The 72089-nt window shown below is 42.2% G+C and overlaps 2 long non-coding RNA genes across 38 annotated transcripts; one reads left to right on the top strand and one right to left on the bottom strand.

The window, feature by feature from the left end:
* Positions 1 to 22713: 22713 nt before the first annotated feature.
* Positions 22714 to 49515, bottom strand: LOC109550714 (uncharacterized). Of its 37 annotated transcripts, XR_012326791.1 has the most exons (11): positions 49309 to 49510; positions 46652 to 46831; positions 43584 to 44528; positions 43212 to 43459; positions 42473 to 42578; positions 39788 to 40485; positions 39422 to 39528; positions 32299 to 32435; positions 29810 to 30020; positions 28821 to 29053; positions 22714 to 25483 (listed from the first exon to the last, which is right to left on the bottom strand). It is a non-coding gene; the product is annotated as an uncharacterized lncRNA (long non-coding RNA). The 37 variants fall into 37 exon arrangements; XR_012326787.1 differs by lacking the exon at positions 32299 to 32435 and adding an exon at positions 32096 to 32260 and having other exon boundaries at positions 39422 to 40485; positions 49309 to 49511; XR_012326786.1 differs by having other exon boundaries at positions 39411 to 40485.
* A 78-nt stretch (positions 49516 to 49593) lies between these two features.
* LOC141276774 (uncharacterized) lies at positions 49594 to 68362 on the top strand. Its single transcript, XR_012326821.1, has 4 exons — positions 49594 to 49708; positions 49906 to 50001; positions 59995 to 60061; positions 66581 to 68362. It is a non-coding gene; the product is annotated as an uncharacterized lncRNA (long non-coding RNA).
* Positions 68363 to 72089: the final 3727 nt, after the last annotated feature.

The raw sequence follows: 72089 nt of genomic DNA, 5'->3' as shown, positions 1-72089 counted from the left end.
CCTTAGGTTTTTTTTGTTTTAACTGTTTCTTCTTTATTGTATGAATAGGACTCCTAATACAGTGTTAAATATTGTGAAAGCAGACATCTTAGTCTTGTTTCCAATCTCAATGGAAAGGCTTTAAACAATTTTCCATTTAAGTAGTCTTTATAGATACTCTGTATCAAATTAAGGAAGATTCAGGATCCCATTTTGATAAGTTTTTGTGTGTGGTTTGTTTATTTCTCATACATTCCTGAGTAAGTATAAATAATAACAAAGTGGCTGGATCACAACATATAATTTAATAAAGTCCTAAATAATTAATTTTGGTTGACACTCATGGCAGAGACTATTAGTGATCACCACTATCCCTGTGTCTCTCTAAAACGATGAGTTTCCTTTGTGATTGGAATAACCAGGTAACTAGTTCTGGTCAATGTAACCTGATCATCTTGAGGTTTGTCACCTCTAGACCAAAGTAGTTAAAAATGCAATGTGCCTGACCCACCCAGTCTTCTCCCCATCTTCCCCCTCCTTCTCACTTGTGCCCCCAACGCTTTTCCCCTTGTGCCAATGGATGACACCAAGGCAGCTATGATATGAAGGACCCACAAGCCTCCTGGGTCCCTGAGTCACCATTTGGGGGAGAGCAGTTTGGAACAGGCAACCAACTGCATCAGACAGTGGCCTGAGACAGAAAGAAACTTTTATTTTATTAAGCCACTGGCAGCCTGGGCATGTTTGTTACGGCAGATAACCTTACTTATCCTGACATGAAATTTTCTCTCCTAAGAGCAGTACATGAAGGAAAGGATCAAAGGCCAATAGGGATGTACTAAAATCTTCAGTGCTTCAATAATGGATCACTTTTCATAAATGAGGAAAATGTTCACTCTTCCACACTGGTAAAAATTATTCGAGTGACCAGCGTATTCTGTCTTTGGTCATCTTTTTCTGTGGTCAGTGCAGGTAACTCTTTTGCTCTCATCTCATCCTCTTTCTCTACTTTTCATTTGCTCATTCTGCCATACAGTCTTCTTAGAGATGCCAGCATACCAACCCGGCACTACCACTAGGTATCAGCCTCAAATGCTCCACAAAACCCACCTTGTGCCCAGTGGCCACAGAAGAACTTTAGTACAACTCTAGTCATGTTACCATGTTAATGAGTCATACTGAACCATGTTATGAAGTTGTTCCCTCAAAGAAATAACAGCGGAAATATCACTGGCAAGAGTTTGCTTGTAAAAGACATTCAAGATTGTTTCCAAAGGCCAACTATATACCCAGCAACTGTTTTGACTGCATTTAATTAAATACAAATGAAATGATCAACATAAGTTGCCATTAGGCAATTATTTTGCTGGTATTCTGTCTCTTTTGAGACATAATTGCCTACTGCATTGATCATCTAGAAAATTCTTTAACTCAATTGGTTTTAACAGATGAAGAGTTAATATCAGTTTAGAGCAAATCAAGAACTTTTATGTGAATAACACATTTATATTAATACTACACACTTTAGATCACAGAATATTGCTATTTTTATCTTTCTCTATCCCTGGGCCATCACTGTAGAGATGTGAGATGTTAATTATATTTTTCTGATTAACCATTTTAAATAAATGAATAAATTAACAATAAAAATGATGTTTATCTGAAAGTTTACCAACTTAAAGGTTTTTTCTCATTTTCAGAATAATCGGAATTTTTATTCTCTTTCCCAAAATGTACATAAATGCAACAAGAGTGCATCTGTTTCATTCGCAAAAGACATTAAGATATTTTTCCATCCCTAAAGTAATCAGACAAGGTTATCATGGAACCTCACAAGTTTCTTCATTTTTTTTCACAGGACAGAGTCAATATTGAATTTTCATCTTATATAAGCATTTAAAATATTAAGCTAACTTAGATCCACTGTTAAATATATCACAGTCACTATGCACATTTGTTGGCATCCAAATAATTTCTCAAGGTATACAGTAAATGTTCAAGGAAGATGAGAAATTCATTTGGGTCTAAGGAGATCAGCTATTCTGGACTTTTCCTTGGAGTGTAGCCAAAGGTCTTGCAATTGTCCCTCTAGCTTGTAGGAAGGGCCGACACATTGCTGTGTGCACCCTAAAATTGAGCCCTTCTCCCAGGGGGCCCAAGAGGGTTTGTCTGTATATATTTGTATAGAGATGTAACAGGAAAATTTCTCTGACTTAGAGAAAAGTTTTGTGGTCATTAGCCAAAGTGAATTAAATTCTTATTCAGAAACTCCAGGACTGCCAGTTACAAGGGCCAATGTGAGTGTAGTCTGAAATGACTAAGAAGGTATTGTGACAAGGGGACCCAGTACCCAAAGAGACAACTATCTACTAGTTCAACCATTGTAATAGTTGGTCTAATAATCAGATCAAAAGGCAGTTTAAAAACTTCGTATTTCTAGCTTGATAAATTATCTTGATGAACTACCTGATTGGTCCAAGTTCAAATTACTTAGAAGAAAGAAATGGCTTAGGGTCCTGGCCCAAATATTCAGAACAAAACCAAACTGCTTGTCAGCTTCCCAAATTATTGCTATCAAAACCAGACAAAAGAGGGAGAAGATACCTCCTGGAACCTGCCCACGTTTTAACCAACGCAATTCTTTTGCAGAGCGCACACCTCAGCCAGAAGTCGGAATGCCGGTCCAAGTGCACACGCTCTGGCTTCGCCATCGTGCTGACTCTTCAGATGACGGTCGTTTTTTCCTCTCCTGCTGCCAACTGCGCCCGAAGCTCACCAGCCTGTGTTCTGAAGCCAAGAGTTCATAGGAAACCTTGCAACATCTCATGCAACTGTAATGCAGTTAGTGAGGCGCCCTCCTGCTGGGCCCCTCCCCTCCACGCTCTGAGCCTCCAAAGAAGTCAATCACCACGCCAAGTTCAAGGGGCTCCAGGCCGGAGGCGGAGGCTCAGGCTGCCCCTGCACTTTGTCATTCCTGCTGCCTGCCCTGGGATCCTCCTTTCAGCAGCATAGAGGGTGGGTCCAGTGTGATGCCTTTCCAAGCACCACGGAGCGGAAGCTCCCTGGTAAAGCTCTCTCCAAGTCATCTCATGATAGAAACAGGGCACAACCAACTTTTCCAGATTGTGTGCACTTGCAAATGAAGCTCTGAAGGGAATGAATTTGCATGAGGCAATTCATCAAGCAAATTCAAGAGATAACTAACTTCCAGAATGCCTCCCCTCCCTCGTTCATTGAATCTTATATTTTCTTTCTGATGATTTATATTAGAGTCATCCCCAAGTTCTTGCTTGAGTATACTTTAAATTACCAGTTACCACACCAAACACCCAGATGGGGAGTTTTAAATATTCTCCCCACTAAAAGAAACCAGGGCTCTTTGAAGAAGTGGATGATTCCACGCCTGGAGCAAGGAAAGATGAGCTTAGAACACATTTTTTAAAACATTGTTTAGAAAACGATGGAGGTGTGTTGATATAATCCAGAGGCAGCTTGGTGGGGGGCTGGGGGGGGGGGCGAATCCCACTGGCCAAACCCAGGACGATTTGAGCCACAGAATAGTGATGGGAACAGATTAAAATCCATTGCATAAAATAAGAATTTTTAAGTCTGTACTGATATAAATGAATGAATAAATAAATGGAGAGAAAGAACAGCTTTTCCTCACTGCCAATTGCCCAGTAGAAGTGTCATAAAATCTCCGTTTTGCCGCTATCATTGTAACAGGGCCACTATCATTGTAACAGTGCCACTATCATTATAAGAGTTGGTTAAGGCATGAATCCTCAATGGAGGCAAAAACTAATGGATGAAATTTTGATAAGGAAGATAATAAAGACATCGTCTCCAAGTATCTTCCCCCAAATTATTTATTACCACCAGGAAAATAGTAAATTTAAAATGGAGAAATCTCGCAGACACCACCCTAACCGAGTGATGGAAGCCAACGTCTATATTGACACAAAGTGACCTCATGTGCCTCCTGATACGATATACCGAGAAGGACACTGCATCACTTCTTCAGTGTTCCTGCCAAAAATGCAAACTCTGAATTTAAGCAAGAGAAAACATCAGACAGACTCAAATTGAGAGACTTTCTACAAAATAGCTGGTCTATACACTTCAAAAATGTCAAGGTCAAGAAGACAAAGAAAACGGAGGAAACAGCCAGGTGAAAGTCAAGACTTTGGACCATCTCTGGGAAGTGAGGTGTGACTCCAAAGTGTAGTAGGAGGACAGTGGATAGAGTTTCAGAACGGATTATGCACCGTGTTAAAGTTACTCATTCTAGTACTTAGATTGCAATTGTGTCACAGAATCTTCTTGTTCTTAAGGAATTTATGTTAAAATATTTAGGAGCAGAGGGAGCACGTGGCATGCCACTTACTATCAATTCATTTGGGAAACATAATTTTATACGTTATATACATGTATATATGTACGTATATGTATATGTGTGTGTGTGTATATGCTTGTGTGAAATGAAAGAGAAATCCAAAGGGGAAAAACATTGGCTATTGGTAACTGGGTAAATGGGAGTTCATTGTATCTTTCCCACTCCTGTATAAATTGGAAATTATATCAAGTAAAACTCACAAAAAAATTATCACAAAGTGAAAGAAAATTAGTGACGCAGGTAAACACTGAGATTAGCCAAGAGTGTCAGAAAAGGTGCTGGACACAGTGAGAGCATATGCACTCGGGCACTGTCTGGGCTCCTGCGGGAGACAAGGTGGGCTCACGCACTTGTCTGTGAATGTAAATTCCACGGCAAACTCAACGAGTTAACCCAGTGGCTCTCAACCAGGGGTGACATCGTCCTGCTGGGGACACCTGGCAATGTCTGTTGACATTTTCGTTCTTGCGCTTGGGTGAGGGCAATGGAGTGTTGCTACTGGCATCCAGTGGGTAGCAGCCAGGGATGCTGTTCAACAGCCCACGACACAGATCCCCAACCACAGGCATCTGGTCCAGAATGCTGATGGTGCTGAGGATGAGAAACCCGAGGCCACACATTGATTTTCAACAACGACGTGGTTAGAAGATTGAATTTAAGAGAAACTTAATTTCATAAATTAAAACAGTTTCATAAAGCCTCAGAATTTATTAGAAATTCACAGTTCCCATCATTTTCAAGGCTGATGACAACAAAGATTCAGCAAACAGCAAAGGCAACACTTCTAGTTTAAGAACAAAAGAACCTTCCCAGCTTTCATTGAAGGTCCATATAGAATGCAAGATTTATGTGCCTTTCTTGTAGTTATGGATTTAATACACATCTATAGCCACCTTAAAAAGGAAACGTCATTAGCCAGAAAGTAGGATTCAACATTTTTATCTTTGAATCTTAATATCTAAGATTAAAATGTTTTAAGGGCTTCCCTGGTGGCGCAGTGGTTGAGAGTCCGCCTGCCGATGCAGGGGACACGGGTTCGTGCCCCTGTCCGGGAGGATCCCACCTGCCGCGGAGCGGCTGGGCCCGTGAGCCATGGCCGCTGAGCCTGCGCGACCAGAGCCTGTGCTCCGCAACGGGAGAGGCCACAACAGTGAGAGGCCCCCATACCACAAAACACAAACAAACAAAATAATAAAATGTTTTAAGCTTTCTAAATATTTTCTGTTACTTTGTGCTGTTATGTGAAGTGACAAACACATCTATCCTACAGACAATTACAAGCTCTCTAAAAATAGTTCCTTTTAAGTATATTGGATTTTTAAAAACTGCTAATCCCCATTATAAAAAAAATGCTAATCTAATTCAAACTGGTGATAGCAACATGGAGGAAATGCATCTAGATGACAATAATGGGTTTTGAAGAGTTTACTCCAATTTTGGTCATGCACTAAAATGCCCTCATCAGGATGTGATAACACACGGCATGCAGCCAACGCCAGGAATCCATTCCTAAAATGAGTTCAGACATAATTGCAGCTTTTGACATCCTCCACGTTAGCATCCTTCTAAATCATCTTGAAAAATATGTTAGGCTTTCAGCTTCGGTTATTTGGTTGCTTAAATCTTATTATAACCATCAACAACAGTTTGTTAATATAATTTCTTTCCATCCCTCCTCTTACACTGTCATCTGGAGTCATCTGTTACACTGTCATCGGAAATCCCAAAGGGAACTGGTCTTGCTTCCATCCTTTACTTTATCTAACTGCTACCTTTAAGAACTACAACTCCATATCTTTTAAAACATGGATTCTCTTATCGTATTTCAGCCGACAATTGGCCTACTTACTTTTCTATTCCCAGCACTTGGTATACAGATTGGTTATTTAGACTAAACTAACTCTGGGTTTTGTTGTCTTGAAATTTTTTGATGTTAAAACCTAGAACCTTGTAATTCAACTATACTTCAATAAAAAATCGATTTAAAAAACCCCTAGAATCCTTTGGTTTATTCTCTCCCTTTTACCTAAAGAAAAAGAAGATTATTGTTATTTTTCATGAAGATTTCAGATTTACTGATCTATTTAGTGTGGTCACATCAAGGGTTTTCTCCTATAGATGGAATCACCAGCTGTTCGAATCAGAACACATACCCTGGACACTCCACATTCTCCAGTGCTGATGTCTTCCCACAAAGCATTGCATTTCCTTCCACCTCTCTGGTTATGAGATTGCAAAAAGAATGCAGAGTCTGTCTTCCTCATATTAAGACAAAAAAAAAAAAAAAAAAATGGGGTAGGAGAGAAGAAAAGAATATTTTGTACCTACCATACAATAGCAGCTCATGTTCTAAGTATTTTAAATATACCACTATTTTATTCTTCTGATTTAAAATGGTGCCTACCTAGCAACCCCAATATAGCCTGTATCCATCGTTAACCCTGTCTTGGAAAGATATTATTCCTATAAGCTAGTACATGATGAGTTCTCAAAAAATATTTCTTAAATAAATGATTTATACCTATGAAGATACTTACAAGGTGATTTAAAAATATACTAAAATCATGACACTGTTACTGAAAGTTAAGATTGATTAAGAGCTTAATGGCAGAATCTGGGCCAAATCTCCACAAAGTGTGATGCTAATGGAGCACTGTTTAAAAAATAAACGATCAAAACCAAGTCTTTCAGGTTAAGCCCCATGACCAACTCAGGCTGTGATTCAAGGGGGACCAGCTGCACAAAGGAGAGGAAGAGCCCACTCAGGACCCCAGCCAGAAGCCAGGCAGCTCTTCAATAGAAATTAAAAGACGGGAATTCCCAGAAAATGGCAGGACAGAGAGTGTGGGAGCTTGGGGTGCACATGTTACCCTGGTAGGTAAAACCCAGGGGGCGGAGCAGGAAGAGTGCGAGCAGCAATGCAAACTGGGAGCCGGGTCCCCATGCGCTGTGTCTGTTCTGCATTCCAGGCAAGGAGACGGTGATAGGGCAAGAGGGCAAAAGTACACTAGATGCCGTCTACAATAGAAAACCACCAAGCCGGACCCCGGGCTCAGACCCCTCCCCCCACCGGTGGAGAAAGTTATCTGTCTCTGCTCACTTCTCACTGTCTCTGCTCAAGCCAAAACATTGAGATCCAAAGCTCTTTTTTTCTTTTGCTTTATTTCAAGAATGAATAAAAAGGAAAAAATACAGCATGAGGCAACCTCAAAAGGACAACACAATAAGACAACGTGAATGTTGTTCTCAACTCAGAGAAAGAACACGCTGGGTGTAAACTGAAACCAACATCAGAAGTAAACTCCTGGAGCTATTTAGCATACTCAAAGAGCTTAAACACCATCTTCAATGAGAAAGGACAGGCAATCAAAAGAAAAACAAATACCCTATGCTAACACGTATATATGGAATCTAAGAAAAAGAAAAAAAAGGTCATGAAGAACCTAGGGGTAAGATGGGAATAAAGACACAGACCTACTAGAGCATGGGCTTGAGGATGTGGGGAGGGTGAAGGGTAAGCTGGGACAAAGCGAGAGAGAGGCATGGGCATATATACACTACCAAACGTAAGGTAGATAGCTAGTGGGAAGCAGCCGCATAGCACAGGGAGATCAGCTCGGTGCTTCGTGACCACCTAGAGGGTTGGGATAGGGAGGGTGGGAGGGAGGGAGACGCAGGAGGGAAGAGATATGGGAACATGTGTATATGTATAACTGATTCACTTTGTTATAAAGCAGAAACTAACACACCATTGTAAAGCAATTACACTCCAATAAAGATGTTAAAAAAAAAGAAGAGAAACTAGAAAACAAGAAGATGAAAGGAAGAGATGAAGAGAGAGAGAGAAATCAGTAAAGAAACAGAGACTAAAAAGATTAAAAATACAACAACAGGATTCAAATCCATGCTACAGACTGTGAACAACAGAAGATGTAACCATTAATATGGCATACAAATTTGAGATTCTCTTTTCAACAGAGAGGAAAAGGACAAAGAAAGGAAAATAATAATTTTGAAAAAGAACATGAGAAATGAGAGCAGAAAACAGTCTAAACACACACACACACACACACACACACACACACACACACACACACACACACACACACACTGGTAGTCTAGAAGAGATCTCTTGTCCCCCACCCCTCCCAACCTACAAAGAACAGAAGCAATTATCAACTACGTTACTTTCTAGAAGTGAAACAACACAACCAAAAGGATATGGATTTGCTGATTGAGAAAGTTCACAGCTTTTCATGTAAAAACCATAGATGAAAGGCATATTTATATATTCTCTAGCAAGTGATGAAAAACTTCAAGGAAGAGGGAGAAAGAACATCCTGCTGACAGCGAGATAACCCAGAGTTTATCTGCACAGGAGAACAGTGAGAAATGGCCTCAGATCCATCCTTTGGAACGTGAAATGCCAGACCAGGAAGCATCTACAGGTGTCAGAGGGGGAGAGAGTTGTGACCTAAATATATGACCTAGCCAAGTTATTTTTCATTTGTGAAACAAGACCAAGAGCAATTCATAGCCTAATAGTTTAATTATTAAACAGAAATTACTAAAAACTAATGATTAAGCCTTTAACTTAGAAACCAGAAGAAATAGGAGCCAATACCCAGTGTACTAAATAAACCGGATATCAGTGAATTAGAACACATACAAATTTATATGGTAAGTCCAACATCTAGCTCATTATTAAAACTATGGTTTTTTAATTTTAATTCATCTGAAATTTAATTAAAAATGATATGAGGTGGGTCAGTCAGGTTGGCCAGTTTCATTTGTTGAGGAATCAATGAATCAAAGTATCAAAGGTTACACTACATTTTAAGACAATATGTGTATAGCAGTGAGGTTGGAAAAACTTTCCCAAGTAAAACCACAAACCTAGATGCAATAAAGGAAAGGAGGGACAAATTTCACCTTGAAATGTTTTTTAAAACAGCATGCCCTATAATACCACCCACAAAATAAAAATACAGATGATTCACCTCTTCTACCACCCATGTGACAGACAGACATGGTGACAGACATCAATATCCCCGAGATACTAAAATTTTCCACAAATTTGTAAGTAGAAGAGTGAAGAACAAATAGAGAAATGGACAAACAGACAGACAGACATGGTGACAGACATCAATATCCCCGAGATACTAAAATTTTCCACAAATTTGTAAGTAGAAGAGTGAAGAACAAATAGAGAAATGGACAAACAACAATGAACAGAAGAGAAAATTCAGATAAATAGTAAATGTGTGGTCAAGGTCATGTAAATTGAAGCAGAGGCGATCCTAGTCCTCACTCCCCACTCTGGCACAAATCATGACTATTGGTAACACTTGGTGCTGGCAAAGACATTGGAAAGGGACATTCTCCTACAATGCTAATGGGGGAATGAATCATTGCAAACTTTCAGAAAATAATCCAGTATTATCTATCAAATACTAAATTCACATTTCCTTTTAACCAGGCAATTTTACTTCTGGAACTTTGCCCTATAAAATAAACATTCCAGCATGTATATTCATCCATATAACTGTGGGGCTTTGTTTGAAAAACATTTAAAACCTGGAAACAACCTGATGCTCACCAGTAGAGACAGGCTTAAATAAACTTTCCTATAGGACAAAACACACGGAATATTAAATCATTCTTTTAAAGAATGTGTTTTGCATTATTTATTAGCCCAGGGGATATTCCTGACACATCATTAGCTTACAAACATAAAGTTACAGCATAATCTCATCTCTATAAGAAAAAAAGTCAAAATCAAGATGTACGTAATGTGTATTATGGATAGGTGGAGAGGTATATTCAAAGTTAGACAAGGATGCAAACTGTACCACCATGAAATGATATTGATTATCTGATTACCTAAGGTGGGAGTAGAGGATGGAGTAGGAGTAGGGAAAACTACTAACTCTTTCTTCTGATAATTTTAGATTTCTTACTTGTTCTAATTTAATAACAAAAATTAAAAGTATAAAGCACCAATAAAATAGAGAAAACGCAAACACATTACTTTTGGAAGGAGAATGGAGACAACAGCAAATAGGGCTTTGCAAGATAGTAAGAGACCGTTCTGTATAGAAACCTATGAAAATAGCTTTAAAAATCTAAATGAAATGAAAAAAATAAACATATTGTAGAAATGATCAAATAGTACTTATTCCAGGAGGGCAAGGATGTTTTAATTCCAGAAAACTGGTAATATAATTAATCATATCAGTAGATCAAAAGATAAAATGACTTTAAAAATGTATGGATAAAACAGAAATAAAAGGATATTTCCTTGGCATACTAAAAATACACATTAACATACTTCGTGATTAAATCATTGAGATACATTTTTTAAAAATCAGAAACATTGATGCCATTCTAGTCAATTCAGTAAGTTCATAAAAAAATGAATAAATTTTGGAAGAGTAAGACAAAAATATTATTCACAGATTGTCTGCATTAGAAGAGGACGTAATGAGCTGTATCACTATTACAACTAACTAGATAAGTCATAGACAGTGAGATACAAATAGGTATAGAAAATTTATATTGTTTCCTGTACAGGAGCAATAAAAAGATAGAGAATATAGTAAAAAGGAGTGCATTCACAACAGAAACAAAAAATATAGAATACCAAAGAATGATTTTAATAAAAATGTTTAAAGTCAACAGCAAAATCGATTGAGCCCCAAACAAAAAGGCTTAAATCAAAAGTCTTATCATGTTGATTTAAATAGAAAAATTAATAACATAAATATGACAATATGTCCAGTCTTCCCAAACTAACTTATAAATTTAATTTAATTCCATTTGTACTCCAAATGGGATTTTTTCCCCTCATAAGATGATTCTAAAATTTATCTAGGAAATAAATAAAGAAGAACAATCAGAAAATGTTTGGGATAGAATGAAAGGAACTTGATAAAATGAACTCCAAAGCTACAATAGTTAAAACAGTGAGGCACTGGCAAGAGAATAGACTGATGAAAGGGCAAAAAATAAAACTTTACCCACACGTGTATAGGAATTTATCATGATGAAGGTGCACTTCAAAGCAGAGGTTAAAGTCTTAATAAATGACTTAAGTTTAAATGACTAATTAGAAAAAATTTTAAGTCAAATCCTCCATCTCAGAAAACATTACAATTAATTCCTGATGGATTTTTTAAAGTAAAATACCAAAATAAACCACAAAAGAAGATGAAAATGTAGAAAATACTTCAACTTAGGGGAGGAACGATAGTGTAAATGGACACATAAGCAAAAGAATGCTATAAAACAGTGATAGTTTTAAACACACCAATTTTATATACAAGCAAAAAAATGAATGATAAACCACCTGAAACCACTCAAAAGATATATGATAAGAGTATATCATTAATCTATAAAAGACTTTTACAAATTAATAAGAAAAAAAATAAACACCCCATTAGGTAAATAGACCAAGGCCAGAATCAAACAATTCACAAGAGAAGAACACCAGAGAGCCAGTAGTGTGTGGTAATAAAAAGTTCTACCTCTTGTAATCAGAGAAATGCAAATTAAAAGAACAACAAGGCATCAGTTCTATGGCATCAAATCTACAAAAATTAAAGAACACAAAATGCCCAGTGTGGGTGAGAATTTGGGGAAATGGGTACTTTCATGCATGACCTATGAGTGTTATTTTATATGCAATCTTTCTGAAATGCAATTTTATAAAATGTTTTAAATTGGGCACAACCTTTGACCAGGGGATTCCACTTCTGAGAACTCTTCCTAAGGGAACCTGCAAAGGCAATTGGAAAAATTTTGTGCCTTGTCGTTCATCACAATGATATTTATAATGGTAAAAGTTTTAAACGACCTAAATGTCCAACTGGGGCTGGTTAAATGAATTTTGCCTCTTCTCTCTGATAGACTAGCATCTATTCTGTCTTTTAGACTTATGTTAAGAAAATTTGTTCACATGGGAAATAGTCACAATCTATTGTCAACTGTGAATCATAGGTAACAAAACAAAACAACAGAATTCCAAGTTGGTAAAGTAATGACCACCCATGCATTGAAGAGAGACTATAAACATAGGGGGCCATGTCTTCCCTTTGACTTGCAGAAGTTTTACAACGAACATGGTGTACTTTTATATATAGAAAACAAAAAATCTCATTTTTGTGACCATTTTTTGTTATCAAGTTTCCAAATATTCCTAACCTAAACAGAGTCCTGGGAAACATAAACAAGTTGGCAGCTTTTCAAAGAAAAGACAGGGGAGGACTCTGAGTTTTTGGCAAGCAGTGTTTCGTCCCTGAGCTTCCCTGCAGGGCAGGGAAGCGCCCACTTAGCCAGGACTCACATGATGGATATATTGCTCATGGATGGTGCACGTCTGTAATAAGTGGTGTCATAACTCTGACAAGTAAGCTTGGCACATTTGCATTGAGATAAAAGTAAACAAGGCTTCCCTGGTGGCGCAGTGGTTGAGAGTCTGCCTGCCGATGCAGGGGACACGGGTTTGTGCCCCGGTCCGGGAAGATCCCACCTGCCGTGGAGCGGCTGGGCCCGTGAGCCATGGCCGCTGAGCCTGCGCGTCCGGAGCCTGTGCTCCGCAACGGGAGAGGCCACAGCAGTGAGAGGCCCGCGAACCGGGAAAAAAAAAAAAAATGTAAACATACAGGATCAAGGAAAAATGGTATTTATTCAACAGGTTTGGGGTGCCAGTCGCAAGACAGACTGCCAGTTGGCTGCCACTAGGATAGCAGTAGGGTGAGGTGTCTGCCCTCAAGTTGCTTATAACCTACTCGGAGAAGGAAACAAAGAGGGAGAGAGAAAAAATGCAAACAGTTTTTCCAGTATAGACTGCATTATTGCAAAGCACTGGGGTGCGTTACTGGAAGATGCTCTAAAGAGAAAACGAAGTGCTACAATTAGCTACCCAGCTGCCACTGTCTTCTCCTGCTCCAATCTCCTGAACGGGGTCACAGAGTTTTGCAAGACCTCACAGAATGCTACAAGTCTAAGAGTTGGCTGTTTGCGGAGCACACATTCGCCCCCTGCGTGGAGCTGCCCTCCGCTGCACCTCTGGATCCTTGCCCTTTGCACGCCTTCCCAGCTCTCCACCCCTCACTTTCCCAGCCCAGGTGTTGTGCCCCAGCCTGGACATCCCTCCCTCTTTTCCCTTGGTCAGTAACTATGTGACCAGAAGACCCTCCACCCTACCAAGCCCAGAAAACCAAAATAAAACCCTAACAGCCTTAGGAGATAAAATTGTGAGTAAGATACAAAAATTAGGGGACAGTCACTTACAGAAATGAGGGAAGGGATATCCTGAGATGAGACTGGAATGAATGAATGAATGAGTGAATGAGTAAAAGGTTTAATCTAATTATCATAATTACTAATATTTAATAATTTATATAGCATAGAGTTTCAGAATATTGAAAGAAAACTGTAACATCAGACCCCAAATGAAATAGAACATTTAAATTAAATATTCAAAGTAGACGTCAGAAGCTTAGTGAGAGGGAAAGCCCCTTATACCAGGAAGGTGGAGTCAGAAGCTCCCTACCTGTCACAGACATCACTCTGCTCACAAACACTCCTGCTGGTTCCCCTTCCAGACACATGGTCTCCTCCCCTTGACATTATGTGTGGCCACATGACTTGCTTTGCCAATGAAATAGTAGCAGAAGTGACGTGTCACTTCCAACAAAAGCTTTAAGAGTGAGTACCTGCTCCACCAAGCTCTCTCTTTCCCTCTCCCACAAGCGGAGGGCCGGCCGTGTCCCAGATCAGAGCTGTGTGTCAGTGGCCGTCCTGGCCAGCCTTCCAGAGGCATATAACATGAGCAAGAAATACACCTTAGTTGCTTTAAGCCTCTGAGATTTGGGGGCTCTTTGTTACCTAGCTTACTGTCACTATCATGCTGTCACAGAGCAATAAATTTAACTCTAAGATTTCAGCCACCGAGGAGGAGAGTAGAATGGTACATGCCTGTCTGATCCTCCTCTTTCCTGAGAGAAGAAAATGCACAAGTGCATTACGAGCTGGGGCTAAATCTCAGAACTGCTTTGTCTGGATTTTTAAATAGGACACAATGGGGAACATATTAAATTAGTCACAGAAAGGGGACTTTTCTGCCCTTCGATATTCTAATTGAGAAGTAGCGACACTACCTCCCTTGCAGAATTGGGGTGAGAACTAGAAACGAGGTGGGGGACTTTTCCGGATCTCTGATTGGCCTTCGCTGACCCCCGATGACCTGTCTCTATGACCTACCTGAGGCCACAGTAGCCTGTTGTAGTGGATAAGGAGAGGGATTGCACATAAGTTGTCATCAATACAACAGCTGACGTTTGCAAATGCTGTGATTATTTATATGAACAGAAGCGGATTAAAAGTTATCACTCTTATTACTCTCATTCAGAATTGAGGTTATCGAGAGAGAGAGAGAGAGAGAGAGAGAGAGAGAGAGAGAGAGGGATAATGTCCCAGCTCCAGAGCTGTGAACACACGACGTGACATCATTGACCAGGTGCGCCCCTGCAGAGGAAAGCGCCAAGGACCACAGCTCCTATGAGATGACTGAGTTGGATGTAGTAATGCCCAGAGTTTACTGTCAATCTCGCAGGTTCCCTGACCCAGAACCGGAGCCCACTTATTTGCCTGGAACAATTTGGTTTGCTCATTTCCTGGAGTTATGAAGCGAGAACGACGCAGACGGCAGGAAAATCAAGAGAATCTCCATCAGCTCCTCACTTTTACATGATAGAATTTCAGGGAAAAAAATCAAATTAAAACATTCATCCAATTAGTAAAATATATGGGTAGAAATGAACCGTTTTTGGATTTTGCTGACTTCCGCGATCCCTTCGGAATTCAATTCATCATCTTTGCCAACGTCAAATCTACCAACTCAGACCCCTGTGCCTAAGTTAATAATATTTCAACTGGAGAATTTGGGAGAGTTGTGAAATTCATAAAAGAGATATTTGAAACTCTTCATAATTATGCCAAGTATATCTAGATTTATCAGAACCACCTGTATTTGGGGGTGAGAAAATGTCATCTTTAACAGATAAGTTAATTAGTCCAGTAGCCTGAGCATTGACCAGGGAACCAGAAAGTTTAGCCTAGTTTCTCCTCCCAAAGTCTTAAGTTACTGAAATGTGACCACAGCCATCTCCCCCTCCCAGGCCCACGACAGCGACTCGGGGACCAGGGGATGCCTTCCAAGAAAACACCTTTTGAAGAATTATAGGTACTAGGCAGATTCTCTCTTCAAGGTAAAGCTAGCTGCTTCCAGGCTGATGGATTCTTCAAGTGGCAAAGGCAGGAGGCTCTTCTGACAGCAGGAAAGGGCAGATCTTAAAGCCTCCATCCAGAGCCTGGTACACCTCCAAGTGCTGAGCCCAGGGATTTATCCAGACAAAGGGCTCCCCTCTGCAGTGAACGTTTCATCTGCTTTATGAATGAATTACAGGCAGTAAGGAAGGGCAGATATCAAAGTGCATCTCCCTATAGAAAGCTATTAATAATAATCTTTATTAAGCTTCTATTTGATGTTGTATTTCCCTATCTTCAAAATTTTTATCAGACCCACTTTAAGAATTAAGATCCTTTCACATTGACTATTGTGGGATTTTATTTTAATTTTCCGTTTTTTCCTCTTTTCTTTATGTGGAATGCTGCGGAGAATCAGATATCATGCTTGAGAATTATAAGTTATTATTGAAATTTAAGGCGGTGTACTTTCGAGCTTGGGTATCATTGCTTTATTATTTATTTAGAAGTATTGAAACATTTGAGTTAAAATTAAAAATGTAAGATATAAATTCATCTTTCTTTGTTTATTCAGAATGTTTTATTGCACACCTGTTCTGAGACGGCCACTGCACTAATCTTCAGAAATACCAGAAAGAAATACATGTATTTTTTCAGAGTTTTTTTTTTACCTCACAGTCCCAAACTCTTCATAATTTCTTACACGTGAAAAGTTCTATGCAACTCCAAAATCGGTTTCCTCTTCTCTCTTTTCTGTTTTACGTGTATCCCCAAGATCTCAGTTGACACCAGAGACTTCTGTGCTTAATATGCTTAATTAATATCTGTTAGCCAACCTCCTTAGACCATCGTCTGTAAAGTACATTTATAGGACTAATTTGTTTTTACTTTCATTTAGGTGCGCTAATGCAAATTAAAGACATTAACTAATCAGGCATGAGAATAATTTATAAAGAAAAAGAAAGGGGCATGTCTTTTCCAACATAAAGTATATGGAATTGCTACAGAAATGGCCCAAGTGAGCCCTACTGGTTTATTCAATAAGGGTCCTCTCAAATTCCATCTGTGAACATTTGGTCAGTCCTTTTATGGAAAAAAGACATTTCTCCAGGTTCATATTAATTTTTGTGCACATCTGCACATTCACCTAATCCCTGCCCACATACCACTTCAATTAAAATTAACGGAAGTCAAATCCTTGAGTGGTTTTAATTGCAATATGTAGATTATAAATGGCGCCCATCTTTAACCACACAAAAATGATTTCTTTCCTTGGCCTCTCTCTCAGGAATAATATTGAAGCAAAGGGTTAGTTATTGTGGAAGAATTTTCATTTATTGTGTTTCAGCTCCAAATGATACTGAGACCTAGCAGTGGGCAAAAGGCCAATGAAAATTAATGCAAAAGTACAATTAAGGAGTATTTTAAAGAAATGCCTTTTCGTTCTATTCAAGGGCAGACGGTGATGTGCGTTGCCAGAAAGAGGATAATGTTGGGCATGCTTTAATGAGGCAAGCATAATTATATGTCAGCTCTATAAATGATGCAGGAAATGGCTTCTTCTCTAAAGTAGGTTAAATATTGTCCTTACAGCTGGTTTACAATAGTCACAAAATACTCCTCTCACAGATTCCTCAGAGATACACTTTAAAATGGATTGTATCCAAATTATCTGTCCTTTAAACTAGCAGAGTAAGATTTAATGTTCTCTTATTTCATTTATGGGCATACCCCACGACTGCATTTCGGCTTGCTAAACATTTTCAGCCCCGTGCTGATCTACTGAACCTTATTTATATACTCAAATTAAAACAATAGGTAAGATCACTATTAAGAGTTCTGCTTTGGTTTGTTTGTTTTGTTCAGAGCAAAAATTTCTATGTCTGCACCTCCTTAAAAGCAACAAGTAATTGACTCTCGGTCAATTATAAGCAGAACCGCTACTACACACTATCAGCATTTTTATCTTAAAGAAGTCATTACCGTGTCTCAAATCATAAGCTAAGATAAATAGGATTGGCCATTGAAACAGAAAATATTAAGAAAGAAAAAGTCAAAGATGACACCCAGAAATGTCAATGAGGTTAATCACGCTTAGAAAAGACGACCCTAACCTTCAGAACGCATCAGAGCTGGAGTTGGAGCATGGGTTTTCATTTTACCACTTTAGAGCCTGCTTCACAACTACTTGGACAAATACAAAACAAGAATTACAGTGCACCATAAGTTATTTTAATATCCCGTAGTGGTGCGTACTTCCAATGAAATCCCAAGACTATTATTATAGTTCTCTGTTTGTGTGAAAATGTCAAGTTGTTTCGAGTGACTACATACACTAAATTATATATAACTGTTACTTTATAGCTAATAGGCACTAAAATTACTTTAAAACAGAAATGTAAAGTTATATTTTCATCCTTTTTGACAGACAATAAAGCTTATTTATGAGATACAATTTTTCAAGCATTAAAACATCTCATGTTTACAAAAACATTAAAAAATGTTATTACTTGATATTTAAAAGAATGAAAAAAGCAAAACCATTAGGAAAGTATTTGTCCTGCTCGGCGACTTCTCTCTTCTGTCAAACTGTCATAACTTCGTTTATGAACGTTACGAGTTTAAATACTTTTAAACTTAAAAAGATTTGCAGGTTCAAACAGAGGCCAGTGATTTAAGGTCTGTCTTGTTTCACCATGCGTTGGCACAAAATCCTTTCATACGTACTTTATGTGAAATGTTGACGTGATAGATCGTACCTGTGTGTTTTCATCTGGATCCCAAGACATGTCCTTTGATTGTCCTATGGCTGCGTCACTGGTTGGAGTTTGGTTTTGCTCGTAAACAAAGTCTCTCATTTCTTCTTCTGCAGGGGGACTAGGCTGCATGATAAGTCCTTAGGCTTCTGCTTCCTCCAATCCATCCATCCATCCACAGCGCTGGTGGGAAATGAGCAGGTAGAGCGCAGCACCTGCTCTTCCCCTGTGAGACTGTTCATGCTATTTAGGAAGAAACAGAGAGAGGCAAAAGCCCTCCCAAAGTCCCACAGCTCCTCGTGGCACGCTTTGCCCTTTGCACAATGCTAAATGATGATGCCAACTGGCCAGGGGTAGCAGTCGACCCCCAGAGACAGGTCCCGCCTGTAGGATTGATACTGGAAAGTCAGTCCACCCAGAGGCTGACGCTGACCGCTCTGGCTTCTGGGGTCATGGCTACTGCCATGCACTGGTACCAGTGCACCAGAGCACTGTACCAGTGCTCTCTCAGCAGATCACGGGCTGCCCTGAGCCTCTAAGCAGCTCCTGGGAAACGCTGGAAGCATCATGCTCTGTACGGGGGATGGCTTTGTTCCGGGCAACACATGAGGAGTCGGGGCCTCTGGATCTAAGGGCGCCCGACTGTAAGTCCAAAGCCAAACGCAAGGGAAAAAATACAATAACAAAGGATTCCAAGAAAAGTACTCCTTCCAGAGGGACCTGCAGGAAAATCACTTCACAGGGGCGCTGGGTGGACACGGGGCTGGGGGCTGCCCACATCCACGCCCTTCCCAGCAGCACCCAGATTTCCTTTAGAAGCATTGCTTCCTCCCTCCCAGAAATCTGAAAATAGGGGCTCTGGAGTTTTCTCCTGAGAACAGAGGTGTCTCCATCATGTCGGACGCCCCTGCTGGGAGAACGCCCTGGGCTTCTTGTTTTCTAGGTTTTGGAGGAGACTGGCTCATCTTCCAGCCTTCCCACCAGTTCCCTGGGGCCTCCAGATCCTGCCAGGAAATTCCCTTTTCGCTTTCAGGGACCAGAGCTGTTTTGCTCACTTTCAGCCAAAGAAGCCGTACCCTCTGTGTAGCCCTGGCATCTTTCTCCACCGTAAGCTTCGTGGCAGGATGGCAGCCTGGCATCCTTTGTGTCTGAACTTCACACAGGGAATGGAGACCTCCTGCTTCTCCTGGCTCTGCTGCCTAAAACCTGACCCACGTCCTCTGCAGAGCCCATGTCTCAAGGCATCCACTAATGAGGGAGCACCAAGTCCCCAAACCTCCCTCCCAACAGCTGCTGGGAGCGCCCCCCCACCAGGCCTACAGCCACACTGAGTCTATTTCAGACTGCAGGTTCAAGGCCCCTTCCCACTGCTTCTGCCGCTATGCCCTTTGCTAGCAGGATATGGGGTTTCCTTGCCTGGAAGATCAATATTCTCCTCTAACCGCCAGTGGTCCCTCCGCCCAGGATCCTCCCGAGACTTTGCCACCAGGAAGTTGTTCTCATGGCTTCCCGTTCCGACCCACCTCCTTCAGTGAGCCCAAGTCTTCCTTCTCATGGAAGGAGAGTGAAGCCCTGAGGATCAGAGCCCGGACCACCATCTGAGCAGCAGAGGGCTCCAGCTTGGAGAGGCGCCCCCTCCAGGCAGCAGCTCAGCTCTGCAGCCCAGGGTGGGAGTGGAGTCTGGGCTCTAACACCATGGTCTCTGCAGGAGGCCCAGCAGGAAGCCGGCGGGCAGCTAAGCCAGGACACATGTTTAGCTGTGTTTTAAAAGACTCATCTCTGATCACACCCCACAGACTCTGTCCCTCCTGCCCAGGCTTCATTAACTATTAATCCAGCTCACGGGCAGGGCAAAGGGAACCCTTCTCTTCCGTAAAAAAGGAAGAAAAAGATCATAGCCTGGCAGAGTTTTGAAATAAAAAATGTTAGGAAGACATAAATATTGTCAAACCTATTTAGCAGTTCACCAGGACATGGATGCGCAGGTACATGTGTTTACGTGTCCACATGTACAGGCGTGGGTCCCGGAAGGCAGTGGGTCCTGGGAATAGTCATGAACCCCAAATACTCACAAACGTTGCTAAGTAATCCTTTGATTTGGTATTGAGTTAATATTGGGTGAACCTGAGAAGGCAGAGAGATTTACCTGTTGGGTTTACTTGGGATTATGTTCAACCTATAATGGCTGATGTAACAATTTCATGCCCTAATATTTAATGAAAAAAACCCATGCTTTTCTCAGGAGTGATGTAACATATCTTATTATTCATTGACTAGATCAAATGAGGGGCTAATGAATAGATGGCATTAGCCAAGGTGAAAGGTGGTACGAGGCAACCAGGTGTCTTCAGAATTTAGGTAAAGGTGTTAACCCAAGTCCCAAGGTACAGATGATATTCAGATAGAGGGCTATTAAGTATATCCACTTAATACAAGAAACAGGTAGACTTGAAATCCCTGTGTTCCTCACATCTCAACATCTTCAGAGGTAAAAGGCTGCATCTCTCCTAATCCTGGATGCCTGGAGAGTTGATTGCCCAGGGAGTTTCCCCGTCACCCAGAAGGGATTCCTTCTTTTGAGAACAGAATTCCTCATTCTTGCAGGATCTATTCCATGGGGTGCCAGCAGAGCTAATCCTTTCCCCACCAGCACAGGCATGGACCCTGACAGCCCAGGACATCAGAGCACCATGTCCCCCACCCTTATAACTGTTCCTATGATTAGTCGTGGTACCCAAGCCACGCCGGTCAGAGCTGTCTCTAAGATGTTAGCTCTCTTCTCTCCAAAACTACTAGTCCTTGACCATGGTGTGAATGGCCATATTTTCTGTTAAGTTGGGGGGTGGGGGGAATGAAGCCAAACAGAAGAACACAGAACCCAGAGATGAAAAAGACAGACAAGGTAGATCTCCAAGGACACAGGCTCAACTCTGATCCAGCCAAATTACTTGACCAATCCTGTTGAGTTCCTACTTTCCTGTAGGGAGTTGCAACACGGGATTCGGTCACTTGCAACCAAAAGGATCTTGGCCAAATGCTGTCCTTTGTGAGTGGTCTGTCTCTCACTTCAGCTTCTTTTGCAATTCCACAAACTTCAGTGACCCCAATAGTTAATGCACCTGCTTTTTTTAATCCCCAGCTCGATTTACAGCAACAACCACCAAGAAACACAAGTATACTTCTTTCTTAAGCAAAGTAGGGGAGAGCTTCACTGTAAATAACAAAGGGTGTTGGCTTTCATGACAGTTATCAAATTTATGTTCTTGAAAAATTGAAAAGTAAACTACATCTTAGCAGAACAAGCACTAACTATGAGTTGAGGCTGATTTAGGCCGAGAACTTGTGCAAAATTGAATTTCAAGAGGCTGTGTTAGGAGGCCAGCATTTGCTCTCTGGTGATGGGGACACAGTTGAACCAGAGGGTCCAAATGTGGGGGAACTGGCAGGATATTGATGGCAGAACTTGTCCCAGGTCTTGGAGCACATTATATTCCCAGAACTATGCTCCAAACAGCACGGTAAGCAGCCGCAGTGAAGCGAAGAGTGCGACATGAGGGAGCTGTCAGAGGTCATTCCAACTGAAGACGGAAGACCCTGTGTTACGGTTTGTCCTTCTGCAGCTGCCGTAGGAGGGACATCGCAGAGAAGGAAAGATACAGGGGAGGGAAAGTGAAAAGAATCAGAGTTTGGGCGTCAGATGAAGAACACAGATCAGTGAGGTTTATCCTAAACCTTGCCCCAAACACACAGAGATTCCCCCAGAGCTGCTGGCTACTCAGCGCTCACCAGTCAAAGGTAGACAGAGAAGTGGATGCCTGCCAACCCAATGTTTGATTCAACAGCTAATTCAAAACCAGGAAACAGCTGGCCGAGGTTGCAGAAGCAAATAACACCTTATTGATCGAAGTGCTGGGCAAGAGACTGGAACCAGGCAAGAGCTTTACAATGAAACTCGTGTTAGTGACTAAATCACTTGTGCCGAACGGGACTTCTGACTGAGGCCATTAGAGGTCCACGCGAGGTTCGTTTCCACCCGGTGGAACTGATTTTCCCTTCTGAGAAAATTAAAGTGGGGAACCACAGAGAAGCAGACCAGAAGGTCTGAGGAAAGTGTCCGAGTGTGTGACACGTGTCATGAACACGGCTGTGCATCAGGAGCTTGGACCTGGGAGTCAGGGTCTGAGGAAGGAGAACGCGAGGCTGAGGGGGGGAAAACGCATGAGTTATTTTCAGTAGACATCTTTTGACTACGCACTTATTTTAGAAGAACTTTATATCCTTCGTGGGTGTGAAGAAATTGTGAGAGCAGCATTTAACTTTTTAAAAATTTTTTTATTGAAGTATAGTTGATTTACAATGTTGTGTTAATTTCTGCTGTACAGCAAAGTGACTCAGTTATACGTATATATTCATTCTTTTTAATATTCTTTTCCATTATGGTTTATCCCAAAATATTGAATATACTTCCCTGTGCTATACAGTAGGACCTTGTTGTTTATTTTTAACTTTTCTGAATAAATCATTCCTATTTCTATGAAGAAATATCCCTTAACACACACACACATGCATGCATGCTTATACAAGCATATACACACACACACATGCACGCATACACACCTTCTGTTTGCACCCGGGCTGCTTCCTCATTTGCTTCCAGCTTTCTTTTCTTCCGGTTACATAACCCCAGTGGCTTTCGCCTTCTCTGGGCCCCGCTGTCCAACTGCGTCCTCAGTGTCGTGGCAGCCCCTCCACCTGCTGCTCCGAGCCTGTCCCTCCTGCATTCCCTGATGCCCTGGTCTAAACGTGGTGCCACGTCAGGGCCTGCTGGGTGCTCTGCAGCTGCGTGGGGACAGTTCCTGCTTCCTTACCCCCAGGTTTACTGACAGTTGGCAGCTTGCGCTCAGATTCCAGCCACACCGTGGCCCCTCTAAAGCGTGGACAGCCACTGCAGTGACCAGGGGTTGGCATCCCTGACCTCACTCTCCACGCTAGAGACCCTAGATGGGGCAGAATCCTGCCCCTGAAATGAGAAAAGGTCCACATTTCCTGCTCTGGGTCTTTCTCTCTGTCCCTGACCTCCCTGAAAATGGTGCATCAGAACTGGTCTCTCCTCCATGCATCACCCTGAGTCCAAGTGTGCACACCTCAGATGTTATTGAACACGCTTGTGCTTGGGAGGCAATGACATGCAGCCCACAGTCACTCCCACGGCCGTGACTCACCCCCCAGAAGACACCTCCCAGGGGGCCCCAGAGACCCCTCCGACGTTTCTCCTGGACGTGTGACGTCTTCACGCACAGCCTGCATCTGCGCTTGATTTTTTTGTGTCAGGTGACAGGTTCTGAGATTTAGCAAAAGTCCCAAAATTGATGAGAAGGACTTCTGTTGGCTGATGAGAGAGGTTGCAAAGGAGTTTTAAAGGAGTCCTTTTCATCCAAGTTACTTCTGCAAACATCCTTGAGAAACAAACCAATGCCTTTGAACGGAGCCAGCCACAATTCCTTCCAAATTTCCTGGAAACCAATATGCACACAATTAAGTGGTAAACCCTATCCAAGAGGGTTTAGGTGTGGGGTCCTCAAGCAGACACAGCGACCTCTTAGGTGACTGTGACCATGGCCCGTTTTGGCGTGAAAATCTGTGCACGGCTCCCTCTGTGTGGCCCAGACACCAATCATAGAGGCCCCGGGCTGTCAACCTCGATGCCACCCAGCCGTAGCTTGGTACCTTTGCTCCACTGGTTGGGCCCAGGCTCCTCCACTCCACTTCATCTGGTCCTGATATGTCATGTCAGCCCCAGATGCAAGCTAAATAAAGACAGATTCCTGATGAAATAAAAAATGGTGTCAGCACTCACACAGAGCTTAAATTCAGGCTTTTCAGGAAATGTTGAAGATGAATGAGTTAAGGTATTCCCAGCAATCCTGGGCACTTCATCGATCATATGGAAAGCTTTTAAAATGAAGTCACAAATATCTTAAGATGAGAGAATAAAAACCGTACTAGTTCGAGACATTGTTTTTGAAACTTTAAAAGCTTATCACATTAGCCAAAAATACAGCCCTTCACTTGACAGCCTTCAACGGGTAGAATTGAGGGCATGGGCTGCTGCTTCTTACTTTTCTGTACTTTGAGAATTTTCTGGAAGAAGCCCGAGTTTTCTTTGTAAGCAGAAAAAAAATTAAACTGCAAATCTGTCATTAATTATAAAATACTAAGGAAGCTAAGACTCACACAACTTGGAAGAAAACTTCCAGCAATACTTAGGTGATGATACACACCCAGGATGTGATTTCTAGGTTAACAGTTATTTTATTTGCTTACAAATGGGTAAAGTCTAGGGAAAGAACATTTCTCTCTAAATATTGCACTTGCCATGGAGATGCAATAGCGATCTTTCTAGAAAGCATGTTTCTCATGTCGTTTTAGTGTGTAATTGTTCCATATTTAAAATGTTGACTGCAATCGCTGAGGGTAGCGTTTAAAATGCATTCAACTGACACCTCGTCCTTGTGAAAACTAGGTATTTGTCTCTGTCCTCTGAGGAAGCTCATGATGAGGAAAACCCGAGGCGTAATGAAGAAGGATGACATCCCAAAATGAATCCAGCTTCATCCCATCAATTAAATAGACTGGATACTAGATATCTTGTTTGATACAGAAATAAAAGAGAATATGTAACTTGAAACGCATGCTGTCCTGTACACAACTGTGCCTTGCAGTGACATGCTTTCATCGGAAAAGTCGATGGAGTATTTCAGCAGTTAAAAGCATGTCTTTTCTCAGCCCTGGAGGTCTGTGGCTGGTAGAATGCTGCTGAGACAAGATTGCCGCCCTCCTGGCTGACGGGCCTCAGAGAGCCTTGACTGGTCGGCACAGGTGAAATATTATTTCAGATCCCCAATGACATTCTGGTGACATCGCCGGCAACACTCGTCTGATGCAGTGCTCTTAGCAATCCTCATACGATTCATGGGGTAAGTCAACAGACCCCATGAAGACATCTAGTCTGGAGAGTTCATCATGACAACCTCAATATGCTCCAATGGGGTTCACTATCATTCCCACAGAACAGTAAGGTCTGAAATGAAATGAACAAAACATTATAATTACGGCAACTTCCCAGTCTGAGGAAAATACTTAAGGTGGTACAACTGCTGACGAGGCGCCTGAACAGTCTCCCTCGGACACGGCCTCCAGCGGCAGCGGGTAAGGCAGGCTCCCTCCAGAACCCCATCAGATGGGCTCCTAGACACCCTTCCGGCTCCTGCCCCAGCCTGGCGCGCCACATTCAGGGAGAGCCACGTTCCCGAGGATGCCAGGACCGGAGCCCCAGAGGAGCTGGGGGCACAGGTGGAGGCCGGGGACACCGGGAAGTAGAAATGAGAGAGAAGGAGGAAGCTGGGTGGTCTGGCCACACGTTGAGGATGAAGAGTCTAGAAGCTCCTGGATTCTTGAGAAAGCCTAGTGCTGACAGAAGAACTCTTTGGGTTGTTTCCCTTTCTTTTTCATTTGTTTCTCCTTTAAATCTTTCATTGAAAAATAATATTCTAGGGAACCCATGGGTCAAATATGTCACATGCCCTTTTCTGTAGATTGGTAAGAATTTGCCTCAAAGAGGCAGAATTGAAATTCATTCATGTTAAACCTATCTTCTCCTGACAGAGGACAGTCAAGTACCAATGCCTAAAATCATCAGTACTGCGTAACCCTTAATGGCGTGGTGACACGTGATAATGGGCACTTAACACTTGGCCTGAATCCCGTTAATATATGGTGATGGAGGTTATTTGGGGCCTGAGCCGGAGCAGGACAGGCTTACTGGCCAGGCACTGACATCAGAAGCAACTGTGTGAGGCCATTTCCTTGTGTGCAATTCACACTTGTCATCGCCACGGCCGGCCACACTGGACATCCAGGCAAGGACTTCTCTTAAGGTCACCTCATTAGTCAAAAGTCCATTGGAGCTTCCAGAGGAAGGGAGCGTGTAGGACGCAGCAAACTCCTGGGGTGGATCAGCTGTTTATTTGCAGATAAAAACTTTTTCAGTTCAGAAGCAAACTAGAGGCAGGGGAGAATCATTTAAAATAGCTCAGTCACACAAAGTCATCTGAAAGGGAAAAGTGGGCCAAACCACCCGGCACGGAAGCTGAACCCCAGTGAACGTGTACAATTTCCCGAGTTAGGGATTTCTAGCATGAAGGGGTAGGCGCGTTCCATCTCTGGAAGTTTAAATTCATGGGGCACGATTTGTCAAAATTGAAAGGAAATCACGGGCCGTGCTCCCTGAGACAACCTCTTCCCGATGATGAACACGGTGCCCATAGGAGGCTTAAAGGAAGGGGAGGCTCCCCTCCCTGGAAAATGCCAGAAGCAGAGGGGAACCCATTCCACGTCAACCAAGGAACAAGTCATGGGAGACCAATTTGATTGCACTTCCCTGATAGAATTTCAAGAACCGCCAATGCCGAGCGCAATACACATCTTCCGGTAAAAGTTTAACAAAGCATTTGACAATACGATCTATTAGATTGCAGAACAGACTTCCAAAAGAAGTTGTGGGAGTGCTCTCTCTGGGGACCTTTCAAATAAAACAGGACAAGCCATTCGACGAAGCATGTTGCAGAGAATAATTTTTTTTTTCACCATGTTCCTTGATTTAACTGGGCCACTTAATATTTTGGGGGTGAAAATACGATAAGCACCATTGAAACCAGTCCTCTTTCCAGAGGAAAACGTCATCAGAAACATGGGTTTGTTGATACACTTTTCGGTTTTTATCCCTTGCTTCCACATAAGAAAAGCGGGCTCTTCTCAGATGACCCCACTTCCCTGAGATAATGAGAACCCGAGCCCACCAGCCATGCCCACAGAAGGCAGAGGAAGGAATTCACCAACGCTGGCCGAGGCCACAGGCTTCTCCACCAGCAACCAAGGGATCCAGCAGTGGGATCCCACACACCGTGCCTTCCACCTGCAGCTCCACAGCCACCCCAGCAAGAATGTTAGCAACCCGGGATGCTCTCTCCCAAAAAATAACACAGAATTGTCACTGTAGCTTGACAATCCACACAATAGGCGCACAACATGGTCTGAAACCCCTTAAACCCCCGTGTCCACTATGATAAAATATATAACAGGACGTCATTTTCTATCATTCTTTCCTTTAACCAGCCGTACAAATATTTATAAGCAAGAAAACTCCAAAACCGCGTTTGTCTAAGATACAAATACTAATTGCTTCCCTAGTCGCACTCTACTACTTTTGAGGAGGAAAAAAAATGATTTTGTTTAAAACCTTGCTACAAAATATATGCAGAATTTGTTTTCCAGTGAACGCCTAATAAGGCTACCTCTTAAGTCAAGATATGTAAAAAATTACCCTTTTCACAGCTGATAAAATACAAATTAATCCTTAGAGGGTTTAACATGTGCCTATGTACTACTTTCAAATCTGAACGTACCATGGCAATTAATATGGCTTCCATTAGCCTGTGAGGAAATCAGTAACTTTACCTTTGAAACTAGAAATAAATGCAAAGTTGACCCTGTTTGAAACGTCTCCTACCTGTGTGTGTGCAGGAGCCCGCGTTTGCTTGCAAACGTGCTACTAGAAGTGTGATTGGATGCCCTTCAGAAGATCACAATTGCCACAGCCCCTCTGTAGTGGTAGCATTGCTTCCAGAATCAGTTTGAGTTCCAAAAGCTTTAAATTGTAGTGTCTTCAGGGTATGAAAGAATGTTGTTTGTATGCAACTGCAAGTTCAGTTTATTGTGAGAAATGCAAACATTTTAAAAATTAAAGAAACATTTTTCTTTGTGTTCACAGTTCATTGTGTTAGTTTAACCCTGGCACTTAACCTCCACAGTTCAGTTTATAAACTCTCCTTTCATTTGTTTTTGCATGCATGCAGACTTAACCCTTGGTTACCCAGCTCTTCTTTCGAGTACCAGTAAATGAAGGCTTTTGAGAGCAAACGTGCATTTCTCCCATCTCCCGGAAGTGTGTAAGTTGGTAGGCTACAGAACTATGTAATGACATTGGCAGAAATTTGATTATTCCTTACTTTTAACGCACCATTCTTAGAAAGCCACTCAGGTCTATTTTTAACCTTCATTTATTTAGCGTACGTATTTCAGTTTTCTAAACTGGATTCAAGGCATCTGAGGCCATAACAGCTTATAACCTAAGCCAGACTGAAGTTGAAATCTGTGTCGTACTTTCACCCAATCACATTTCTCTTTGTTGATACCAAGCATTTTCCAAAATGAGCTTCCCATTTATTTTTTCATCTTGGACTCAAAATTTTAGTCTACAACTAAAAGGGTCATCTCATTTTCTTCTTCAAAAATAAACCCTTCTCATTATCACAGTGCTTATTCTTTAAGTGCCTGGTAATCGGGCAGGCTTGACTCACAGTTTTTAAGGCCGGGATGTCTGTTGATACTCTGCTTTTGTGTATTCGTCAGCAAAAGTCTATAGAGTTTCCTGTAATGGTCTTGGTTTATTTACAGTTTCGCCGTCATATTTGTTTAGGCTAGAAGAACGCGTCTGCGGAGCTAAGGAGAGCAGCCCTCTTTGCTCTGAGAATTATGTCACCTCTTCTGTCCCATTTCAGCCCATGCAGCTCTTTTGACAGCACGAACAAATCTGCATAAGGAAAAGTAAGTGACAGCTGGGGTCAGACTGTCTCTGTTTAATGACACTGCCAGTTACACATTTTGAATTGTTTAAATATGAGTCTACCGCTTCCACAATCATCATTTCACTGGTTCCACTTTTCATACCCAACAGCCAGGACACTGACACGTAATTACACACTTGCTGATGGTATCGCCGGTGCCGATAATTAAAACTGCCACCCGAGGATTGCGATTGCTAGTCTACAGCTGGGATGTTGTCAGGAGACAACAACTGCAGCAGCTTTTAACGCCGTCTCCTTACAGGTGGACCTCTGGTCCCGGCGCTGGAGGAACCGGCCGGCCTCCACACATCATTTGCAACGTCTCACACAAATGAAGAAAATCTATTAACAATCCAGTAAGTGGAATACAAACGCGATGACCCGAGGGTTAAACTGTCTGCTTGGACTCAGGGGTTGGATCTGTTGGGTATTGTTCTTTTCTTCCCCTCTTGTGGCTGTATTTACCAAAAAGATCACCAAATGGTCTCCCGCCTCTGAGTACAGCCTCACGTTTTCACCTGTGAAGTTGGAGAGGCGGCAAAGACAGTAGAGCTTGGCTAACTGCTTGAATCCATGGCTGGATCCAAATTTTAAAAATAGGGGCAACTCTGGGGAAAAAAAGAACTTTAACCCCTTCCAAGTTCTTAACTAAAACTAGGTTTAATTTCTTGGGAGGAAATGAGATGGAGACAGAAAGAGACTGAGGGTGGGGACATTCAAACCTCTTGGCGGGTTGAGTGTAATCCCCACACTTCTGCCCAAGGATGTGGTCCTGCTGGTGGCATAACATCTGGTGACTTCTGACATCCAAGTTTCTCCTCCATCCGTGCAGGGACAGACAGAGGGGGCAGAAGTGTGAAGAGTTGCTAAAATAATCTAAATAGGGCGGCAGGGACTTCAAGAAAGACAGGAGCCGTGATGAGTAGACACGAGCTGTGGATTTATGAATGTTAAACATTAAAATATTAGAAAGAAGTAACTGGAAGAGTTAAAGCTGCCACAGACAAGTGATAATCCAAATTTTAATAGGCCCTGACAGCATGAGAGAGAGAGGCAGCTTTGCCTGGAATGAACTATATTTATACAATTCAAAAATGAGCAATTTATTCATTGTATTAGGCCGAAACCTTATCGTCACATGGGTCTGTGTGTCTTTCATGGACTGCCTGCCTTTCAAAATAACCTCCCGGCACATCTGCCCTGGGAAAATGAAGACAAGACCACTACCTGCTCCCCGAGCTGAGCTCGGGAGGAAGCGTCACACGGCAGAATTAAAGCTACTTGTGCAGGAGAGGTTCTCCCCACACCCTCTGCTAGGCTCACCTGCCATCCTGGTTTTCTGGACTGGGGCGTCTCGAGGACTTCAGACATTCATGCTAAAACCAGAAAGTCCCAGGCCACCCAGATCGAGTTGGTCAGCTGCCTACACCACTCCATTACATCAATGAGAAAGTCGGATTGATTTCTTTTTTTTTTTTTTTAACCTTTTCAAACCCTACTGCAGAATCACCGAATTACATATTCGGGGCTAATCGAGCTAGAGCTGGACACCTTTATCCCGGAAGTAACAGGCATGTACTGGGCGGGTCTGAGCACCAGGCATAGTCTAAAAGCTCCCATTTCAATCTATTGTAATTTAAAATATCTTAACATTAATACCAGGAGGATAAATTATGCACTAGAAAACAAAATTGCATGCACTTTTAAGAGGAAACACAGGTTTTCAGAGGGTGTTTGCTCTTTGGGCTGGATGGACAGCCACGGTTCAGCTCACACCTGGAGCGTATTTCTGTTTGCATTTGAGCAGTGCGATCCAGCCTACTTTTCCTGTCCCCCCTTCAGGCCACAGAGGAGGACGTGCCCAGGGACACCTCACAACTTCTCTCCTAAGATCCAACCTTCCTCCCTGTGTCTTCCCCTCCGGAGTCCGAAGTCTGCCAGCATGCCCAGGGCAGGCGAGCCTCAGCTTTTCCCTGCCCTGTGGTCACCAGGAGTCCTGGGGGTTCTTATCTATAAACGGTGATAACGTCGGCTTTCGCAGCCTGCCATGAGGGTTAACGTGATCTAACAAATGTGAAGTACGTGGTCGTGCTTCCCAGCTATCAGGTGATCTGCTGACGGTTTCGTGGTTGAATAGGAAAAGTGATGAGACTGTTTCATACACACCACCTCACAAATTTACAATTTCTATTATGATTGACTCAGAAATCTCCTTAAGTCCTTACTAACTGGTGTTTTCTTAAAGTGCGTGCCCTGGAAGAATCTCACTGGGCAGTTCTCAGGTAATATTCAGGAAACAGCGCCAACACCTCGCCTAGAACGTTCTCAAACTATTTGTGTGTCGGTTACATTCACCACACGGATGTTTATTGCTGCAATTATGCTGTGTTGTCTCCCCAATACCCAAAATGTATCCATGACCCCAAAGTTCAAATTTTTAAATAATTTTAATAGTTAATAATTGTGTTAATATTTACTAAATATAAAGTAAATTTATTACATTTTTAAAATAAAGAGTAGTTTTAATATTTATCACTGTTTAAACTTTTAAAACGAAACTAATAACCTAGCTATTCCAGCACAGTGAACGTAAATAATGAACAGACTTCAACACAAGCATACGTCATAAAAAGTGAATCTGCAACAGAGGACGTCTATCAAGCATCCAAAATTGTCAAGCGCTATTAGGAAGTAAGATGAGGATTAACTGAAAATTGACTCTTATTGACCTGCCAATCTGTGCATCGCTAGATCCAGTGTCTTTGATAAAACAATCGCAATTAGTGGCATGAGGGCATCAGAGGGGGGAAAAGAGACCAAAACTGCAGAAACGGCGCTCAAGAGCAGAGCTTTCCCTGCAGAAACAGGTCAAGTCACACTTATTGAGAAGTGTGCAAATCTGGCCACTAGTTAGATCTTATGGTCAGGAAATGAGAAGAAGCAATGGGCGAAATTCCTCAGTGACGTCACTCTGGGATGTCACTGATATTAATGGCGGTTATCCTCACCTGTGTGCTCTCACAGGCGTCTTGCTGCACGGTTGGGCAAAGCCCCCTCGTATGCAGAGCTCAAACCAACTCTGCATTCGTGTGAGAGGCACACTGGACAGCACGCTGCCCCCAGAACACACAATGGACAACTCAGAGTCAGCAGGGACATCTTGAGAACTCATGCTGCAAGAGAAGAGATTTTACATTTATTCCATAATTACCTGCTGAGCAGTGATACAGGCCAGAGGAGGAGTGTGGAAGCCCGCTCTGCTGGGGCAGACGAGAGGTCGCATCTGAAGCCTGATTTATACACACTGTTCACTCTCGGGGAATTGAGGGCCTCTGGTCTTGACTCCAGCTTGAAGAATATAATAAAAATCGTGCATATTATCAAGTCACAGAGGCAAACTATGTGTGTTATGCAAAGAAAAGAACAACAGTGTTCTGTTTTCCCACACTATGAGACAGTACGTTCTTCATGTGAGTTTTTGAAATAAAAGATGAAATAAAAAAATTTTTCTTTGTGATCCAAAAAGCCATTAAAAAACACTGTCTGCTTTTAAAAGGCTTTTACTGAAATGACCTGACAGAGGGATATACTGAGTATTTTGAACAGCTAGCTCAAGCTTATCACTTTAGGACTAAAATTCCACATGTTAATCCTGAAAAAAAACAAGGTTAAAATTTCTCAGTAAGACCAAACTGAAGAGTAAACAGCTTATTTGTCAGAAGTTTGAGTCTTTCCAAACACTTGATGCTTTTTTGCACTATGAACAAAAGAAATTAATGCTATATTTTAGGAGGCATATTTGAAAACCACATGTAAATATAGAAACAGCATGACAAAATATTTTTCAGATCCAAAAGCAACCAAATTCTCGGTTTCACCACTATTTTCCCCAAACTGGAGCATTCAATCTTCTGCAAGAATAACTCGGAGGCCCTGCGGGTTTGGTTCCAGACCAGCACAAGAAAGCAAATATTGCCATAAGACAACGCACACAGATTTTTGGTTTCCCGCTACTGTACTGCAGTGTATTAAACACGCAATAGCCTTATGTCTAAAAAAACAGTGGACATACTTTCATTTTAAAATAATGCTGTTGGGAAAATGGTGTCAGCGGACTTGATCAATGCAGGGCTGCTACAATCTTCAATTTGTAAAAAAACACAGTATCTGCAAAGTGCAAAAACGTGAAGCGCAATAAAACGAGGTACGGCTGGACTTAAGAATGCTGCAGGCTCAGGGACCCAGCGCCTAGGGAACCCAGGAGTCCTCAGTGAGAAAGAAGTCACCTCTCTCCAAGGGTTGGTCGGATCCACACTCCATGGGATGAGCAGACCTGTGATCAAGGTCATGGAAGCTCTTGACATCATCGGTTCATGTTACACTTGGAATCCCAGCCAGGAGCAATGCACAACTCATTCCCAACAAAAGAAATTGTAGGTTAAGATTTTCTGACTCAGAATGTAAAAGGCTGAGAAAAGAAACCGTCTGAAGGTTCAACTACTGAAGGCTTAGCTCTCTTTGCTACATATCAGGTATCTTTGTTAATACCACTGCCCTCACTGATGTGTACCTAGGAAGTGTCCTTGCTGAAAGAAAACATAACGTTTTATAAATTAAATTGGGATGCATTATTTTCTTTAACCCAAACTCCAGCCCCTTTGCTCTATCCATGGAATTGGGATGATTCTGTGCACTGGAAATCTGGGCACTTCTGAGCCTTAAACAGTCAAACAGCAAAGACGGGCCCCAGTGCCCACATTTAGGTCACTCAGAGACGCAGCTGAGCAAAAACTACACATGTGACTGTGCATTTGTGAATTTTATGGGCCTTTTCTTTTTGAATCTGGCAGTCAAAGTAGTCATCCAGCCAACTCGAAGATCTCCAGGGAAAAGAGACGCATGTGCATAAGCGCAGAGAGTCAGAATAAAGCCGTTAGCATCTGGGTCTGATGCGCTGTGGGCCCGCTCTCTGTTTTGCCGTGCCGAGCTCTCCCAGCTCTGGGTACCATCAAGCAGCAGGCGTTCTGGCCTCTGAGACACATGGTGCCCCAAGGTTGGCTCTGGGACAGGTCGGCCCCAAATAGAGACCTCGCATGCAAACAACTAAGAACAACAATAACAAACGAGCAACAACACACAGGCCATCCCCTGTAGGAAAGGGGAAGAGTGAGGCCTTTACACTCACAGCCGCCCTGTGATCAAGCTGTGAATCCAGGGCGCTCCCTCCCGCCAGGACGCCAGGGGAAGAGCGAAGGGTCAAAAATGGACCACCAGCCCTGAGCTCCTAGAGGCTTCGTTTTTCTAAAATTGTGAGTGGGGGGGTCCCTGGCCAGGGGTGAGGTGGGCCCAGCTGTGTGACTCCTGGCCCAGGCCCTCGAAGGGACGCTCCCGTCGGCATTAACGTCTCTTTCCACGCTACCCTGGTGCCACCCAACCTTCCAGCGGGCAGGGGGTTCACACAGAGGCAGGGATGGGAACGTTGGGGGATGGAAAGAAGGAAGGCTCGGAGTCCAAACGCACACATATTCCAAGCAAGGGACTCAGGGCACAAGACAGCCGGGGCCCCGGGCCGTGGAGCTGGTGTCGGGCCAAGGGCTCAGACTGGGACACGGAGGGGCAACGGGACAGGGGCAGCTGAAGGCCTGCGGGGGAGCCGGCCGTGTGCTGCCAGGGACCCCACTGCCCAGGGCCTGCCGTGCCTCGCAGCTCGGCGTCACGATGGGGAAGGAACAGCCCCTTGAGAGCTGCTTACCCCCCAGGACCCCAGTCCTCTCCAGATGCCCCGTGTTGGCCAGCCTGGAGATGAGCAGAAGCCGCGTTAGAAGCCCCCTAGCAGACTTCTCCCCGAATGGTACTTCCGAGCAGCATTTCTACACTGTCCAAAAAGCTTCCATATGAAATCAGGTGGTGCTGTCCAGAGCCAGACATTCCAGAACAGCAGGGATACTTCCTCAGACGGAATTTATTTTAATTATATTTAACACGATGACTGCAGTGGCCACTGTGTGGGGGAAAGACAGTCTCCCCCGTTTACCAACGGGAGACGCAAGTCAGAAGCTGATGGAGGATGGTACTTCCGAGGGTCTGCCTCTTAGGGCCAGGGTTTCTTCACTTGACTAATCTTTTCCTTCCCCTCAAATAAACTCCATAAAGATCCTCTTTAAAGTGCATGGTGGGCTTCCCTGGTGGCGCAGTGGTTGAGAGTCCGCCTGCCAATGCAGGGGACACGGGTTCGTGCCCCGGTCAGGGAAGATCCCACATGCCGCGGAGCGGCTGGGCCCGTGAGCCATGGCCGCTGAGCCTGCGCGTCCGGAGCCTGTGCTCCGCAACGGGAGAGGCCACAACAGTGAGAGGCCCGCGTAGAGCAAAAAAAAAAAGTGCATGCTTAAAAAAAAAATTAAAAAGTGCGTGGTGCACACGCAGTCCCAGCGTCCTGAGAACAGTGGTAGCACTGCCACCACCACGAATGACACACCTCACACTTGCAGACAGCTCAGGATGATGCGTCCTGCCTCTTACAGTTGGCCTGCCTCTCTCCACCATCACCCCTATTTTGCAGAAGGACAGAGGAAGCCAAGGGGCAAAGGTAGGCAGCTCTCAGGGAGGAGTTCAGAAGAGCAAGCCCTACGGAGACGCCCCTGTCGGAGATCTGGGCTTTATCCCGAAGCAACCTTGACTCCATATGAGTAGATTACTGAGATTCCTAGAGCAGGAGATACAGAGGTGGAGAGACACAGAGATCTGTAGAGAGCAGGGTTTGTGAGGGATCTGTTCTCTGTGAAATAACAGTTCCTTGCGGTCCAAGCAACTTAGCAGCTGTTCAGAGCGAACGGGGCAGGCGGTGCGGGGAGAGGGCACTGAGTTCTTGAGAAAGAAACTCCATTTGGACCAGTTGGCTCCGAAGTGGCTGGTCGGCCTGCCCAGCCCACAGTGAAATAGAGATCAGGATTGAAGCAGTCAACATTTTCCCTCCGTCACATGAACAGACAGACCCGCTGTCCACAAACACTGGGGCCCCTGCAGGTTCAGGCTTGGGCTGGAGAGAAAGTTGCTGTCTACAGACTCTGTTTCCCCCTGTGGCCTGTGCCCCACGCCCTGACCCCCTGGGAGAAGGCCACCCGACCCCACCTTCCCGATCTCAGGGCCCAGGAACCAGGCCGGGTTGGGGGCTGATTCAGTGACATGAAGGCCTTGCCTGACCCACCTCCTGGCGCATGGAAAAGTTCCAGAGCTCATTCATACTATGATGTAAATAGCTTATATCTTCCCAAATGCATTTACCTTTCGGAGGGCAGCAAAGTTTTAAGCTAAAGACGTATGTCCCTAAAAATCAGGGGAAGAGTCAGACTTTCCTTCATTTCACGTATAATCAGCCCAAAGGTTCCCAATACTCCCTGAAGAAGTGACACAGAGGAGGCCGGAATGACCCTGGCAGAGAGAGAAGAAGGAAAAAGGCACTGGACAGGGCCTCGTGCTCTGCCCCAGGGCCCCCTCTGAAAGCCTTGCTCTCCCACCAGCCCTCCCGCTGGTGGCCTAGCAGCCTTCGATCTTGCGGACCTGCACTGACACCGCAAGTCCCTGCAACTGAAAGATGCCATTTCAAATGCAAAAAGGCAGTCACTTCAGCAATATTGATTGCCAGCTGCCAGCGGCCGCTTCCCTCGGCCAAACACTGAGTGACTGCTGTCACAGGCGGCCACAGCCCAGTGGACAAAGGTGACAGGGCATCTGGCTACACACAGGACGCCTGTCTGGACAGCAGCATGGGCCCAGCGCCCACGAGGAGCAGGGTGATTGCAGCCACGTCACAGCCCTGCTGACACTGCTGCCTCCCTTCCACAGTCACCGGGCTCGGGGCTCCCTGCGGGCCCCTCCCCAGGATCCGCTCCCCTCCTGGGCTGGACAAAGCTGAGCTCACCCTGGGCTCTCAGGAAGACGCTGTAGCGACGGCACAAAAGCAAGATCAGGTGGGGGACCTCACCCCCCCTGCGTGGGCTCGGGGAAGACAAGGCACTCTGCTCCTGCAGCCCACCTGCCAAGCTGCTCAGAAGGGAAGGCCAGCCCAGGGGTGCAGTGTGCTGGGCCAGTGGGACGATCCACAAGGCCGGCTCTCACGGCTCCCCCAAGGCCAGCAGCAGATGCTCTGGCCACTGACGTACTGATGGGCTGGTTTCCCTCCTCCCCGAAGCCCTCTGGGTCCTGCCACTCTCAATCAGTCCCAAATACTCCCCGGAGAAGGCAGGTTCAGCGCGGCCCAGCCCACCGCCTCCTGCAGTGGTTCTCGGACCAGCTCCCTGGCTCTTACCGGCCCCGGCGTAGCCTGCTTATTCAAGGCCCAGCCACAGAATATATATTGGTCGCCATAAATAAAGTGAGAGACTGGACATACAAACAGACCATGGCCAGACGACAGATGACAGTGGAATTCTGACCCACGACCCCAGCAGTGACCAGCCCAGGAAGCCAAACCACAGCCTCTGCCGTAATCAGCCCAGAAAGGCCAAGACGGGTCAGTAACTGCCAGCTTCTCTCATGGTTGCTCCCGCTTCCAGTGCAGGACCAGCCAGAGAAAGTCAAATACGCCCCGCAGACACATCCCACGCGATGCTCAGCTTCCAGGGAGCGGCCTCTGGCTTCCCCGGGCCGACAGCCTCCAGTCGGGGCTCACGTGGAGCCCCCTGCCTTTCTCCACCGTAAAGCTCGCCCACTCCTCTGCCTCCTTTGCGGCTCTGCCAAACACGAGGGACGGTGGCCGAGCCCCTTGCTAGAGCCACCGCTGAACAAACAGCGTCTATTTGTTCTCTTTTGGGTGGTCTTCATTTACTTCCAAAAAGTACATGCAAGGACCTCAAATAATTCACTTTAGCTACTCTCTATCTTAAGAGGGTGAGAGGACAAATCACCAACTCGGAGAAAATATTTGTAAATTACATATCCGATGAAGTCCTTATATCCAGAATACACAAAGAATCCTCAAAACTCAAATGTAAGTAAACAAACAACTCAATAAAAAATGGACAAAAAACGTGAACAGACGCTTCACCAAAGACGATATAAAAACGGCAGCAAACACACGAATAGACATTCAACATCATTAGCCACCAGGGAAAGACAAATTAAAACTACCGTATAGCACTTAGAATGGCCGGGAAAAAAACTACTGGTAATACCACGGATGGGCAGGCATGTGGATCAGCTGGAAGTCTGATACGTTGTTGGTAGAGATGCAAACTGGCAGCCACTTTGGAGAATAGGTTCACGGTTCCTCATAAACGTAAACACACACTTACCATGTGACCCAACAGCCCCAGTTCTAGGGTTTTGCCCAAGAAAAATGAAAACTATGTTCACACAAAAAATCTGTACCCTGATTGCTTAGAGCCATTTATAATTGCCCAACTGGAAAACAAACTGCAATCCATCCATATTAAAACAAACTAACAAAACAGTCATGGATGCATCTCAAATGCCAGTGAAAGAAACTGGACCCAAAGGCCGTATCCTGTAAGATTCCATGTATACGACATTCTGGAAAAGGCAGAGCTATGGAGACAGAGAACAGAACAGTGGTTGTCAGGGGATGGAATAGAAGAAGCGATTTACTCCAGAGATGCAGCACAAGGGATTATGGGGGCCGATGGAACAGACCTGTGTCTTAATCGCGGTAGTCACATGACTCCAGGAAACGTCAGAACTGTCCACCACAAGAAAGAAGTTTACTGTATGTAAGTTTAAAGGGAACTAAGTGACATTTTTAAAAATCCTCTCTATGGGCAGAACTTTCAGGACGCTCATTTCCAGCAAGGTTTTGAAGGGCAATCACAGAACTCTGTAGTCACACATTGCATGTTGTATGTTAAAACGCCGTTAGTAAGTCAGTCAAACGCTAATTGCAAAAATGGAAAAAAACAGTAAGTACATCCACTTCCCATCAGCATCCTATCCCATCTTTACCACCCGCGCCCCCCCCCACAGCACATTTTAAAACCTACTGATTTACTTGTATTTAGAACACGTATTGTTTTCTGATGACAAAGGTAATACACACTCACTATAGAAATATTAAAAGAAGATACAAATAATACCAACTGTACCATTGCTAACTAACCTATGATTTTCTTTTTCAAAATACTCATTTTTTTCTTGAATGAAGTTCTTATTATTACCATTAATGAAACACTAAATATCGCTCACCACAAATAGAAGGTATCCGTAAAATGAACATGACTTAAGTAAAACAGTTTAACTATATTTTAAAAGATTAGATTTTTTAAAAGAAATACAGGTCATGATAAATCTAAATAATTCCCCTAAAACACGTACTGGCAAGTTACCTCCTCAGTGAGAAGGATGGATTTCTTCACCATCAGTCGTGAGTGATGGGCTATTCGGCTTCCAGTCGGTTCTCAAAGTGGAGGGTTCAGCAGCACCCCCAGAGGACCTGCGAAAACAGACGCAGGGCTGGTGCCACCCCTGCCAGCGTTTCTGATCCTGTAGGCCTGAGGCAAGGTTTGCGAAGCTGCCCTTTTAAAAGATTCTCAGGTGGGGTGGCGGCCGCTGGTCTGGGGACCCCACTTTGAGAATCTCTGCTTTAGGCACTTCTGTCTTCTAGATGATTCCAGTTTTCAGAATGAATGTAAGTTAGTACCAAGAAAACCAATTCCCATTTTTACATTCTCAGAAATAGTCAACCATCTCACCTTGGTCATGTTGGACACCGAGAATTAATCCTTAAGCCAAATGGCATAAGGAACTTTGGGTTTAGGCAGTCTCCAGAGTCTGCTCTTCTGAATAAATAATTCACCACATCCTGGAGGTGATGAGAATTTGTTCTCTGTCCACTCACCACTCCCGTCGAGATGGGGAAAACACCCCTGAATACCTTTCAGCAAGTCTTTCAAGTGTGTCTTCATCATGTTCAAAATATTTTTAGTGGGTTCTTCAGATGAGCTCCCCGCCAGGTCATCTGAACCAGGAAGCGACTCTCCTGCCAGCCACGGTCGCCACCTTCTCCTGTCCCGCGCGTGGAGTACTGACGGTGGCTTAAGCTGCCTTCTAGGGATGAGTGTACGTTGTTCAAATGAGCTAATACGTCTGCAAGATTTGCTAATTTGCAAAGCCAGCTGTAATCGTGCATACGATCTCGCAATTGGGAGGTTTCATCCAGAAAGCTCTTGAAACACAAATAGAGTGAAGACTTTTTCAAGCTAAGGCCAAGAAGCCTCGGTGCTAAAGAGAAGTTGTCTGTAGTCAGTGCCATCTCGCCGGTGGCCTCCTTGTACCATGACTGACAGTTCAATTGCTTTGCTGCACTCTCCTCTCCAGTCCCAGCTCCTGTCGGGGGTTTCCCCGTGGGCTTCAGGGAGGAGGTGTCACACCCAGAGCATCCGTTCTGCATCTGTGTGTCAGGGAGAGGGCTGAGACCTGCACACGGCATCTAAGGGGGGTCCCTACAGGAGCCTCATCCCAAGTGGAAATCACCAAAACACCATCCCTGAAATATGCTCATTACACGTTTTTTTCTAAATTCATTACAATACATAGGACTATTAACCTATCTTTTGAGTTCTTCACATGCTAAAATCCATTTCATACCATCAGCGGTGAGCATCAAGTCCTCACAGTATCTCATTAAAATATTCATGCTTCCCGAATAAGTGCAAGAAAAATATTCAGGAGTAGCCAGGTCACAGACAGAGATAAAGATGACCCCAGGAGAAGAAAACCTAATGAAGCCATTACAGTCTTATTAGAAAGAATCCACTGAGCCAAGATTCAAGAAATATGTCCATTTCCACATTTATTTGTAATGGATTTGGTCACTGCATTCCTTTGCACACTCTGAGTAATAAATGATAGATGGATGGATAGAAGGAAGGAAAGAAGGATGGATGGGTCAATGGATGGATCGATGGTTAGGTGGATGATGAGTGAATGGAGGGATGGAAGAAAGGAAGGGAGGGAGATGATGCAGAATCATCACTACATCTGGAAGCAGATGGGCCTCTCCTGTTTGATCGTCATATAACATTGCTCAAGTCATTTTTGCTCTCTGAGCTTCAGTTTCCCCAATTTTAACAAAAAAAAAATACAATAATTACTGCCCCACTGAACATTTGAGGTTATTATAAGAATGATATTAATAAAAAGAAAGGGATTATTGAGATATACATTTATCCATTGGCTTAATTTCCTTTCTTGTTTTGTTTTATTTAAACTTTGGCTGATGTGAACTATAGGCTCTGTCCATCGTTCACAAACGATTCACTAGCGCGCTTAATCCAAGCCACTGGCGACATGACAATTTACAGAAAAAAATCAGCCCGAAGGTGACAACAATAGCTATCGTTATATGAGGACATCCTAGGCGTCATCCAATGTTCAAAGTGCTTAACTACTACTGACCCATTTAGTCCACAAACAACCCTTTGAGGTAGGTATTATTATTGCATCTATTTTCCATGAAGGATTAAGACACAACAATATTAAGCAACTTGCCCTGAGTCACAAAGTTGGTGAACACAGAGCCAGGGTGCAAACTCAGCGACCTGGCCATTATGAGCATGTAAGCACCACAAGCTCATATCTGGAGTCACACAGACCACACAAGCTGCACGACCTCATTTAGACTATAACCTCCTTTCTCATCTATAAAATGGGCATAGGAACGTTATCTATTTTACACAATTTTATGGATTAAATAAGATGCACATGTAACCTGATTAGCACTTCACCTAGCATATAAGAACTAAAAAACGTTTGAATTTTGTTTTAATATTTATAACAGGCCACTCTCAGTCCCCTAAAATACTGAGCATAGGCAAACCTACATATATGGACACCCATCCAATTCATTTTCTGCTGAACAGAACGTTGGGAGCTGTTAGAACTCTGTGTATGCACGTGTGTGTGTGTGTGTGTGCATGTGTGCGTGTATGCATGTGTATGCACATGTGATTGAGTGTGTGCATGTGTGTGCATGTGTGCATTTTTCTCCAGCTGAGCTGCTACCATTATCAATCAAGAAGAAACTTTGAAACCAAAACCAAAATGCTAATACACTTCTGCAGCTGTGCCAGGAATTTGAATAAAATGTGTTCCCCTTTCAGAGAGGACTTTAAAATGCCTGAAATCTCTCAAACGGAGGACCAAGGGAGGTGTTTTCTGAATCCTTATCCCACTGCCACTTTGTCAAACTCACCCAAACAGTTCTTGGGGATTTCATTGGAGACTAAATCGGCAGAAATGAGCTGAACCGTGTTTTCTTCCCCATCTTCTCAAGGAGGCCTGGTGACTCTCCCACCAGGTCTCCAGCAGATGGGGTCACCAAGGAGACCACTAGGAAGCCTCCTAAACCCAAACGCAGGTCCAAATAATTCACTCACAGTTCAGGCCAATCTTTGTTCCAGATGGTAAGTGGAGGTGGGCGATTCAACTGCGATCCCAGCTTTTTCAAACTGTGTTCTCTTACATATTGGTCTCCCGCTGCTGCTGTAATAAATTACACAAACATAATGGCTTAAAACAACACAAATGTATTATTTTATAGTTCTGCAGCTCAGAAGCCTCACACGGGTCTTGCTGAGCTACAATCAGGATGTCTGCAGGGCTGAGCTCCTTCTGGAGGCTCTGGGGGAAGAAACCATTGCCTTTGTCTTTTCCAGCTTCTAGAAGCCACTCGCATTCCTTAGCTCATGGCCCCTCCCTCCGTCTTCAGGGCCGGCAAATGTGGATGGAGTCCTTGTCCTGCTGCATCACTCTGACCACCTCTTCTGCCTCTCTCTTCCAATTTTAAAGACCCTGTGATTATTTGGGTCCACCTGGATAAGCCAAGATAACATCCCTATCTTAAGGTCAGCTGACTAGCAACCTTAATTCCATCTGCAACTTTAATTCCCCTCCACCATGTGACATGGCGTATTCCCGGGGTCCATCTTTGGGGCCGTGACACCACCTCCTAGAATTTACCCACCTCCTTCAATTCTTCCTCCCCCCATGATGCCTCCTCAAGTAAGAGCTCTTCTCAGGGAGAAAGTCTGACACCTAAGAAACACCTGGCAAAGCAGGTTTGAGTCCCTCCTCGGAGTATCTGTTCTTCACAGAGAGACATAGCAACACACTTACGATGGACACCTGGAACCAAGTGTTCAGCAGAAAGAATGAATCTCCAACTGTAGGGTTAAGGGTGGGAGAGTCTTGGGAGTGTAAGTGGGCCTTCAGGGGTGAGTGCTGTGAGTTCAGAGCCTGCACCGACTTCCCCATCATCCATCCATCCATCCAACGTTTACTGAGCACCCACAACCTGGCGCAGACACTACGTGTGCCAAGGAGGTGAGAGAGTCAGGTAAGAGGATAGTCATTCACGAAGCAGCCTGTGGGGAGACATGAATGTGGACTAGGGGCTCCAAGAGACAAAAGCCGCCTGTATTCCTCCTCAGCGCCCTTGTAGCCCAGCAGCTGTAACTACTATGTAACAGGCAGCTGGGGACACACTACCTGTTTTTAACTGCTGTCTTCATCCTTTCGACTTCACAGCCTTAACCCACGGGTGAGATCACTCGGTACCCTCTGCGTTGACATTCATAAAGACGAACACGATGACAAAACTTTTATTCCCTTAGGCCCTGATAAGGCCAAATGTTGTCAAGAAGGACAAGAAACAGTAATGGAGACATCGCCACACAGAGGACCTCAGGGCTCAAGAGAACGCGCACCTGCCTCAGAATCAGATCCCAGTAGGAAGGCGGCCTCCAGCAAGTCTCCCGGCGCACAACATGGAGGTGGTAATACCAGCCGGTAGGGCTGTTGTGCAGATTAAATCGAAGGACAACAGATGTAAAGCATCATCACCTAGTAGGTAGCCATTAAATGTTAGCTTTCTCTGCTCCAGCAGTTACTCACAAATTATCAGCATTTGCTGAATCCTGAAATACCAACGAGTTACTCAAAACCAATCGTTATAAACACGATACTCGCGCTGGCTGTAACTTCTTTCCAGTTTTAGCAAAACCATATAAGAACCACACGGGGACATTTGGATCAAGCAATAGGGACAGCTGAGCTGGGAGCCGTTGCATCACAGGACCCCACCCAAAGCCAGCTGGACTTCACTCCACTTTTTCAAAGTTGCTCCAGTAAAAAGTGGGTAAAGTCAGGCTTTCTTTTCTAAAACCCACCAGTGAAAGCAAAAATGATGGAAAATGAGCTCCCGCTTCAGTGAAGGTAGTAAATGATGGCAACCTCAAATAACACGTGATGGTGGACAGCCACACAGAACCACATCTAGGGTGGACCCTGCATCTCTCTGCAGAGCCAGGACAGCAAACTGATGTCACTGAAAATGAGAGGGTCTTGAAGAAACTGAGAGGAAGCAGAATGGGAAGGAAGGCATTGCTGAAGATGGGTCCTCTGTGGAAACACTCTCGGCTTTTGAATTCCAACCTGGAGAAAAACAGGAGAGAAGGAAAAATGACAGGCAGTTTTGTGACTATTTACCATTTAACCCTAATTAAACAACAACAACAACAAAATACCCACTAAAAATATGAGTTTACTGGGATGCATTCCAAGGGCATGCCAAAGTGAAAAACAGGAAAATGAGGAAAACCTGCTCCTAAGTTAGACGATGATGCAGAACAGATGAGAAACCAAGGTGACTATTTCACTAGCTCACCCCCTCGCCGTGCTGTGGCTCAGACTACCCTTGAGTAACTAGCAGGGCCCATTAAGATCGTTCCCACCGGAAGATGAGCGCTGCTCCTCAGGAAAGGTCTGACAAAGACATGACCCAAGTGAAAATAGAACAGTCAGGAAAAAGGCTGACAAAGGACACGCTTTCAAAGAATTGTTCCAAAGACAGGGGAAAATATCTTCCAGGCAAATGCTTCTTTATATTCTCAGATAAATTTAAGAGAAAACGGAATATGGAAGAAATACCTGAGAGAAGAACTATAAGAGACAAAACAGAGAACATCACAAAATAGAGATAAAAATGAAGAACAGCAGAAGGGGATAAAATTTAAGATAACAAAACTGTTACACAAACGAAAACCTCAATTAAAGCAGCAGGAATCTGAACAGACAATGCCAAGCCTATGGAAGCTTCACAGAATCAACGGAAAGATGAAGGGTTACACATGAGAGAAAGACATCAGGTTCCAACTTAGACTCAGTCAGTTCTAACACAGATGCAGCTACTTCATTCATTCTCCACGCAGTCATTCATTTGTTCCTTCTAAAATTCTTGAATAATTGAGTTCTGACGACGTGCAGGTGCTGTTCCAGGACCCCAGACATAAGCAGTGAGGAAGCCGCCAGCTCCCTAAAGCTGACTTTATCATAAAGACGGGGAAGAAGCAAGGAAATGAACCAAGTTCAGATACTGCCAACTGCTATGAAGAAAACTAATCAGAGTAAGGATAGAGAGAGGGGCTGGGAGGAGGGGTCCCCAAAGGGAGCGGACATGGTGCAGAACATAAAATCCTTCCCAGGTATCATGGAAGGAACTTTCCTAAACTAAGGAAAGACCTGATCCCCAAATCCAGTGGAAAAAAATGATACAAGACTATAAACACTAAGATATATCCGGAGGAAGTGACTGAATTTCAAATATTTTCTTTAGAAAACCTTTAAGGACAGGAACCAGAACAAGGAAATCAACTAACAAAGGTAAATTCCTGCATGACCCGAGATTTTGTGCACACGGTTCAGAGCCAGGGGCCCACAGAACAATTCAGGCTGCACTGATGCTTGAACCTCAGCTGCGGATGGGGGAGCCCCCAGCCAATTTGTTTGTGTCCACGCTGAATAGAAAACTTTTTCTCAGTTATAGCATCCGTGAGCCCTTCGTGGAAAAAAGGCTAGATGCAATCTAGGAAAATAAATAAGGACATTAGGAATGAGAATATGAACTGGTGGTGAGCATTGCATGTATTTAAATATGGAATCAAGATAAAGAGATTGTAAGAATTATGGGGATAAAGCAGAAAGTCAATACTGTTTTATTTTAATCAAAAATACTAAAATTGTAACAAACTAACAATAATCCAGAGATGGGGAGGAAAAAAGAGGATATAAAGCCACATATTTCCCCATCTTTCATGGGTTGGGACAAATCGGTATTATTTGAAGTTGGTCAATCAAGAAATAGAAGCATAAGCAATTTTTTAGCATTATAAAAGTAACCCCTAAAAAAAACTAAAATGAAACCTAATCTTCCCAAATATTTACTAGACAGACTCACTCTCTGGTCCAATTTTCCCTCTGTGGCTCTCTCACACACTCAGATTGTGTGAGCAAAAAAAAGAATACAAAGGAAGCATAAAAAATGGAAACAATAACATAAAATCATGCATAACACCTTCTAAAAATACATCTGTCACAATAGATGTAAACTGGATAAATTCACCACCTAAAAAGTATATTAAATTAAAATTCAAATATATGCTGTTAAGAAACAGAAAGATTGGAAGTAAAAGTGTGCAAACCAAAAGAATATTCATGATGAGTAAAGCAGCTTTCAAAGCAAGACGCCTGAAAGCCTTCACCTCGCGCTGAACACTCACAGCCTCAAGATGCTCTCAGCAATGCCTGAGTCTCCGTCACGTTCCCCTCTTCACTTCCTTCAAAGTGCTATTGACCTCGGTGAATTGTCAAACGTCTTGCTTAGTTGTGGCTTCTTGTCTGTGACATGTACAAAAGCAAGCTGGGAGAGGGTGATGGTCTTCCTTCCTCATCCTTGTTGCCTAGAACAGCACATGAGTGATGGCCAGGAAGTATGTTTTGCAAAAATGAATAAAGAATAGATGTGATTTCAATTACCATTTAGATGATTTGACACAAGAAAATCTGTTCATCTTTGATCAGTAGATCAAAGACAAGAATGTGAGAAACAGATTCATGAAGAAAGTTTATAAAATTGAAAGTTCTTTTCTGATTTAAAAAAAGACTTAATAGGTTAGATTCATCCTTAAATGGTGCAAATGTGCACACACACACACATGCACATGTCCACACACACACACACCCACCCAAAAGGCAACATAATACTTTATGGTGACATTTTGGAGGCCAGTGTTACTCATTCAACATAAGAAATGACTAACGTCTTCTTAAGTCCTTGTATTTTTCTAGAGGAGGACAGAAATATACAGGTTAAAAAGTGAAGTAGTCATCAAAATAACAGAATGTTTACAAACCAAGAGAGCAGAGGAAAAAACTTAAAAAACCAAACAGAAGGCAAAGAATGAGAAAGAAAAAGTCAAAAGAAATTGTAATTATAAATGTTTACTTACTTATTACTACTTAGTATATTGTTTATTATAAACTATAAAAATAAAAATATTTAAAACTCACCAATAAGAAACAACACATGAAATCATTGGGGATATAGCTACAGCAGTATTGGGAGAAAAAAAGAAAGCCTTGACCGCGTATTAAAAAGCTGAAGAAAAATACTCTAAATCTCCAACTCAAGAACTTGGATAAGAAGAGAATGAACCAAACACAGGTGGGAGGAAGAGCGTGCAAAGATAACGCAAATTAGGAAAGCAGAGAATATAGTGTATCTCCAGAAAAAAAAAGTCAAGATACCAAAAAACTACCAGAAATAATAAAATATTACTCATATTGTTGGTCATGAAATTGTTATTGAAAAATCAATAACTTTTCTTTATAATAAATAGATTTCAAAATGTACTGGAAGGGGATTTCTCATTCACAAGAGCAAGAAATCAGATGAGAGTCTTAGGTATAAACGTAAGAAGCAAACAGAAGCACATTGGAAACACATTTAACTAAATGAAGGGACATAAAAAAAGCCTTAAGTAAGTAGAAGGACATACCTCGATAGTGAAAAGACATCAATTCTCCTAAAATTCACAGATTTTAAAAATCAGGAATTTTTTTTTAATTGGCCAAAATCTAAAATGGTCATATGGAAAGAGCCAACAACTTTCGTACGAGAAGAGTAATTGCATTAACAAACATATGATAAAGCTACGTTAGTTAAAGCAGTTTAATACATACACCGTGTGCTAAAATTCATAGAACTGTAGAACTAAAAGAAAATAAATAGAACTAAAAAGAAAAATGAAAAAGAAGCTACTAGAACTAAAAGAAAAAAAATCAATTTCCCTGCATGATTAACTTAAAAAAAAAAAGGCAATATGATACAGAAATAAAAATGGTTATGTAAATCCAGGCAACAGAATAGAGTCTCCAAAAATGAATAAAACATATGGAAATGTTTATGTTCTAATGCTACCATTCAAACAGTGGAGAAGGATGGACAGGTCAACAAATTGTGTCAGGACGACTGACTAGCAATTTCGGGAAAGGGAAAATGAATCCCTACTTCAACACTTTACACCACAATTAACTTCACTTGGGCCAAATACTCATGTGTGTGTGAGCTTTATTGAGATATAATTGCTATACACAAAAACTTGGACATACTTAATGTATTCAATTTGATGAGCTTGAACATACGCGTACACCTGTGTAACCATCACCACGATTAGAGCACTAAACATATCCACCACCTGCAAAAGCTTCCTCTTGCCCCTTTGGGTTTTGTTATTGTTGGTTTGGTTTGGTTTGACTACAGGGGCTATATGTAGTAAGAACACAACATGAGATTCACCCTCTTAACCAATTTATAGGTGGACAATACTGATTTGTTAACTAGAGAGTAGAATGGTGGTTGTCAGGGCCTGGGAGGAGAGTGGAAACGGGGAGATATTCAGTGGAGGTAAAGTTTCAGTTAGGATGAACATGAATAGAATGAATATGTTCCAGAGACCTACAATACTTAACTTTCTCAATGGAAGCGTGATAGTTCTAAAAGAAGCATGGATTTCCCTAATAAGCTAGAAATAGCTAAGTGGTTATAACTGTGCCCCCAAACCCAGATAAAATAAAGAAGACTGATGGTGATGCCTAAATAAAATTTGTCAAATTCATTGAAGCAAAATTTCCATATACTAAGTAAAGAAATGAAAATCTGGGGGAAATGCACACAACACCTATGACGGGTGAAAGGGGGTTTTCCAGAATGTAAGAAGAACAAACACATCTTGTTTGTTTGTTTAAATTTCATCAGCCCAAAAGGAAAATGTCCACAAATATGGATGGGCTGTCGAGAGAAGAAATACCACAAAAGTATGAAACAACCATAAGTCAAGAAATGCACATCATAGCAAAAAGTACCATTTTTACTTACAGATTTGCAAAGGCTTACCAGCCTGTGAATCATCCAGTTCTGGCAGTAGTATGGGAAAGAGGCACTGGTACTTCCTAGTAATAGCTGGACTTGGTGCTCCTTTGAGAAGGGCGATGTGGCAACAGTCCCCCAAATTTAAAACGCACCTGGGCTTTGACCCAGCAATTCCACAAGGGAGACTGAATCTTACCATGCACTCACTTCATAGAATCTCAGAAAGATTCTCTCTGCCTCTCTCTCTCTCTCTCTCTCTCTCTCTCTCTCTCTCTCTCTCTCTCTCTCTCTCTCTCACACACACACACACACACACACACACACACACACACACAGAGGCGTGTTTATTCCAGATGAGATACAGAGAAAGCTTTCTGTACTCAATGCCCTGGTCTTTGCTCTCTACGTGAGTTATTTTAATTTTCGCAACAACTACGTGACATGGGTGTCTTTTACTCCAATTTTACAGATGAGGAGACTGGCTTACAGGAGATGGGTGGCATGGCCGGAGGGTGATAAAGTTAGGATTTGAACTGAGTCTTTTTTATACCAAACTTGGTCTAAAGCACTATCCTTTTTCTTGCTTTCCTTTTGTCTGTAAAGGAGGAAGACTGGAAACAACTTCAACATCTATGAGTAGAGGACAAATTAAAGTTGTTTCTGGAATACTAAGCAGGATTCATTTCCATCAGCTTGAAGGTACGTGTAGATATGAAAAAAAAATTGTCCGGGATATATCAGGTGAGAACAAGAAGGCACAGGGTACGTAAAATGCGGTTCCTCTTGTGTACGTGCCCTGCACACACTTGTGACAGGATAGAAGAAAGTCCTTGTCACGCACCCTCGGGGGAGAGGACCCAGACACATGGGAAGTGGGCTGGTGGCAGGGGGCAGGGGGCGCACTTTTAATTTAGCCTATTTTGTACTCTTTGCTTCCTTTTATAGTGAACGTGTCTTTCTTTTATAATTTTTTTTCAAAAACTAATTTTGAAATAAAGAATAAACATTTCCTGGATACTTCCCCAGGATATGAGTCTGTTCCAAGAGGTCCACACCCAAATCAGGTCTGGTAACATTCTGACAATAGGATTTCTAGAAAGAGAGGAAAAAATGACTTCAAGATGTGATGTTTCCTCATCAACAAGGGGCAACGAGAGCTGTGCTCCTGCCTTGCTGTTGGCCCAGGCCCACAGCATTGGTTCTGGCTGTGATACAGCGGTGCATAGGAAGCAGACTGCTCCCAGGGCTTCAGCTGGGAGCACAGGTCCTATTTTTACAGGGTGTGTGCCAGACCTCTCCCACTCCCATCACTCATTTCAGCAAGAACATGCCCCCCAGCTCAAGAAACAAGAGGCAGGGTCACAGGGCACAAGTATCCTGTGTTTTCCCGATTGGCGCACCCTCCACTCCCTGGGAGGAATTCTACAACTAAAGACAAAACAGTTTATCCCCTTTAAATGAGGGGAGCCTCACAGAGCTTCAAAGGAAAAGGTGCCAAATTTTAAGGGATGGTCCCACGTACACAGCCACCCCTCCCTGGGGAGGAAGATTTTCAAAGAATTAGCCCAGAAACTTCTTGGAGGTGAAAGGGTAACGCACTGGGGACAACCATCCAACCCGATCTGCTGTGGCATTTTTACAAAAGAAATTAGAATTTCATCACACGGGGCTTGTGAGAACATCAGCTATGTTTCAACACCGTGTTCGTAACATAAACATCAGCCATGCGGTCATTTGCCTGTTTGTGAATTTCCATTGCAGATAATTGAAGAACAAACCCCAGTTCAGTTAGGGAAGATATACAGCTCCTTATCGGAGGACTGTAGATGTTCCTCTTAACAGTGTACAGACACAGAGATTAAATTTCAGAGAGAGATTTATTTTGCGCTATTGTCCTGTTATTCACCAGAGGATTGTGCAACGCAAGTAATCTGATCAGAATAATGCATAGGGACATATTTCAGAAAACCAATAATTGTGGTAACACTGAGCTCTGCAAGGTGCCAAAATGAAGTCCAGAATGACGCTCACTCTCTTCCCCCAATTCCTTAATCATAACTTCATGGGATGGCGCAATGTTGTCCATTATAGCACAAGCTGGCATAAATCACTATCGGACTTTTAGAGATTTATTGTAATTTGAGATGTAGAGCCCTTCTCTAGACCCAAAATCAAAATGATATTTTAGAGACAAGCCCTCAGAAGGTTTTACAGCTTTTTTATCTTAAGGATTCTTTGTCCTTGGTCAGGTACCGCAGGTTGTTTTTGTATCACGTTATGAAGCAGTTAAGTCAAACAATGGAAAAATTACTAAAACTGGCTGTATTTAAACTGTTTACTTCTTTAAACTTTTGACTTACCTACGTAAAAGGTCATCTTTCAAGAACAAGACCCAAACAGAATCATTGCCTCTTTGCTTTCCTCAAGCCCTTATGGAATAAACAGAAGCTGTAACAAGATCCCTTTAACCATTTTTTATTCTGCTCATATCGGCAATGATTTTATAACAGCCGGTTGGCCTCTCTCACATTAGCACAATCAGTGCATCCTGGGATTAAAAACCATTTAGGGCCCAAGTCTTAAGCAGACTCCCACACAGCAGTATCATGAACATTATGCATTGTTTCTTTTTACTGTCACCAGCTTTACGGGCTCCACTAAGAAGTAGGGGAGCCAGGTTGTCATTTTTAAGCAGAGAGCAACCCACTTACCAATGTGGAAAGTGGCATCCGACGAGATTGCAATGGTGGCAGGGAAGCAAATGCATGAGCTCTTGATGGCCACCATCCCCACTTTATCATGAAATGGTCGCACACTACATGCCTCTCCAGAGACTTTTCCTGGAAATATTGTCTTTACAAACACCGACTGGTGTCTAAATTGCTTAAGAACAAATATGTTGAGTTGCTGAAAAACCACATTAAGAAGAGCACAGCAATCTAACTAGTGGCTTAGAAGCCTAATCACAGGGGAAGTTGCAGGCAATTCCGGCGAACAGTTCAGTTGCCCATGGATGGATTCTAGGTGTGAGTGGGTCCCAGGAGGACGCACTGCCCACCCACCTCCACTGTGATGGTTCACTTGGTAGAGCAGGGTAGCCTCCACCCTGGGCGTGGTGCCTGTGCAGATGAAATAAACAGGGAAGGTCAGTTACAGCCACACAGCATCTCCTTCCAGGATCTCCCCCCGCATGAAATAGGGTGGAGACAGCGGATTCACTCCTGTGCAACCCCAATTTCCCAACTGTCAATTTCAAAGACAGAAACCGCTCTGCAGAAACTGAACATGGGATAAGATCCGAAGTCACTCCTTTTGTTGTTACCACCAAGTAGAACAGGCATCCCAAAGATGATTGGGCTTGGAATCTAAGGTGAACTTGAATTTGGACAAGACCAGTGGATATTTTAATAAGCTCTCATGCTGGTTTTCTGTGCCCACCTAAGAAGGACTCCACCACTTGTAAACAGTTAACAGGGAAGGAAAGAACTCTATCTGGGAAGTCGGTGTTAGTCTTTAGTTTATCTGTGAAAACAGGAAATGGGTGGTTTCTAGAGAAACGAATGCCTTCTGAGTCTCACACTGTTAAGGCTATTAATCTAGTCTATCTTAGAAATAAATCACATTACCACCTTATATTTACATATTGTTTGACAGTCATTTCCTTATTTCTGCTTCTTAACCATGTGAACAAAGGTAGACATTATCATCGTCATTTTAGATGATAAAACTGAAGCTATGCAAAAATATTGATGTTATTCCTGTTAAAACTGGAAATAGAGCAAAGATGTCTATTATCACTATGGTTTTTGAACATTGTTCTGATAGATTTTCCCAATGCAGTGACATGTGAAATATTAAAAAAATGAACTATTATAAATGAAATGACAAAATTCTTTGCAAGAAATATACCACATACATAGAAACCCTTAGAATTAATTCAAGTTTTAAGTAAAGTAGCCAGAAACAAGTTAAATATAGAAGAATTAATCCCTAAGTTATTAGAAAACAGAATGGAAGAAAATTAATTTCCTAATAGCAAACAAAAATATAAAATTCAAGGACAAATCCCAACAAGAATTGTACAGAATTTGCAACAGGAAAACCACAAGTATTTCCTGAGAAACATTAAAACATTTTATAGAAATAGATCATGGTCATTGATGGGAAGACTGAATACAGTAAAGATGGATATTTTCCCCAATTAATTTAAAAGAGGACAAATGCAGTCGTAATCCCAGTGAATATTGTTACGGCTCCCGACAGAATCATTCTAAAATTTATATCAAAAATAAATAACAAAGAAGCGGTAAGAAATTACGGGGGGAGAAGAAGAACAATGCGGGGAAATTCTCCCTGTCAGAAAGACTCATTTAACTAATGACTTTTTCATTTAAAAGGGAAAATTAAAAACCATGGGAAAGAGACATTTAATAAATAGGGTCAGAAAAAATGCCCAAATGTGTAAAAAAAATTGACGTAAGTTATAGGCACAGCTCATATGATATAACAAAATAAATTCCAGATGGGTTTAAATTAACTCACTAAGAAAATACTAAAAAAATGCAAAAAAATTTAAGTAACACTATAAAAATATATATATATATATATATATATATATATATATATATATATATATGCTGTAAATTCCATGAAGGGAGAATCATGTCTGCCTTTCCAAATAAATGAGAAAACACGAAAACAATGGGGGGAAAACACAAAGAAAATATGGATTGCTGTGATAATTTAAAACACCTTTTTAAAATAGAAGGCAAATAAATCTGGGAAAAGATTGCAAATAACATGATCAAGTTCTTAATATAGAGAGATTTTATTAGTCAATAAGAAAAAGACAAGTTGAGAAAAGTGGAGAACATTTCAAACTGTGGTTTGGGAGCATCAGGAGAGACCCACACTGTGACTGTCCTGCGGCTCTGAGGGCCTGCTGTGGTTGGTGACATAAATTTACACTAGCCTTCATTTGGGCAACCCAGACACAGAAGCATCGATCTGAATACACTTTCAATACTTTGACATCATCATTATCTAGGGATGGTGTTGCTTTACCAAGATTCCTAGATAGAGATACACTTCCACTCACTTTTTGCTAGGCTGAGGTTTGATAAAATCTTTACCAAAAAGAAAAGTTAGAATTTCGTGCTAACTTGGCTCACAAAAATAAAATAGAAAAGTTTCATTTTTCTGTAAGAATTAGTCAATTTATCTTACACGTACATAAAACATTACTCTGCAAGGATGATAAAAATCTATTCAATCATCAATTTTTGTGGTTTAGGCACCAAGAAAAACTCTCCCGTTGCAAAAGCTTCCAAACACACATGCGCACACACACATTATAAAGGAAGCCAAACACGCAATCTGACTTCTCAAAACCGGATACTCTGTTCATGGGTGTTCATAACCTTTGTCTTCAAGCATCTAGAAGGAAGATAAAGCCACTCAAGAGTTAATGAAAATTAATGATGGAAGGGAGACAGGCGACAATAAAAAATTAAATTGACTAATTTACAGGCAAATTTTAGGGAAAAATATACAAAGAAATGGATTAAAAGGCAAAAAATTGTTTTCCTTTAAAAAGATAAAATAATGTAATGGCACGAAGTATAAGGGGGAAAATATGTCTTAGAACTTGTTCTGTATTTCTGATTTACTAGCAGAATAGATGCTCTTAATTTAAAAGTTAGAAAACAGGATTCCGATTACTATGGCTGACTGAAGACATATTATTCTCTCATCCCTATCCAAACCCAGTTTAAATCACTAAGAGAATATTTTTTAATTCATTATAGTACTAGAACTGTACTCCTCAATAGATCAAAACAGAGAAGAAATTCTGGAGGTTACAGAGCACATGGAAATTGATCAATGGCAAATCCCAATAAGTTAGAGTGCCAACAATTCCAAACAGACAAAAAAGAGGGCCTTCATGAAAGTAAGCTTTCCAGGAGAACCCCCATAACACCCCAAGATCAGAGGAGTAAAAAGATCAGGCCATGGACGGTTCAGCCTACAAATTATTTAAAGGCTAGTCCCCAAAGTACTGTGACGAGCCACACCTCCCAGTGTTCACGTCCTTGTGTGGGCACCTCCCTCATCCAATCTGGGTGGCCTGTGACTTGCATTAAATGGTAGGATGGGGATTGGGGAGGACAGGGCACAAGATCTGAGTCTAGCCTTTCAGAGAACTGGCTGCGTCTGTTTCTTCCCTTTTGAAATGTGCACCTTTTGGACTTCCTAAGCTGCCCAGAGCCAGGGCTTCTAAGATCAGAATTTGCATTCACTGCCAAGGTGACATGGGTAACACAGCACAGCCATCAATACCCTTTGGCTTACAACCTCATATAGGAAATGAATAATTAAGTACCATCACACATTGGGGGAAGCAGCATGAAAGAACAGTTCCACTCACAGAGGAGTGAGAAGAGAATAAGAATGAGAGCAGAAGAAAAAGTTAAAATATGTCAAATGAATGAGCTTAAAAGAATATGAAAGAATACCTATTAATTTAAAATAGGATCTAATAAAATTTGTGGATATTAAAAATATGATTTCCAGGATGAAAAACTCAAAAAAAAGAATAATTAGGCAAAGCTGAATATCAGATTAGGAAAGTGGAAGGTTAAGAGGGTATCTCAAAACTCAGTCCAAAAGGACAGAGGGGAAACATATGAGAGGAAATTTAAAAGAGGGCCAGGACTGACTCAGAAGCTCCAATGTCTGTCTAATAGGGTTTTCAAGGGAAAACAAAGATGTTGGAAGGGAAAAAATAAGCAAAGTGTTAATAAAGTAATTCCCCCTGTGTTGAAAAGTGTCTTGAGTTTGGGGGATTTTTTCTTTTGTTTTGCCTTATTGAGAGCATTTACCAAGAGCTGTACAAAAAGAATGAAAAATGACCCATTCCTAGATTTACCCTAAAAGTTTCCAGAAAGAAAAGAGCAGGTTATCCACAAGAAGCAAAAAATCAAGTTGGCATCAGCTGTCTCATTTTCAATAAAGGCCTGAGAAGGTAACAAAGCAATGTTTCAAGGACAAGGAATAAGAATTTTGTACCTAGCATTTCATACCTAGCCTAAATGTCAGTCATGTGTAAGGCAAAATAGAGATACTTACGTTAGGCAACTGGGACACTTTCCCAACTTTTTAGAAGAGTTACTTGAACATTTACACTGCAAATTTTGAAAAATGAATCTAATAAAGATGAAGATACTGGATATAAGATATAACAGTGAGAAAAATAACCAAAATGTTACAACTTTAGAAAAGAATTAGTTTTATAATATAGCCATAGATGGTATGGTTTTGAAAAAGTAAAAGCAAAATGCTAATAACAATTAATATGAACCTAAAATTCTAAATTACAGCAACAAAGTATAGGAGGTGGAGGAATCGAGATCATAAGAGTGTCTAGTCATATTTGAGGAAGCTGAAATTTAATACTAGACCCAAACGATCAAGACAGAAAGGATATTTAAGACAAGAAATTATATTTTATATAAAATCACAGTCCTTTTGGTTAATAGTATAAACTCCCACACATTGAACGTAACATCAGAATACACAGAAGAGTATATATGTATATAACATATACGTGTGTGGGTACACACACATATATATAACACAGAATGTAGATAACAGTATATATATATCTATAACAGAATATACAAAATATATAAAAAAAAACAGAAAAAACTGGCTTCTTCACAGAAACAGAGGGAGATTTTAAGGTACCTCTTAAAAATTACAAAGTGAAAAATGAATAGACAGGAGATTAAAATATCAACTTAAAAGCATGCTCGAAAAGGCATAAAGAGAGCTTTGCCCACAACAAATAGAGAATCCATACATTTTTCAAACACTTGTGGAATATTTATTTTAAAATTTTGCCCTAGTTTTAGTGCTTAAAGAAAATTCAGTAGATTCCACAAAAGTAGAAATCACAGGGACCACATTCTCTGAATCCAAAGCAATAAAACTAGAAAGCAATAACCAAAGAAAGGCCCTAAAACATCACTACACAAAAACGTGGACCAGAACCTCTGGGTAACTTGTGAATGCAAGGGAAAATAAAAACTGAAATTAAAACTGTTTAATGAGAGTATTCCATGTTGAAACCCAAGAGCACAGGCAAAGCAGTCCTCAGAGGAAAATATAGAGCTTTAATGGATTTTCAGAAAATAAGAAAGACTAAAAGTAAATTAGCTAAGCATTCAATTCAAGGAGTTAGAAAAATAATTTTAAAAAAACCACAACACTCAAGTAAATATGAGGAAATAATTACTGACAAAAAACAGAACTGCCCATTTCTAGTGTCACATATTTCCATTGAAAACAGCTAAAAACAGTGAGTAATTTTAGTACTCCTTAAATGCCTGAAAAACTTGTTGGTATTGTAAGACAGATGGTCAATGGGCACGTGAAAAGATGCTCTACAACACTAAGCATCAGAGAAATGTAAATCAAGACCACAATGCGATATTACCTCAAACCTGTCACAATGGCTAATATCAAAAAGACGACAAATAGAAAGTGTTGGCAAGGATGTGGAGTAAAGGGAACCCTGCGCACTGTTGGTGGGATTTAAATTGGTGCAGCCACTGAGGAAAACAATATGGAGGGTCCTCAAAAAACTAAAAATAGAACTACCATATGACCCAGCAATCCCACTCCTGGGTATATATCTGAAGAAAACAAAAACACTAATTTTAAAAGATACATGCACCCCAATGTTCATGGTGGCATCATTTACAATTGTGAAAATATGGAAGCAATCTAAGTGTCCATCAACAGAAGAATGGATAAAGAAGATGTGGGGTGTATATATATATATATATATATATATATATATATATATATATTTTATATAATGGAATATTACTCAGTCATAAAAGATAATGAAATTCTGCTTTTTGTAATGGCATGGATGGACTTAGAGGGTATTATGCTTAGTGAAATAGGTCAGACTGAGAGAGACAAATACTGTATGATATCACTTATATGTGGAATCCAAAAGAAATAAAACAAACTAGCGAGTACAACAAAAAAGAAACTGATTCACAGATACAGAGAACAAATTAGTGGTTAGCAGTGGGGAGGGGCAAAATAGGAATGGGGATTAAAAGTTACAAAGTGCTATGTATAAAAGGAGTTACAAGGATATATTGTACAGCACAGGGAATATAACCAATATTTTACAATAATATAAATGAAGTATAAACTGTAAAAACTGTGAATCACTATGTTGTACACCTTAAACTTATATAATATTGTAAATCAACTATACCTCAATTTATTTTAAGTAAAATTTAAAAATTTAACCTTAGTGCAAAAAATAACTAAAAATAAAATATGTAGATGCACATGCAGTTATAAAAAATAAAACAAAGAGATCTTTTGCATCCTTTAATGGACAAACAAAAAAACCCACATCAATATTGTAAGGAAATACCAGCCCAAAATCTATGGAAAGGGATCTCAGAGAGGCAGCCCAAGCTCAGGAGACAGAGAATCTTAGAATCATAAGTGTACACACCTACATTCATGGTACCAGTTCTTAATATACTACAATGCATAACTTTGGACCAATAAATTTTAAATGTTGATTAAATGGACAGTGTTTTACAAAATTCTGAGTGCTCCACAATTGACTAAAGAAATGTAGAAAACCAGAATACACCAATATCTACAAAAGAAATCAAAAAGTAACCACACATGTACCCCACCTCCCCCCCAGGACCTAATCTCCCAGGTACAGCGATTTCCTGCACTATTTAAGTTGCCCCTTGGACAGAGGAGGTATATGTCTGATACATGTATTTTTACAAATTCCTCTTGGAATTGTTTGTTCTTTTCCAGCCTTTTGAGTTCTAATATAACTCGTTTGTTTCCATTTTTGGTGATAGATCTTCCTGCGAGTTTTGTTTAGCTGTATCCCATAGATCCTGATACACTAAGTTTTCCTTAGAACAGTTTTAGAAATTCTGCAAGTTTGTTTATTTCCCCTTTGACCCAAGAGTTGTTAATAGATGGTTTTGTTTTTCCAGGTGAAAGTGACTTTTGTTTTTTATTTTCTTATTAATTCCTGGTTTTATTGCATTTAGTCAGTGAGGGTGGTGTGTATTATTTACATTTTTTGGAATTTACTGAGGTTTTCTTTATGGCCTAATATATGGTAATTTTTTTGGTGAATGTGTACTTGGAAAGCAGGTATGCTCTCTATGATGGGGGTACAAAATTTGAAGTATATCCACAAAGTCTACCTTATTTTCTGTGTTGTTTGGTCTTCTACATAATGAATAAGGTAGGTGAGTATTATCCACACTGATTTTTTTGCCATCTTGATCTGTCTAGGACTGAAAGGGTAAATTGCCCTACTGTATATGCCTGTCTATAGCTCCTACGCCAGTGAACCCCTGTTCATTTCTTCTTTCCTTTCCTGTGGTTTCTGTTATATGAGGGTCGCATCTGTGTAATCTAATGCATATATACGAATAATATTTATATCTTCATTGTGAAGTGTGGCTTTTAGCATTATAATATATCCTTTTTTTTACATTTAAGTCTTATGGGGCTGAATTCTACCTTGTCTATTATCAAATTGCAACACCTGCTTTCTTTCAATTAGTATTTGCATCCTTACCAGCATTTTATTTATTTTGCTCAATTCCTTTGTATTAGGCACATCTCCTGGATACAGCTTTGAGTTGCTGCTTTGTGAGCCAATCTGACATAATTCTTTAAATGCGTGAGTTACGTTTACTGATATAACAATATGTTGAGTTTGGTTCTTTCACGTAGTCTCATGTAATATATACACGTTTATATGTACGTATGTATGTGTAGGTATATTATGTATATCATGATTCACACAGATGCATATTCAAAGCCTGTCACTATATGGTCCTGTTCTCTACTATTCTGGTATTATTTACCAGACTTGGTATTTATGAAGGCTTTTATTTCTCTTCTAGTGTTTCTCTTGTTACTAATAACTTTGCATGATAGCCCCCGTCTCCTCTCTAGATTAATCAGACAATCTCAATATAGCCAGGTATAAACAAAGCTGAATATCCGATTTTGCAAGAGAATTAGACTCGAAGGCATCTATTTTAGATTTTTAAAAAAAGACATCTCTTAAGCACCTAAAATGATGCATAGTTAGTTCCATCATGGGAGAAGGGAGAAAATCAAATCATTTTCCATATGGCTGAATTTCTCCCAGAATCCTGATTAAAAATCGTTCTCAATTATGGCAACAGACTTTAACTGGTAACTAGTAATTCTGTCCCTTTTCTGTTCCTCTTCCCCCAACCACCAAATTGTTAGAAGCTAGCAGCAGTGTTAATCTTCATACTCCTAATATACGTAAGATGTTACTACTTGATTTATCAGTTGCAACTGACATTTTACTCTTAGCTAATACCTACCGGGTAACCGAGCAGTGAGTCTGTCTACTCTCCTCTTTCTCCTCGTGTTTTTTCTTACATCGTTTCAGCATCGTCAGAGCACACAGCACAGGACTAACTTGTCATCCTTATTTGCATCTTTCAGCCTTAGTCCTGCAGTTAAGTATCTTCAACACCTTCTGAAACGCTTTATGCCGAGTCTTTCCTAATTACTTTGTGGTTGCCTGACACCCTCTCTCGCATAGACTCTTCCCAGGAAGGACGCACAGGAACGCTGTCCTTGAGTTCTTGAATGTCCGCTGCAGTTTCTCTGTGGCCTCTGCACTTGAAGGAAAGCCGCGTGGCTTGTGAAATCCTCCCATCACACTTTCTTTTCTTGACAATCTTTAAAACGTTGCTTTCTTGCATAAAGTGTTTCTGTTGGGAAGGTTGACACCACTCTCATTTTCTTTCTCCTACAAGTTATTTTGACATGTTGCCTGGATTCTCAAAGAACGTTTTCCTTATTTTTCAAAGCCCAATAGCTTTCCTAGGACACATCTAGGGCTCTTCCATCCTGGGTCAACTTGCTCACGTATGCAGCACCCTTTTCAGTATGTAGACTAAAGTCGAACTCTATCTCAGGAAGCCATGAATGGCTGAAAACGTGGACTCTGTGTGGCCACTGCTCTGTCTCCAGGTCGAGTCTGGTACTAGAATGTGTCTCAGTCTGGTTCTGGGTTTCCTACGGCAGGTCTTACCCTCAGGACAGTCTTGTCACCTGTTGGTTTTGGGTTTGGTTGTTGGAACGTTCACCGGGAGGCTCCCTCTAGGCCTCCCTGCTCGCTGCCTGCGCCTCTCTGCCCTCCGGACCCCACTGTGCCTGCCCTGCTCAGCTTGGCTTCTGATCCCGCGTTCTCCCTCAGAGTGAGGCTCTGTTCCTCTCAGCGCATTTCCTGCTCACCTGAGATGCCCAAGGGCTAGGCTGTTGAAGCAGCTTTGTGGCCCAGAGCCTACCTGTACAACCATTTCTGCTCCCCCAGCAACATGATCTGAGAACGTCTCCCAGCCTGGCCAACTGTGACTACGTTTGCACATTCAGTGTGAGATGCTTGACTGACAACAGAGGCACGCCCTCAGCCCATCTGCAGCACACAATTGATGCCTCGCTGCCTTGGCTGGGGGTGGTTTGGCCAGCCCCTTCCGTATTCTGGGGTTCAGCTGGAGTTTCTTTGTCACCTAGTTTTTGTAGTCTGCAATCTTACGTCCTTCACTACCCTATTTTGTTTCCTTGGGTTGCAGAAAGCATCTTGGGGAGATTCAAAACCACACTGAGGCTATGACTCCAATGCCACAGTCTAATAGATTTTTTTTAATGTTGATAGAATGAATTATGGTCTAAAAAATCTTTCAATATTTCATAGTTTACCTAAGAAAATACCAAAAACTTACATATCGTAATAACCGTATTGAGTCTTTACATCCAGAACCTAGTATGTCCTTTTATTCATTCAAACCTTATTTTTATATTTCTTGGCAAAATCTTGTGGTTTTCTTCTTTTGTTTCAATATTCATCTTCTTAATATTTTTTCCTAGGTCAGTATTTTATTCTAGGATGCTTTTGTGAATAGGAACACTAATTATGTTTTCCACTAATGTGCTAACTGCTTACAGATCATATGTAAGATTGCTATTGATTTCTATATATTTTTAGGAAAAACATACATTTATATTTCCTTTTATATTTCCTAGATAAAAGATATATTTCCTAGATAAAAGATTTCCTAGATAAAAGATAAAAGATAGCACAAATATAAAGATCAAACATGTTTATTTGTTGAAATGAAATATCAACGGGGAATTTAGAGAATATTATTTTAATGACCAATTTTCAAATCAAAAGATCTTTTTTATTTTATGGTTTATGGTCATAATCATCAGATAAATCACAACTGATTTAATCAGTAGAATTTAATCAGGAGAGATATGCGAGAATTTGATCCACTGGTCTGAAATATCTTTGAAAATGACATAATTCTTTGTAATAATGCATTGTTCTTTGAGCAAGCTCTTGTAAATGGCCCCTTTGGAGATGTTCTGAGAAATTGTATCTGTTTATAATCTGGTTTTGGAATTTGAACAGAAGTTTGCATATTAGAAAAAGAAATTCTTTGGAAAACTCACTCTGCATAGTTTTGATTACAAAAATTCTGTGAATCAAATAATGAAAACAGGGGGCTTCCCTGGTGGCGCAGTGGTTGAGAGTCCACCTGCCGATGCAGGGGACATGGGTTCGTGCCCCGGTCCAGGAAGATCCCACATGCCGCGGAGCGGCTGGGCCCGTGAGCCATGGCCGCTGAGCCTGCGCGTCCGGAGCCTGTGCTCCGCAACGGGAGAGGCCACAACAGTGAGAGGCCCGCATACCGCAAAAAAAAAAAAAAAAAAACAGAAAGAAAAAAACACACTTTGGACCATCTGAGCAACCACCATCTGCTTAAATAGAAAAGACCCAGAGAAGATGCACGTACCTCTCTTCCTCCTATTTTCCGAGAACAGTCCAGGGATCACGGATGCTTTTTACAGTGCAGGCTTGTCATCGGGGAAGTACGGGAGGCCTGAGAAGGGCCAGTTCCCAGGCAGAGAGACAGCTGATTCTGGGGTGGAAGGAAAAAACAAGGGGTTTTCAAGAGAAAAGAGAGAGGACCAGGGAGGAGACAAAAACAAAGCAACAGTGGGTCCCAACTTTGTATATAAAGTCAGCTGCGAGACCAGTCAGGCAGGGACACCTCAACCAGCCACAGCCCCCCTCTGCCTCCGTGGGGACATTAGGCCATACGGAGTGATTAAGGCCGTACGGACAATACAGTAAACCACCGGCGGGGTCTGGCTCTCACAGATCATCTTGACTCCAGAGCAGCTCGAAAGCTCTCTGCTGGCACGTGTGCCTCCTCTTAGGCTAAGACCACAGTCACCTAACCTTGAATCCCAGACCCTCACTGACCCTCATTAACCATGGAGTGGACAGTTAGCTAGCTTCCTCGACTACAAAATGAAAAGTTTAGACTACATGAGCTTTCCTACCTCATTTCAAATATCGTAGATTAACGCATATATGTGGAATCTAGAAAAATGGTACAGATGAACCTATTTCCGGGGCAGGAATAGAGACAGACGTAGAGAACGGACATGTGGACACAGGCAGGGAAGGGGAGGGTGGGATGAATGGGAGATTAGGACTGATATACATACACTACCATGTGTAAAACAGATAGCTAGTGGGAACCTGCTGTGTGACACAGGGAGCTCAGCTCGGTGCTCTGTGGTGACCTAGATGGGTGGGATGGGGGTGGGGTGGGAGGGAGGTCCGAGAGGAAGGGGATATAGGTATACACAGAGCTGGTTCACTTCGCTGTATAGCAGAGACTAATACAGCATCGTAAAGCAATTATACTCCAATAAAAAACAGTTACCAGTAACTATATATTTTGAGGTACACTGCCTAATTTACAAAAAATAGCTCATTTCCACTCAGACATTCCATAAGGCTCTGAAACCCATAACGCGAGTCCACGTGGTCAAATGCATTCACCCGACAATTACATACTGAGTGCAAACAACAACCTAGGCGGTATGCGAGCCAATGGGGGTAGAGTAAACAGAAATCTGGGAGGGGCTGCAAATGGGCACAAGGTTTCTTTCTGGGGAGACGGAAATGTTCTAAACTTAGACGATGGTGATGGCGGCACCACTAACAAATAATTGAATTGGGTGCTTAAAATGAGTCAGTTTTATAGCATGTAAGTTATGTCTCAAGAAATCCCTTTTAAAAAGGAAAAGAAAAAACAGCAGCTAGGCCTAACTCTACAATGCTTCCAGAAGGGCAAACAAGAAAGGCAGGTTGGGGAGCTGGGTGTGACAGCAGAGGATTCCACTGGGGATGGTCCTGGACCCGTCCCAACCTGAGTAGTACCAGCAGGTCCCCTGATTCAGTGGTGGCTTGGCATCTCCCAAACATTTCTTAAGCCACACGCTCTTCCTCTACGTCAAGGCCTATGGAGACACTGGCTGGTGAGATAGAAGCTGACTTCTGTCTGTGAGCCAGGCCTCTACCCAGGCTGGCAAGCATCCAACAAACTGTCCACATTGAGAGGCAATTTCTCTCCTCTGCATCCTGTTCCCATCCCCCAGGAAAACGACACCAGGAAGGTAACCCTCTGAGGGTAAGAGGGGGCAAGTATCCTAAGATGGCTACTCATTACAATGTTTGCAATTATTTCAAATTTTGATTTTCATAATAACTCTTCATGGTTGTGTTGACCAGAGGGAAATTTTATTCCCAAATGTGTCCACGTCAAATTTGCCATTATCTTCCAGGGGGAAAAAAAATCAAATGGAAAGACTTTTAAAATGAGATAAAGTTTACTCACTGGAAATTAGAAATGAATATTTATTCTCAGATCTCTATCTGGATGAAAACCTTTTATTTAACACTGGTTGAAAGTGTAAATTATTCACATGTTTACACTTCAATGGTTTCTGTTCTCTAATGATTCCATTTTCTAGAGTGTATTAGTGGTAAGATAATGAAATGCCCCATCAGCTTGGAGTATTAAGTGAACAACTAACTTCAACTTTTTCAACAATGAATAAAATATAGAGAGGCCCCAACTATGCATTTTGTCAGTTTAATGCAATATACAACTAACTTCCCAAAACATAACAATTAAAGAGAGGGCTGCCAGCAGCGATGGAAACGCATTCCAGTCTCCCATAGACATGCAACGGGGCCGTGATAACTAATTCACTGCTCTCACACAAATCATGATTTTTGGCAAGATTCACCTTTGCCAGAAGGGAGGAGAATTAGGAAGAAAAGAGAGATCACAGTATTCTCCAGCCAGGAGAGATGAGCTCTTGCTGTTTGAATGACATTATAAAACTGTTCACTCTATCCTTCTTTCTTAGGTTATTACTTAAGGAAATTTTGTCATTAATAAAAATAAACCTGCATCTGTTTATAGTGCTTTAAGATTTCAAAACACTCGCACATGTTATCCCATCCAAGTGATGTGTTCTTTCTGGAACATGGAAAGCTTTATATGCCTGGAGATAAATGAACATACATATTGAAAGTCAAGAATTTTATAAAACAAATCTGTTTTCCAGAACTTTCCATGAGAATGTTTTACAAATCCTTCAATAGCCCCATGTTATCCATACATTTAAGTGCTAATAACCTATGACCTACAACCATTTTATACAGCCCTCTATTTTATAAATCTCTACGTCCATGGAAATGACAATGCATTTTTTGTTGTTATCCCAAGCACAACTGCTGGCCTTGAAGGAGTCCGAGAAATGCTTTCCTTAGAATTACAATAGGCATTGTGGTTAAAGAATTAAGACAGAACGCCTATCTGCAAAATATTTACAATCTAATAGGGAAAACAAAATGCTCTTAAAATGGAAACTAACAAAACACGACAATAAATAGGACTAAGTGATGAAGGGAAAGCCTAGAAGCGTTCCTCCGAAGGAGAAATCCCTATGGCCTGGATGAGCGGAGAAGTCCTTGCTGGCTGACCCGAACTCTGATGACAGTTGTTCAGAGAAAGCAAGCGGAGAAGGTGCCCGCAGGGAAGGTGCCGGCGCTGCAGGTAATGGGAGCTGCAGGGGGGAACCTCCAGGCAAGAAGGTGCTGGGCCTCTGCAGGTAAGAGCACAGCCTCGTCCAAGTGGAGCAAAGTGGGTCATAAAGAATGTAAGTGCCCATAGATTGGGCCAGATTGTGAAAAGCCATGAATTGTAGGCTCGAGTTTTTATTTGATCTTGTAGTTAATCAGGAATTGTTTTAAAAAGGGAAATTTAACATTTTTAAGCAACATTTTAGCACTATGGATCTGACAATGATGTGTGAGATGAACTGAATGAGAAGGAAGTTTGGGGAGAGGAAACCGACTGTGACAACCTTCTAAGAATTTCAGCAACAGGTGACTGAGACCTAACCTCGGCCACGGCAGTCACTGGACAGGAAGGAGAGGCAGGTGTGCAAGGTGTGCACGCAGAACGCAGCACCACGAGGCCAGGCTGACGGGGGGTGGAGGAGGCCAGCAGGGGAAGTGACCCAAGATTCCAACACAGGTGACTTGGAAATAAACGATGGCGCCTCTGAGGGGACCCGGGGGGCTGGCTTGCCTGGAAGGAGATGAGGGGTTGGGTGCGATGTGCGGAATCTGAAGTGACAGCCTGACACCTGGGTGGAAATGCGCTGCGCAGAGCTCCAGAGGACTCAGGGGAGGAGGGGATGTCACTGACGTCACCTGCACAGAAAAGTCCGCGGGCAGTGTCCACAGCCCTCCCCAGAGGCCCCAGACACTGGACTCCCTGAGCCTCTTCTGGGTTTGTTGTCCACACACAAAGCACAGCCCTCTATCATATTTGCTGTTTGTGTTGTTACTTCGTGTCTTTGCCATATTTCCCCAAGTAGCCTATGGTCTCTTGGCTTGCAAAGATGGGGTCTCACACTTAGCATCAGAACCCAGTCATGTCAGAGCTCGGAGGAGGGACCATGCCAATTTTTTGCATTAAGCCCATTTTATAAAGGAAGCAGAGCTAAACCAAAGATACTCAATTAGTTAGTGGCAGCAAGGATACCAACCCCTGCTCCAGGGCTCTTTCCCCTTGTACCATTCTATCTCTTGTTTGGGGCGACCAGCATGTGTTATTTGAGAATTATTGTAAGGCGATTTGGAAATTTTTCTGAGGAAGTCGAGAAGGCAGAACCTCTTGGTGGTATGTAATTCACAAAGAAGGAAATCGTTATTTTTGGACAAGAGCAATCTCTAAAGATATAACTGGGTCCATAGGGAACTGCCTTCCATTTCCTTACAACGACCCTTTAAATTAATATCGCGGTCGCCCACAATGGTTGGCTTGGGAAAAGGAGCCTGGGTCCCTTTCCATGGACCTCTTCCCTCTTCTCATCGTAATCATGACCCCTTGTTCCTTTCAGGTCATAATTCAGCCCTGTTGCTCCTCCCTGGACAGAAATCCCCCTCTCTGTCTTCCTCCCAGCTAGGGTGACCCTATGCCCTGATTTGCGAAAGGCACTCTTGCTTTTTACCCAGTATTCCAGTATTGTTACAAATAGAGCCTCTCTCACTCTCCAAATGTCTGGTGTGGATAATAAATTAAAAGGCTACCATAGGTAGGGCATGCCACCAAGAGTTAAATGTCTATTAGATTGCCTAACCGAGAAACTCATAGTAGATATTTTTTCTTCCGTCAGGTCAGCAGCCCACCCCTGCCCCACTTCTCATGGACAGTCTGATGGTTCTAGTGGGGACCTGCACCCAGCTGCATGGGCATCCACATGACGAGTGGGACCTACTCATTCAAGCCAACAAATGCCCTTTCTAATGACTCTAAGTCAAGTCGCCTTACCCATAAAAGAGAATCCTAATAACACAAAATGCTGTTATCCACCAACTCTGATTCTCCGCTGCATTTTGCACTTACACAGGTTTGCAATTTTATAACGCGACTTTTGTTAGGCTGCTCTTTATACACCAGACTTGAATTTTTGTTCTTAACTTTGCTGATTCTTCATTTCAAATTGTTTCCTATGCTTTCTCACGGCCCACCTTCAATTAAAACATTGTTTGCTTAACGAATGGGTTTGTCCATTCATTCAACAAGTATTTACTATATTACAGCAGAATTCTCTGTCATCTTGGAGATGGACAGGGTCCCTTTTTTCCTAAAGGAAAAAAGTAAGTCTAAAAGGTAAATTTGATTTAAATAAATTATTAAGTGATAAATGTGATCGGCTCTACAAGGAAAAACACCGGAAGTTGTGTGATGGGAAGCGTCACCTCCTTTTTTGTGGGGAGGAGGGTCAGATATATAAAGAGTGGGTAGAAATGAACCCCGAACTAAGGGCAAGTGAGAAAGGCATTCAAGATAAAAGGAGCTACTGGTAGTTACCAGTACAGATGGGAACCATGTCAGGGCCTAAGAGGCATTTTGAGAAGACAGGAGTGTGGCCAAGCTGTCACAAGGACAGCTCACGTGGGCGGCAGTCAGGAGGTGACAGGTGCTGGTGGCCCAGGTGAGCGTGACGGCAACGGGGCAGGCAAAATGCAGACGCCTGGAAACATGCTGGGGGTGGAGGCGTTCAGCCTTTCAGCCTCTCACTGCCTGGGGAGGCAGCAGAATGTGGCAAGTGTGATTCCCAGGAAGAGGGGGAACCTGAGCTGAGACGAGGGACTCAGGAGAAACTAAGTTGGCTGGGGAAGGTCATGAGTTCTGTCCTGACATCGTCAAGCATCTGTGAGGCATCACCAGGCAAGGCGGGTGGGATGCTGACATGCCAGTCTGAGTCTTGGACGCTGAAGTGGGGGCCAAGGCTTGTAGACAACTGAAGCCCTGGGCTTGGGTGAGGTCACTTGGGAACATTTGTAGAGAGAAAAGAGGAAACAGGCCTGAGCACCTTCAGTGATCTAGTAAAGAGACTGAGAGAGTTAGGGAAGGTCCAGGAAAGAGGCTCGGAGGCAGAGTGTTGGAGAAGAGTGGAGCTGAGGATGTCCACTGGCTGCCCACTTGAGTCAGCAAGAGAGACTGAGGACTCCCCGGGAGGGACAGCCGGGGAGGGGTGGAGGTGGGAATCAGATTGGAATGTGTGAAGACGTGGAAGCAACCTACATGTCCTTCAACAGACAAGTAGATAAATAAAGAAGACGTGCTACGTACATACACGTACCAGCGTGGAATACTACTCAGCCATAAAAAAGAACAAAATAATGCCATGTGCAGCAACATGGATGGACCTAGAGATGATCATACTAAGTGAAGTAAGTCAGATAGAGAAAGACAAATACCATATGGTATCACTTATATGTGGCATCTAAAAAAATGATATAAATGAACTTATTTACAAAACTGACTCACAGACATAGGAAACAAACTTATGGTTACCAAAAGGGATGGGGGGAGGTGGGAGGGGGAGGGGGAGAGTTATATTAGGAGTTTGGGATTAACATATACACACTACTATATATAAAATAGATAAACCACAAGGACCTACTGTACAGCACAGGGAACTCTACTCAATACGTTGTAATAACCTATCATGGAAAAGAATCTGAAAAGAATAGATAGCTGATAGTTAGATTAGATAGCGAGAGAGATAGATACATAGATAGATAGATAGGTGGATGACAGATAGATAACTAAATCACTTTGCTGTACTCCTGAAACTAACACAACATTGTAAATCAAATATACTTCAATTTTTAAAAATGGTTTAAAGAAAAGGGAAAAAAAGATTGGAATGTGTGAGAGGTCCCAAGACTGGCTGCAAAGAGGGCAGGAAAAGGATGCAGGGTTCAAGGAGGGTTATTTTGTTTTGTTTTAATACGTGGATGTATGGATGGGAGAGGCAGTCTTTTAAATGGGAGGAAACAGAGTGTGTTTGAGTATTGATGGGAAGGATCTAGTAGAGAGGGTTGAAGAAACAAAAAGGAAGGATTAAGTATGTGCCTTTACTGAGAAAGTAGAAAAGATTTGACCCAGAGCCTTGGATGGGAAGGATGCTTATTAATGCTCTTATTATGGGGTCAGGGATATGTAACAGCCGCAGAGAAGGTTTTTCAGAGAGTAATTTTCACCTGTTCTCAACTCTTTGGCCACTTTAAATATTCAGAGTCATTTTACCACTGAGCCAGCCTGTTCTGGTTTACTACGTTGTTTGCATCACACTTTGTAAGAAGCTTTTAAATGCACCACCTCAGTTGATACAGCAACTCAAGGAAAACATCCCATGCTTCCGGCACTGCCTCTGGTCCTGCCACTGATCCTTAGCCCACGGGCTCCTATTCGCCTGCCACAGGGCAAAGATCAAAACAAAGAAGGAAAACAAGCAGTTGTTGGTTTCTCCACACTCTGAAAACTTCTTTTTCTTCCACCCATTTCATTCAGCTGTGATATATATTCATAAGCACATGTAAATAAATAAATAAAGTGCTGTGATGAGGCGAGTGGTTATATCGGATAAACACGAGGGAAATTTTGTTACCAAAGGGACTTATATGAGTCATGGTGGTGGGGCATCAGCTCAGGGCTCTGGGGAGGGTACGAGGGATTTCAACTTTGCTGGAAGCAAATGTGGATGCAAAACAGTCCAAGGATCTGTCGCTGGGATTACAATGAAACTAAACAAAAGTTATTATTTTTTTCTTTTTGTCCGCACTTTAGAAAATTATTTATACAAGTTTTTTCTAGACCCAAATGCAGTATAGGTATTTAATGCTAATCTGCATCACAGTATAAATAGTATTTCAATCCATAAACAATGCATAAAGGTGTATATATTGTGTTGTATGTCTGTGTAAATTTTATTTTAATGAACATGTTTCTTCTGAAAAAAAAAAAACAGCACTTAAGGCTTTTAGTGTGTTTTTTAATGTTTCTGAGCAAACATTCACTCTTTTGATCCTGAGTATTCAGCTGCACTGCAAAATATCTGGAAGTTCCTTCATGAATAAGACGTCTCTTTTGTGTGTGTGTGTGTGTGTGTGTGTGTGTGTGTGTGTGTGTGTGTGTGTGTGTGTGTGATTTCAGTGTTTCACTTGTGGGTGAGTTAGGTGGTTTGGGCTATTTTTAATCAACTGATAGGATTTAGTGCAAAAATCAGTTAAAGGCAGCACCCAAACTGATGGCTTGTTATGTTTGTATGGTCTTTCATTAAATAAAGACAGTGACTTTACACGAAGTCAAATGAACGTCTCCACTGTGCAGAGCAGATCTCACAGATGAGCACACACCTTGTCACACCACCTCTCCCCTCCTCCTGGAAGAAACCCGTTTACTTAGCACACTAACTAAACCCGTGTTTCACCCTCATGCACGCACTCACTTTTTAATTTAGAAGAATCTTGAAAAACACGAAGCAGCAGAATTTTGGCACGCTCCTCAGAACGCACATAAATAAATCTTTTTTCAGCAAATCTCCAAGGGTTTTAGGCAAAACTTTGTGAATGCCAGAGCAGAAAGCTAAAAACAATTTCGGGTTTGTTTGTTGAGCCAAAAAAGTGGACATCATGTCCAAAGTACAACTTAGAGCATTATGGTTTTGTATTAAAGAATTCAGTAATATGCATTTCCAACTTAAGAATTCATCTGCAGAGTTTCCCAGGCATGGACTGCTTCTCCAAGTTTTAACTCTTAACAAAGAAATCCAAACAGAACGGGCTCTGGGAGATAGCCGTGTTTCTGTGGCAGTCTCTGAGTAAAGAAGTGGATCGTGTGTCCAAGGGCACTGCACTCAGGTTTTTCTCTGAGATGATTCAAAACAACGGAAACAACTGCGATGGGCACCATTTTCTTTCC

This window comes from Tursiops truncatus, chromosome 16 (genome assembly GCF_011762595.2).
Source record: "Tursiops truncatus isolate mTurTru1 chromosome 16, mTurTru1.mat.Y, whole genome shotgun sequence".
Taxonomy (NCBI): Eukaryota; Metazoa; Chordata; class Mammalia; order Artiodactyla; family Delphinidae; genus Tursiops; species Tursiops truncatus.
The sequence above is the reverse complement of the archived record's forward strand: the minus strand, read 5'-3'. Positions and strand labels throughout refer to the sequence as shown.